General features: G+C 35.7%; 3 protein-coding genes and 1 long non-coding RNA gene across 4 annotated transcripts; all 4 read right to left on the bottom strand.

Moving 5' to 3' along the window:
• Positions 1-29,863: 29,863 nt before the first annotated feature.
• On the bottom strand, positions 29,864-31,084 carry LOC110786005 (heat shock protein 21, chloroplastic). The gene is made up of 2 exons (XM_021990513.2): positions 30,627-31,084; positions 29,864-30,357 (listed from the first exon to the last, which is right to left on the bottom strand). The coding sequence occupies exons 1-2, from the start codon at positions 31,051-31,053 to the stop codon at positions 29,981-29,983; spliced, it is 804 nt and encodes a 267-aa protein (XP_021846205.2). The 5' UTR covers positions 31,054-31,084; the 3' UTR covers positions 29,864-29,980.
• Positions 31,085-33,826: 2,742 nt separating this feature from the next.
• Positions 33,827-40,028, bottom strand: LOC110786004 (11-beta-hydroxysteroid dehydrogenase A-like). The gene is made up of 6 exons (XM_021990512.2): positions 39,641-40,028; positions 35,365-35,557; positions 35,157-35,242; positions 34,949-35,080; positions 34,661-34,822; positions 33,827-34,285 (listed from the first exon to the last, which is right to left on the bottom strand). Exons 1-6 carry the CDS (start codon positions 39,824-39,826, stop codon positions 33,995-33,997), a joined length of 1,050 nt encoding a protein of 349 aa, XP_021846204.1. The 5' UTR covers positions 39,827-40,028; the 3' UTR covers positions 33,827-33,994.
• A 4,829-nt stretch (positions 40,029-44,857) lies between these two features.
• Positions 44,858-45,722, bottom strand: LOC110786003 (uncharacterized). The gene has a single exon (XM_021990511.2). The coding sequence runs from the start codon at positions 45,663-45,665 to the stop codon at positions 45,069-45,071; it is 597 nt and encodes a 198-aa protein (XP_021846203.2). The 5' UTR covers positions 45,666-45,722; the 3' UTR covers positions 44,858-45,068.
• An 18,859-nt stretch (positions 45,723-64,581) lies between these two features.
• On the bottom strand, positions 64,582-71,281 carry LOC130461065 (uncharacterized). Its single transcript, XR_008921389.1, has 2 exons — positions 71,223-71,281; positions 64,582-64,740 (listed from the first exon to the last, which is right to left on the bottom strand). It is a non-coding gene; the product is annotated as an uncharacterized lncRNA (long non-coding RNA).
• Between the last annotated feature and the right edge of the window lie 808 nt (positions 71,282-72,089).

Here is a 72,089-nt window from a genome sequence, read left to right as displayed (position 1 = left end):
TATTTTTCTTAGTGAATCCGAATTAACTTATTGTGATTTTATCATTGTCGTATAATCTATAAACCATCAATTTATCAAGCGGAGTAACCAATGTTGTTAGTTTATGATGACGGAGAAACCTATGTACCTTATGTGTGTAATCATTTATTTTCGTGAGTAATTTATGTATGTTAACTTTTCTTATTAAATTAATTGTATATGTGAAATTAAAAATGAAATTATATGCTAGTATATGAATTAATTATTTGATTATATGAATAAATATGGTAAAATGGACATACCTATTTATATGTATAAAAGCATTGTATGATTTATTTAAATTTGTATTAATAATTAACTTGTTTAATTTCATTTGTTATTCCAGAGTACAATGGTTAGTATAGACCTTAATGTTGAACCCGTCGTTGGAGAAAGAACTATTGTGAATTCAACTACGCCTACCACCCCTTGTCCAAGAATATGTTTTGAGTCCGGTCTTGAGTTTAGTGAATTTTACCATCGTTATGCTTACATGACGGGTTTTGAGTTGTTTGTAATTGGTAATAGGATAAAGAAGGAGTACAAGGATAAGGGTGTTAGTAAAATTAACTTTTGATGAAAATAAAAGGAAAATATAAATAACATCCTACTTGTGCACCCTCCTTACAAATTAATAATAATTAAATTGTTATTTATGTTACATTCTTTTCAAATATTTCTATCACTAACGACCAAGCTCGTTATTAATGTATTTATTAATTAGATGGTTATTTCGATCTAATTGTTTTGATTTTTTCGAGTATGTTAGGTGTCTCATGTGTTTTTATGGACAAATAAAGTACGTGTAAGCTCCCTCTCAAAGCCAACTCTTTCATGTGTCCAAAACAATTCTCATTCCCGGATAACCTAGTACACTGACACCTAAGTAAACTCGATCGTCTAAGCCAACCCTTTCATGTGTCCCGAACAATTCTCATTCCCGGATAACCTACTACCATGACACCTAAGTAAACTCATCCTCTAAGCCAACCCTTTCATGTGACCAGAAACAATTCTCATTCCCGGATAACCTAGTACCATGACACCTAAGTGAACTTGATCGTCTAAGCCAACCCTTTCATGTATCCAAAACAATTCTCATTCCCGGATAAACTAATACACTGACACCTAACTAAACTCGATCGTCTAAGCCAACCCTTTCATGTGTCCCGAACAATTCTTATTCCCGTATAACCTAGTACCATGACACTTAAGTGAACTAGTTACGAGGATTAGCCAACCTTTCGTCCGACATGTAGGTGAGTAGGTGTAAACTTTTCCAATTTTCAAATTAACTTTTGATGAAAATAAAAGGAAAATATAAATAACATCCTACTTGTGCACCCTCCTTACAAATTAATAATAATTAAATTGTTATTTTTGTTACATTCTTTTCAAATATTTCTATCACTAATGAACAAGCTCGGTATTAATGTATTTATTAATTACATGGTTATTTTGATGTAATTGTTTTAATTTTTTCGAGTATGTTAGTGTCTCGTGTGTTTTTATGGACAACTAAAGTATGTGTAAGCTCCCTCTATCAAAGCCAACATTTCATGTGTCCCGATCGATTCTCATTCCCGGATAACCTAGTACCATGACACCTAAATAAACTCATCGTCTGAGCCAAGCCTTTCATGTGTCCCGATCGATTCTCATTCCCGGATAACCTAGTACCATGACACCTAAGTGAACTCGATCGTCTAAGCCAACACTTCATGTGACCCGAACAATTCTTATTCCCGTATAACCTAGTACCATGACACTTAAGGAAACTAGTTACGAGGATTAGCCAACCCTTTCATGTGTCCAAAACAATTCTCATATTCCCGGATAACCTAGTACACTGACACCTAAGTAAACTCGATCGTCTAAGCCAACCCTTTCATGTGTCCAAAACAATTCTCATTCCCGGATAACCTAGTATACTGACACCTAAGTAAACTCGATCGTCTAAGCCAACCCTTTCATGTGTCCCGATTGATTCTTATTCCCGGATAACCTAGTACCATGACACCTAAGTAAACTCATCGTCTAAGCCAACCCTTTCATGTGTCCCGAGCGATTCTCATTCCCGGATAACCTAGTACCATGACACTTAAGTTAACTAGTTACGAGGATTAGCCAACCTTATTAGCAAGACACTTATGTAAACTATGTATAACAATAATATGGACACATACGTATCCCAAAACCAATAATAAGAAAATCACTTAATTAATATGTATACATGATAAACCAAATAACATCGAGGAAATTAAAAACGCATACACACTTCATTAGCAAATTAATGTTAAATCTATGGTTGATCCGGCTACTAATTGCTCATGCTGGTATTGGTTCTTTAGTTGATTGGCTGCAGCAACAACCCTTAGTATAGGCGGGAAACAATACAGTAGTGTGTAATAAAAAACAAAAACACATAAACTTGCATTCATCCCAATCTGTACTACAATTTCATCAATAAAATTAAATAGCACAACATGTTAAATAATTTCTTAAGGCTATAATAAAACATTTGCAACCCATATTAAGTCTAGTATTCCCGCCATTTCTCCAACATTTAAATTTTGTAGCAGGCCCTGCCCAAGATGTTGTGAATGAGATGCATTACAATCAGGCCTACATCGATATGGAAGATCAAGATTTTGTAAACAATGTGGTGGCCTCGTTCTGGAACTAAGGATGCTTGTAACGCTACAAAAATTCCGACCGACTTCGTAATAACCTAGTTTTTGTTGTACGTATTTGAACTAATGCTATGGAAACCTTTTGATGTTGCATACATTAAAGTAACGTATTAAGTAAGTTGGGTGAATGTTTGACAATCTTAAACTTGGATTAATACCGACTCAATCCCGAATTTTACTCCAAAACACGTTTGCGATAACCAAACTCCAAAACATATATTGTACAAAACAACGGATTGAGTGGTAATGGATTAAATAGGTTCATTAGCAATTCATAAAAAAAATACATGTTCTAATTTATATTACAACTTAATCTTTACACTAACTACAGTTTATACACAATACAATTTCAGAATTTTAATTGTATAAAAAATAATAAATCAGCGATTTCCTTTTTTACAATATAATTTACATTGTATTTTACAGATACTGAAACCAAACAAATACAATTTCTACGCAAAACCAACAATGGCTTCGGCCTCACGTCACAATGGTCACAACTACAACATTAACATAGAGAATTGCTTGCACGCTGGTCACGGGTTCGAGTACAGGCTTGAGCATAATAAAACGCGCATTCAACTTCTTCCCTACCAACCCCCCACCCTTTTTTTCCCATTTTTTTCCAATTCCCTGCTATTGTCCATTTCTATAGATTTATCAACAACAAACCATGTTTTTTATTTCCAAACTTAAACAAAACATTGATAAAATTAGGGAATATGGATATCAAACTAGGATGAAATAAGCAACAACAAACCAAATCCAACATTGGAAATATCGAAAAAAAAAATTACAAAATCAAAGAAAATACTCCATTGACATAACTGACATGTTCACAAAGTCACAAATTTACAAACTCCGTTACGAGAGTATGTTCTCATGTTTCCAGATCTACAAAAATAATAATGTAAAAAAAAAAAAATTCAAAAAAGATAAAGATAAAGTACTGATATGTCGGAGAAAACAAGAAATCAACAACCATGTCAAAATTAATTGGTATTACCAAGATCTAATTACCATAACCACATAAATCCACACCATTTTACCGCCACACTTCACAAATACAAAAGCCCACAAATTGCTTCTATAGAAGGTACTCTCATTTTTTTCAGATCCAAAAGCACAACAAAAATGAATATCGGGTTTGTGAAAATCCATAAACTGCCATTCTCAAAACCATAAATGGGTTAGGGAAAACCATAACTGTCACAAAATGATTGAACAGCATCTAGAAAACTCAATTTAAGGAAGAAAAAGAAAAGCTAAGTCACTACATCAAGGATGTGGGTATAGAAGGTACTCTCATCTTATTCATTTTTGGCTTCCTGGTGCAGTTGATATACATTATTCAAGTGGAATCGAAATCACTTTGGAAGAGTGAAAAAGACTTTGGAGAGATGAATGAACATTGGTTTCATCGACATTTCAACAAAATTAAAAAAAATAAAAAATTGTTTTATTATTTGAAATTCAAATTCAAATTGTCCTTGAAATTTTTCAGATGACTAGGTAGTGACAAGGCAATGAGCTGGCATTGTTACCCAATTGGTGAGCATTTTAAGTCCGATCAACTTAAAATGATTTTAGGTGTGGGTTTGGCGGTGTTTGAGCCTTTTATCGTCTTGGCATCGAGCTATAAGTAGTTTAGCCACTGTTTGGCCTATCTTCCATAAAATGAATTTGGCTCTCTAGAAGTAGTTTTTCAAAAATTGTTTTTAGAGACACACTTTTGTAAAACAGTAGTGTTTGGTCACAAAAATTTCGAAACACTTCTAAGAAATAGAAGTAGTTTTGCATTGTTTAGCCCATTTTGTACTATATTTATCCTTGGCCTATTTAAGAACTCTCATCTCATCTCACCTTTATTTCATCCTCTACGCGTGTCATATTTCAAAGATGGCCAACAATATTATGGCATCAAATTGAAAACATAATTGACATCTAGCAATCCATTATCTACAATTTACTAATATTAGTTTACAAAATCTATCAGAATTAAAGGGAAGACTGAAGAGGGGAAGTATAAATCAATATCTGATATGTACTCCTTCCGTTCCAGATTAGTTGTTACACTTTCCTTTTTTATCCGTTCCAGATTAGTTGTTACATTTCTAAATTAGGAATGACTCCACAATTATTATATTGTCTCTCTCTTCCCACTAAAACTTTTTTTGTCCCCACACCCTCTCTCATTCAATTAAAAAAATACCCCACTAACTCCTATCACATCTACTTTTTCAATAAAATAACAATTGATAACCAAACAACCACTTATCACCTAAAACTTTGTGCAAAGGTAAGTGTAACAACTAATCTGGGACGGGGGGAGTATTTCACAAATACATATTACCCACTAAACGACAAAATAGGGATAAGACTAACGCTAAAGGACAAAATCAATTTTTTTAAAATGGCATCCGTTTTTGGAAAATGGCATCGGTTTTGAAAAATGGCATCGATTTTTCCAAAATGGCTTTGTTCTTTGAAAAATGGCACCTGCTTTAATTTTTGTATTATCTCTATTTTGTCCTTTAGTGGGGTGATATGTATCTTGAAATACATATCAGATATTGGCCTCTCCGCCCTCGATTGAAGAGTATGTGATCCTCATCTTCAGTGCAAATCGATACTACCGAGAAAAAAACAAGCAACCTCCACTTTCGCTGCTCACATCCGCCACCACAAACGTATACCGACCACCAATATTTGGCCAAAAACAGTCAATAACACGCCATTTGAAATAAAATATTTTCTCTCATATCTCTTGCACACTGTATTTTCTTTCTCCACTGAAAAGTGGAAACCTTTACTTCTTCCCCAGGCTCCACCATACGGAGTATCATTTTTGGTGTTGTATTTTTTCGGCGAGAAACCGACGTCAATTTTTTGGTTGAAAGTTTCCGGTAATTAAGGTGAAAGGGTTGAGAAGATAATTCATATGGTACTAGAATACCAAGTCTAATGAGGAGAGAGTCGAGCTGTCAATTCTCAACCTGAATCGTTGAACCCGCTAGGTTAAGCCGATCGTTAAGAACCGGAATCGTTAATAACCCGTGAGGTGGAACCGAAAACCAGATCCGATCCGATAATGTTCAACCCGAACCCGAACCGTCTCAAAAATATTAACCTGATTAAGATCCGATACCCGATAACAAACCGCGATGCGGCAACCCGGACCCGTTTCTACCCGAATCGAATGGACCCGAAAACCGTTAATGATCCAGTTTGTTTCAATCCGAACCGTTTCAACCCGAGAAAAATCCGTTTACAACCCGAACTGTTTCAACCCTGACCGTTTACAACCCGAACTGTTGCTACTCGGACCGTTTACAACCCGAACTGTTTCAACCAGGACAGTTTACAATCCAAATTGTTTCAACCTGAACTGTTTACAACCCAAACTGTTTCAACCCGAACCGTTTACAATCCGTAACCCGTTTACAACCCGTTTAATTCATCAGTTATTAGCTTGTTAGAATAATCAAATGTAATGTTATATTTGACAATGTTATAAAACTTATGAATTTGTATTATTTTATTAGTCTTACGCCCTTTTATTGACTCATATTCAACTGACTAATCGATTACTGAACTAAATTAATCTAATTCAATACATTATAATCCTATTATAAGTTATAACCAAAGAACTAATCGAAAAACTATATTTTTTTTAACTAAACCGACTTAATTCATTAACAATTGAACTTGTTTGTCTCGTTTCGTTGTTGAACATGTTAGTCTCGTTGCTGTTTAAACCAATATGAATATACGTTAAACTTGTATTTACAAACTTTACAAATTAATTACGTATTAGTTCATCATTATCGATTATTAATTACTACATTATTAGTTATTAATTCACCAATAAATGCATGTTTCATGAATACAAAGTGATAAATTCTACTATGTATTAGTCATTAGTTTATCATTATCTGTGATAAATACTAAGTCATATACTATATACTCACTAACTCTGCTCGTCTTAAAATTTTAGTAACACTTTTAAAAATTTAGTTATTGCCCTTGTCTCTTAATTAAGACATCCATATCACTACCTCCGTTTTTCAAAGTTCTTTACGCTTTGGAATATGTGTCCAAAGTATGAAAACTTTTACCGTGAGTTCTCACAAAATGTTACATGTAAGATATTCTTAGATTGGTCTCGGTATGTATTTTCAGAATATCAACTTTTTATAATTTTTTACATACAAAATTGGATATATTAGTAATTAAATATTGCATTGGAGTCGGTGCAAATAGTAACTATAAAGAACTTTTAGAAACGGAGGTAGTATAATATAAATGTATTAAAAATTGTGACTTTAGTAATAACTCGATATTGTGTATAATTTTGTATCAAAATTGACCTGACCAGACATATATATGAACCCGAGCCGATATGAACCCGACCTGATATGATATTAACCTATTACAACCCGACTAAACCCATTTACAACCCGATCGACGTGCTCCAACCCGAACCGACCTGATTATAACCCGACCCGATATGCATCCGACCCAATATGAATTCGACCCGATACAACCCAACTAAACCTGTTTACAAACCGACCCAATATGACCCGACCCGATATGAATCCGAACCGATATTAACACGAACCGAGATGAACCCGACCCGATAAGAACCAGTGCCAACCAACCCAAACCCAAACCGATCCGTTATTATTCAACCTGACCCGTTCCGACGCGATAGCCAAATGAACCAGTTTTAACCCGACCGATGAACCCGACCCGAACCCGACCTGTTTGTTCGAATCGACAACCCTAGGAGAGAGAGATAGAAGTGAGAGTGTTTTTAGATGGGATATGGAGGAACATTAATGTGAAGATGAGGGTGTAATTCTCCAACTAAAAGTTTCATTAAAGGGAGAAAATGGCTCCCTGAGAAACACTGTGTAGGAAGCTCCAAATTGGAGCTTCTCCTTTTCTTCTTTCTAAAAAGCTCTTTCGGGCTTCTACAAAAGTTTTTCTCCTTCTTGAAAACCCCTTATTTGGCCAAAGAAGTGCTTTTACAGTTGAGAAATATTTTCAGAAGCTTGGCCAAGCATCACCTTATTCATATATTAAATGAATGAATCCATACGGTCAAAATAAATATATGAGACATTTGCTTAATGATAAGAGGTCGTATATTTAAAGTATTTTTTAAAATCTTAATTTCTATTTAAAATTTTGTTCAAGCATAAAAAAAATTCTAAAACACGAAATTTGGAACATTTATTCTCCTATATACGCGGAATATGAAAAACATATGAAATTGTGAACCAATAAAAAGACCAACGTAATAAAAACACCAGTACCCACATAAAACCTTTAATGAAATCCGTCCTTAAAAGATTTTCATATTTGACTTTATACAGTCTAAAAAGCACAACTTTAAATGTAAATATCTTTAATTTTACACGTGTAAAAATCATAAATTTATGATATTTGGAAAATATATGTTAAAACGTATCTAACAAAACTCTACATGACAATTTATTTTTTACTACGTACGTAGTAAGAAATTATTAATTAGAATTTAAGGTCAAAGTTTGACCTGAAAGATTACAATAGGGGAATCTTTTAAGGAAGGAGGGAGTATTTCATATTTGCATCAACAATTGGAATTTAAGGTTTTTGTTGGGGTTAGAAGATTACAACCCTATGAGCAACGCGAGAATTGATATACGAAGTATTACGTATTTTCTCTGGATTTTTTTACTTGTACTATTTGATGTGTCACGCTTGTAATATAAATCTTTAGTTCATTAATACCTTTAATTATAAATTAACTAGATATATTGAAAATATATATCGAGATGAATCTAACAAAATCTCAAATGACTATATAATTCATTATGTATAAGCCACAAAAAGTTGATAAATGAATGTGAATAGTAATCCCTTTGTATATAATTAATTGATGCATAATCGATTTCATTTTAGGAAAAATTACATTAAATAATCCAACCTTTTAACGATTTTCCGTTAATAATCCAACATTTGAATTATTATTTAATAATCTAACCTTTGCACCCCATTAACTTTTATTGAACTCAAAAGACCGGTAACCGGTTAAAAAGGTTAACTTTTTTTAATTTTTTTTTTCCAACCTCTTTTTTCCTCCTCCTTTCTGATTCCATAACCTTGTCTGGTCTTATAATCTTATCACCTCCATCCCAGCCCTCTGATCTCTCCTCTAGTCCTCTCCCACTTTCCAAATCGTGCCAAGAAGACCAACCCCACCAGAAAAACCCTCGACTCCCGGAAACACCAACCCCACCCTTGAAACCCCCTATCTCCACCATCTTCATCTTCATCTCCGACCACCATTAACACCCGAACCACATTCACGGGATCAAGATCTAACTCAAAAACTTGCGCCACCATAATGCACCGCCTCCAAAAAGCATTAATATGCAACACCTTGCGCCACTAGATCGAACTCGCTGGAAAGTCGTCACCAACCCAGAAATGTTACCACTTTTCGAGTGATTTGGTGGATTTTTGAACAATTTTTGTTGGAATTTTGGTACAAATTTGAAATTAATGGTTAATTTCAAAAATCAAGCTCATTAACAATTTGGCATAAGAAAATAAAGTTATATATATATATATATATATATATATATATATATCTATTATATAAGCCAACTCCTGAGGTCGTTTTTGTAAATTAACTTTTCGTGTCCCCATTCAAAAATACCAATATACCCTTTTTTAGTCGTTTATCGTGCTGACTGCTACCCTAACCCTTTCCCCTCCCCCTCCCGTTTCTCTCTCCTCCCTCCAGTTTTCTCCTTCCTTTCTCTTCATCTTCTTCGATCTTCTTCCTCTAATCCTCTCCCACCAAATTTGAGCCGCTGAATTCCTAGCAAATTCTAATTGTCTCAAACCAGATTCTATCAATTCTTCTACAAAGCTACAACTCGATTGTTCCACTTTGGAATCGAAATTAATCTCAACAATTGGTTCAACAGGCTTTGGGGCTGTTATTTAATCATCCAGGGGAAATTTTAAGGATTTGGTGAGTGAGTGATTGTCAATTCGTTTTTTAATGTTTAATTTCGCAAATTTTGTTATTTGAATTTCTTTCAAATTCAAGATTTTGTTATTTTGGGAAATCCCCAATTCGATTCGTTAATTTTTGGGAACCCTTTAATTTTGTAATCTCAAATCTCTGTTTTTTAATCTCAAATCTCTTTTTTTTAATCTCTATCTTGCGTTATTGAATGTGTTTGATTGAAACCCTTTAATTTTGTTTGATTGAATTTTTTGATTGAAACCCTTAAATCTGTTTGATTGAAATTGTGTAGTTTGTTGATTTGGATTATTATTCTGAAAGCATAGATTTTTGAAAGAATTTCGATGTGAAGCAACTTTTGGAGAAGGATTTGAGACTAATTTTGGTCTTCTGACGTCGATGAATTCGTCAAAGGTAATTTATCTCTCCAGAAACCCCAATTTCGAAACCCTAATTTTATGTTCCGGTAAATTGATTATGGTGTTTAATTTTCAATTCGATGTTTCTGGTGATGAAGTAAGATCATGAAATTTGAATAACCAAAACAATTAGTTCTCTTAATTTTGTTAAATTGATTATATATATGAGTGCTTGAAACCCGCATTAGGATAAGGCGTATCATCATATTCACATAATCATCATGAGAAACCAGATTTAAAAAGACAAATACATGTGATTAATCCTATCACTAAAGCCAAATACAAGATTAATGAAGTATATTTAAATGGGTAGATGGACCCTGTGGTTGAGTATTTAGATAGAGTAGCAAGTGGCACGCATTCTATTATTAGCAGTTTAATTAGCACCTTCTAATAATAGTACTTTATAGTCGTTCTTTAGCGCACTAAACATTCAAAACTAACCCACTTCCGGAAAATTAAGATCAACTTGGTGTTAGTGGTCGAAACTAATTTTGTATTATTCCATCATTTGTCAGAAGCTTAGCTGCCTACATTTCTGATCTACTACTATTTCATTCGTGTTAAGTGTTAAACTATGGACTGCCCTTTTAATATTTGGATATATCAGTATGTATAAATCAAAAAAAAATAGTTAAACATGATAACGGGTAAATATTTATTGATATTCCTAAATTTGACTAAAATTAACTTATATAAACTTAATTGAACTTATCTATGCTGAAAAAACTTATTTGTCTGTGTAAGATGTCTGAAATAACCTATTTTTGTTGATAGTCCTGACACAAGTCAAAATATGTTAGATAAATTGAAATTGGATTTGGAGTCGAGTAATTTACTAATTTGATGGATCATGTACTTTAGAAGAGGAATTCTGGTGTTTGTTAACATGATGAGATGATTAAATTAAGTTGTAATTAACCTAAGATCACTAATTTTGGTTTGCAGGTAAATTTTAGTTGAAAGGTGCATTGTGAAAATTCAGATAGATTTTGGTGTGAGAAATGGCGAAAAGTAAACACATGTAATCTTGGTGGTGGGATAGCCACATTAGCCCGAAGAATTCGAAATGGCTCCAAGAAAATCTAATAGGTATAATATGCTTTTCTGACTTTGTTATGATGTTGGTTGTTTAGCTTTTCGGTTTGCAAGATAACACCATAATATATTCATTAACATAATATTACTTTTGAATTGGAGTTGGAAGTGTTGAGACTAAGAAAAAAATTTCAGTTTATTTTGATGACTAAGGATTGATAGTTGGGATAATTATTGTAGCCTTTTTAGGTTGTTCTTCATGGTGTTGTGGGGGTGGGATATGGTTGATGAGTTTGTGTATGAAGGACGACATCGTGTGATATACCTCCTGGATCCTAGGTATTACTTGCCTGAATTCTGCCTCTAATTTTGTTGCTACTTTTTGTTTTGGTTGATATCTTTTGATCAGTTTAGTTAAAATATATTTGTTTAGCTAAGAACGATCAGCTGAGGGCTTTTTATATTTAGAGGTTGCATATATAATTTGTTCCCTAATCTAGGAAATGCGCTTCTCAAGTTTGTATCTCTATTATATAAGACATGAGCTGAGGTTATTGAACACATATTTAATGTTTATTGGAGTTTGATACCTTAGCTTAGTTGTCATATAGAAATTATCCTTGACTATTCTACAAAGCTTCTGGTACCGAGAAATCACTGCCTATTGGGGCTATACTACAAAGCTTGAAATTTGATACCTTAGCTTAGTTGTAATATAGAAATTCTTGGAAGTTTTATACCTTAAAGAACAAGTTTGTGTCAAAAGGATGAAGCATCTTTCTGCTATATCCATTCATCAGCCCTTGCCCCTCAGTGGCTAATAATTGGTCCTCAATTGATTAGAAGTGCTTTCTAGTGCCCTTGAGAAAAAACCCCAAAAATAAACCTGTTGGAGTGTAAAGAACGTGAAACTTGCTTAAACACGCCAATGGACATGGAAAGGTACTTTAAGTTTCTATTTGACTTGCTAATAACAGTTATTCTTTGGTTGTGAATGGTTTCCTACCTACGGGAAAGGATTTTGTTCAAAAAGGATACATGAATGACCCATCTCTTACACTTTCGCTGTTTGATAATTGCTCTAGCTTATTTTGTAATATGAACTAGACTTTTGTGCATAAACGATCATGCTACCTTGCCCAAACTTAATTACTGTTAGGATAATTGAATAATTTATTTTAGGGCTTAAAAGGAGCTGCTTGAGGAGCATTAACATCTATTCAGGCTGATATTTTTGTCCACATGAAAGGGTTTCTTTTTTATATTGTCATAAATGGTTGATTCTCTTATTGTAGGTGAATGTTCACATACTAAAGATGTTACCTCCTGATCAAGAAAACAATATTTTGTTGCATCAAGTTCATTGTCTGGCCATGATCTTTGACCTCTACTTAAATGAGGCTTCTCAACCCTCGCAAGGGAGAAAGTGTAAACTTTCTGATATGGCTCGGTCAGCGGTGGTCTCAAGGCCATATCTTTTAGGGGAAGGGATCGGTGAAACATGATACCTTGGAAGGATATGGAATTAACTTCGGGCTATCGTTTTTTATAGATACGTGAACGCTGGCGTTATGTTTTTTTCCAAAGGCTATCTTTCAGTAGCAATACTGTTGTTTTTACTTAACTGTAGTAGCGTGTAATTATTATAGTTTAGGTGAATCATGTTCCTGTACGTTGATCTCATCTGTGTGATTGTTACCTATCAATGTTTGATTTGTGATACTTTTTGCCTCCTATACGTGGAGTTTAGATGCATAACTTATGTTTATACTAGCTTTTGGTTGCTGTTGTAGCTGCTGCTATCTCTACAGGCTGCTGCTATGGCTCATGTTACTTATGCAAGTTGCTTCTATTGCTCTTGCAGTGTGGTTTGCAGGCACCTTCTTTATATTTCTGGTGTGTAGGCTCGCTCTGTGTGCTTGCTGTTTGCTTTGAGTTTCTGCTGTTGTTACTTCGGTTTAGGCTGGTTTGGTTGTGCAGCTGGATGCTAATCTGCTGCTTTATTTTTTGTTTTGATTATTTTCTAACTTTTGGTAATAAAGTTAGCTATTTTACCAAAAAAGTAGGGATGTATATTATTTCTTTAGATGAACTTTGTGTACAAATTTTGTGTTTTTGGTGATTAGTTGCAATGAAATAATTTAAAGTTATGATATTATCTCGCACGCATCGCGTGCATAGAAGACTAGGTGTCCGTGTTTCTATATATATATATATATATATATATAGAAACAAATCAAATTGGGGCTTTGTGGTGCTCTTGGGGTAGAAACCTGGTGGCTAAAGAAGGCCGTGGTGGAAGCATATGTGTGTTGGGGTGGGGGGAATAAAGGGGTGTAGTTGTTGTTGGAGTTGTTGTGCTTGGCGTTGTAGATGGTGTTGACCGTGTAACCATGTTTGATGTTGCCGTAAAAATGTCGAAGATGGTGGTTGCATTTGGTGTTTGAAGATGGTGATGCTGTATTGTTTATTTTAATTTTTTTAAAAAATCAGAATATTAAATAAATTAAAAATGAAAAAATTAAAAATTATAACGAATAGTTGTATTACACGTGTATGAGTGACCTGCTGTACCGGGTTGATGACCGATTGGGTGCAATAAAAGTCGATGGGGTACAAAGGTTGGATTATTAGATAATAATCCAAAGGTTGGATTATTAATGGAAAATCGTCAAAAGGTTGGATTATTTAATGTAATTTTTCCTTTATTTTATTAATTGATATTATGAAAATTTCTTTCTTAACCCAAAGACTCTAAAAGTAATATTTTATATTTTATTCTTGTCTTTTCTTCCGTTTCAAAATTTTAATACCCTACTATCTTATATTACAATTATTTATTTTCCATTTACCCCTACTTATCTTTTATTTTAATTAATAAATGATTTTCATTAAACTCAGTGACGGTCAAAGTACACCAATTAATTATTCCCTCCGTCCTAAATTACTCATTATAATTACCTTTGCACAAAGTTTTAAGTGATAAATAGTTGTTTGATTATCAATTGTTATTTTATTGGAAAGATGTGATAATTATTGTTTGCCTAATTAAGTGGAACCAAACTATTATATAAGCCAACTCCTGAGGTCGTTTTTATAAATTAACTTTTCGTGTCCCCATTCAAAAATACCAATATACCATTTTTTAGTCGTTTATCGTGCTGACTGCTACCCTAACCCTTTCCCCTCCCCCTCCCGTTTCTCTCTCCTCCCTCCAGTTTTCTCCTTCCTTTATTTTCATCTTCTTCGATCTTCTTCCTCTAATCCTCTCCCACCAAATTTGAGCCGCTGAATTCCTAGCAAATTCTAATTGTCTCAAACCAGATTCTATCAATTCTTCTACAAAGCTACAACTCGATTGTTCCACTTTGGAATCGAAATTAATCTCAACAATTGGTTCAACAGGCTTTGGGGCTGTTATTTGATCATCCAGGGGAAATTTTAAGGATTTGGTGAGTGAGTGATTGTCAATTCGTTTTTTAATGTTTAATTTCGCAGATTTTGTTATTTGAATTTCTTTCAAATTCAAGATTTTGTTATTTTGGGAAATCCCCAATTCGATTCGTTAATTTTTGGGATGTTAGGTTATGATACATATGACAATTCATAAATCATGCGGAAACAACCATTAAGCCAGGAATACATATTATTTACACATAATCATATAGCATAATTTAGATGCATACTCTTTGTTGCGTGCCTTCCCTAGCTGCGCCCGAACCGAACAAGAACAAGTCTTTAGGACTCCAAGTGTCGTCCCTCCGTAGATAGTCCACAGCACGTCCGGATCCGCCTTAAGATTGACCAACTAGAATCGCCCTTAAGGTACTATAAATTTTCGGCACTTTTGAGCAAGATGTGTGACTGAGTTTTTCTCTCAAAAACTCACTTTGAATACTTGAAAAACTCGTTATAAATTGTGAACCCAGGCCACATATTTATAGGGGTATGGAAAGAGAATTGGAATCCTATTAGGATACGAATTAATTAAATTAGAATTATAACAAAACTCTTATTTAATTAATTTATCAAATAGAATTAGGAATTTAATCATTAAACGAATTCTGCATGTTTTAGGTTTCGTATGCGAACACAAACACTTACGCGAGCATGACCCACAAGCGTGCAGGCCATGCCCGCGCACAGCCCACACGGCCGCACGGCCCACGCGAGCTACAAGCCCATGCGAGCTGCAGCAATGCTCGCAGCCCACTGCTCGCAGCTGCGCGCTGCCACGGCCTGCTGGGCCTGGCCTTGCGCTGGGCCTGGCGTGGCCTTGGCTGTTCGTGTGGCGCGCTTGGCTTGCTGGGCGATGGCCTGGCTTCGTGCTGGGCCCTCGTCCGGCAGGCCTCGTCCGATGCTTATTCGTACGATACGCTTCCGATTAAATTCCCGATTCCGGAATTTATTTCCGATACGAACAATATTTAATATTTTCGATTCCGGAATTAATTTCCGTTTCGAACAAATATTTAATATTTCCGTTTTCGGAATTATTTTCCGATTCCGATAATATTTCCGATTCAGACAATATTTCCGTTTCCGGCAATATTTCCGATTCCGGCAATATTTCTATTTTCGATAATATTTCCCGATACGTACCATGTTTCCGTTTCCGGCAACATCTACGACTTGGATAATATTTATATTTCCGATACGATCCATATTTCCGTTTCCGGCAATATCATCGTTTCCGGAGTATTCATTTCTTGCCTGTGACGATCTCAGCTCCCACTGAAACCAAGATCCGTCGATTCCGAATATCCATAGTTGGAGTATTTAATGCCATTAAATACTTGATCCGTTTACGTACTATTTGTGTGACCCTACGGGTTCAGTCAAGAGTAAGCTGTGGATTAATATCATTAATTCCACTTGGACTGAAGCGGCCTCTAGCTAGGAATTCAGCTCACTTGATCTCACTGAATTATTAACTTGTTAATTAATACTGAACCGCATTTATTAGACTTAACATAGAATGCATACTTGGACCAAGGGCATTATTTCCTTCAGTCTCCCACTTGTCCTTAGGGACAAGTGTGCATTTCCTAATTCCTTTGTCGCTCGATTCTTGCTCTTGAACATAAGGTAAGAGTTGTCATCCTTATTATGTCCAGAGGTGTTCCTCGGTTTCAGAGTTCAACTGATCAAATAAACAGATAATCATAGCCTATGATTCATCCGAGCACGGCCATGCATTTCACAGTTTCTAGCTCTCCGAGTGGCCTTGTACAACTTTTAAGCATCTCATCCCGATTTATGGGAGGAAAATCCCAATCTTGTGATCTTGAGATTAGACTTCGTTTGATAAGTGATTACCTGAGCGTTGCCTTTATAGCCTCCTTTTACGGTGCGACGGTTGGTCAACGTCAAAGCAACCAGTTCTCAAACAAGTAATCTCAAATCACTCAGGTATTGAGGATTTAGTGTCTAATAATTTTAATGAAATTTACTTATGACAGATTTTCATCTCTTACAGTAAAGTTTCATAGGTCTTGTCCGATACTAGTCTTCCCAAAGTAAGTATCTATGCAAATGATTATGACATTGCCATGTCCACATAGTTCAAGAAACAGAACTACTAGTCATCTTGCATTCTAATCGTCTAACGTTTTCTATGCGTCCAATTTTATAGAAAACTCCGACTAGGGACCATTTTCAACCTTTGACATTCAAGTTCACTTGATAGACATTTCTTAGTCACAGGACTGGTCCTGACAGTTTATCTTGAATATATCGTCAAATTGAAGGGACTCATCATTTAATAAACCACAAATTAAATGGAAAAATGAATTCTTTTCATTTATTGTGAATGATTAACCAATAATGTTTTACAAAGATTTAAACTCTAAAACTTTAAAACATTAAACAGAGACATCAAAGCCATTCTCCAATATGCTTGATTCCCATAGCTGCAGTGTGCGAGTTGTGCTTTGCCTGCGGCAGAGGTTTAGTTAATGGATCTGATATGTTGTCATCAGTACCAATTTTGCTTATCTCGACTTCTTCTCTTTCAACGAACTCTCGTAGAAGGTGAAATCTACGAAGTACATGCTTGACTCTCTGGTGGTGTCTAGGCTCCTTTGCCTGTGCAATAGCTCCGTTATTATCACAATACAGGGCTATTGGTCCTTTAATGGAGGGGACTACACCGAGTTCACCTATGAACTTCCTTAGCCATATAGCTTCCTTTGCTGCTTCATGTGCAGCAATGTACTCCGCTTCAGTTGTAGAATCCGCAATGGTGCTTTGCTTAGCACTTTTCCAGCTTACTGCTCCTCCGTTGAGGCAGAAGACAAACCCAGACTGTGATCTGAAATCATCATTGTCGGTTTGGAAACTTGCGTCCGTATAGCCTTTAACAATTAATTCATCATCTCCACCATAGACCAGGAAGTCATCTTTGTGCCTTTTCAGGTACTTCAGAATGTTCTTGGCAGCAGTCCAATGCGCCTCTCCTAGGTCTGACTGGTATCTGCTCGTAGCACTGAGTGCGTACGCAACATCCGGGCGTGTACATATCATAGCATACATTATTGAACCAATCAATGATGCATATGGAATCCCATTCATTCGTCTACGCTCATCAAGTGTTTTTGGGCACTGAGTCTTGCTTAGAGTCATTCCATGAGACATGGGTAGGTAGCCTCGCTTGGAGTCCGCCATCTTGAACCTATCAAGCACCTTATTGATATAAGTGCTTTGACTAAGTCCAATCATCTTTTTAGATCTATCTCTGTAAATCTTGATGCCCAATATGTACTGTGCTTCTCCTAGATCTTTCATCGAAAAACATTTCCCAAGCCAAATCTTGACAGAGTTCAACATAGGAATGTCATTTCCGATAAGTAATATGTCGTCGACATATAATACTAGGAAAGCAATTTTGCTCCCACTGACCTTCTTGTATACACAAGATTCGTCCGCGTTCTTGATGAAACCAAAGTCACTGACTGCTTCATCAAAACGTATATTCCAGCTCCTGGATGCTTGCTTCAATCCGTAGATTGACTTCTTTAGCTTGCATACCTTTTTAGCATTCTTTGGATCCTCAAAACCTTCAGGCTGTGTCATAAACACAGTTTCTGTTAAAACGCCGTTTAAGAAAGCAGTTTTGACATCCATCTGCCATATTTCGTAATCGTAATATGCAGCGATTGCTAACATTATCCGAATAGACTTTAGCATTGCAACTGGTGAAAAGGTTTCATCGTAATCCACACCGTGGACTTGCCTGTAACCTTTTGCAACCAATCTAGCTTTGAAAACTTCAAGTTTCCCATCCTTGTCCTTTTTCAGTTTGAAAACCCATTTGCTTCCAATGGCTTGGTAGCCATCTGGCAAATCGACCAAATCCCATACTTGGTTTTCAGACATGGAGTCTAATTCAGATTGCATGGCTTCTTGCCATTGCTTGGAGCTAGGGCTCATCATAGCTTGTTTGTAAGTCGCAGGTTCATCACTTTCAAGTAATAGAACGTCATAGCTCTCGTTCGTCAGAATACCTAAGTACCTTTCCGGTTGAGATCTATATCTTTGCGATCTACGCGGGGTAACATTTCTAGATTGACCATGATTCTCACCAGATTCTTCTAAAGATCTCTGAGTTTCATCCTGAATGTCATCTTGAGCATTCTCTAGAGTTTGTTGTTCGACTTGAATTTCTTCGAGGTCTACTTTTCTCCCACTTGTCATTTTGGAAATGTGATCTTTCTCCAAAAAGACACCATCTCGAGCAACAAACACCTTGTTCTGAGATGTATTGTAGAAGTAATACCCCTTTGTTTCCTTTGGATAGCCCACAAGGATACATTTGTCAGATTTTGGATGAAGTTTGTCTGAAATCAATCGTTTGACGTATACTTCACATCCCCAAATCTTCAGAAAAGACACATTTGGAGGCTTTCCAAACCATAATTCGTATGGAGTCTTTTCGACAGCTTTAGACGGAGCTCTATTTATAGTGAGTGCAGCTGTATTTAGTGCATGTCCCCAAAATTCTAATGGAAGTTCGGCCTGACCCATCATTGACCTGACCATGTCTAGCAAGGTTCTGTTCCTCCGTTCCGACACACCGTTCCATTGTGGTGTTCCAGGAGGAGTCGATTCTGATAGAATTCCACATTCTTTCAGATGGTCATCAAATTCATAGCTCAGATATTCACCGCCTCTATCAGACCGCAGTGCCTTAATCTTCTTGCCTAATTGATTCTCTACTTCACTCTGAAATTCCTTGAATTTGTCAAAGGATTCAGACTTATGCTTCATTAGGTAGACATAACCATATCTACTGAAGTCATCAGTGAAAGTGATAAAGTAGCTGAAACCACCTCTAGCATTTGTACTCATTGGTCCACATACATCTGTATGGATTAAACCCAATAGTTCATTTGCTCTTTCTCCAACTTTAGAGAAAGGTTGCTTTGTCATTTTGCCAAGTAAACATGATTCGCATTTACCATAATCCTCTAAGTCAAATGGTTCTAGAATTCCTTCCTTTTGAAGTCTTTCTAAGCGTTTCAAGTTTATATGGCCTAATCGACAATGCCACAGATAGGTGAGATCTGAATCATCCTTTTTGGCCTTTTTGGTATTTATGTTATATACTTGTTTGTCGTGATCCAATAAATAAAGTCCATTGACTAATCTAGCAGATCCATAAAACATCTCTTTAAAATAAAACGAACAACTATTGTCTTTTATTAAAAAGGAAAATCCCTTAGCATCTAAGCAAGAAACTGAAATGATGTTTTTAGTAAGACTTGGAACATGGAAACATTCTTCCAGTTCCAAAACTAGCCCGGAGGGCAACGACAAAAAGTACGTTCCTACAGCTAATGCAGCAATCCGTGCTCCATTTCCCACTCGTAGGTCGACTTCACCCTTGCTTAACTTTCTACTTCTTCTTAGTCCCTGTGGATTGGAACATAAGTGTGAGCCACAACCTGTATCTAATACCCAAGAAGTTGAATTAGCAAGTATACAGTCTATAACGAAAATACCTGAAGATGGAACGGTTGTTCCGTTCTTCTGATCTTCCTTTAGCTTTGGACATTCTCTTTTGTAATGGCCTATTCCATCACAATAAAGACAGCTTGATGTGGACTTGTCCTGCTTTGATTTAGCATTGCCCTTGGACTTCTCACCTTTCTTGAACGGTCTCCTTCTAGCCTTGAGTAAATCTTTGGCTTCACAGTCCAGTATTATTTCAGCCTTTCTGACAAGGTGAACAAATTCTGCAACTGTTACTTCTCTTGGTTCACTTAGGTATAGTTGCTTGAAGCGACCAAACCCACTGTGTAGTGAATTGAGCAAGATAGAGACTGCCATCCTTTCGCTTATTGGTGTTCCTAGTAGACTTAGGCGATCAAAGTATGAACGCATAAGATCCACATGGAACCTCAGTGGGACGCCTACCCTCTGTTTAGTGCGAAGGAGCTGAACATGTGTTTCTTGGACCTCCATCCTATAACACCTGTTGGGAGAACTAACCTTTAGACCAGACATTGATTCAATCAACTCATGAACGTTCAGGTCCCTGTCCTCCGTGCTTCCACGACAGATATCCCTCAGATTCTTGATGAGCGTAAAAGGTTCATAGGCTACAAACCTTCTAGCCCAATCATCAGGGATATTGTTCAGCATGAGACTCATAACCCTTTTGAGATCCGCATCCCAGGCGTAAAATCTCTCAGGGGTCATGTCTCTGGCATAGTAGCTTGGCATGGGATGTGATAGTACATACTCAAGTCCATTGAGTTTGACTATTTCAACTAGCTTAGCTTCCCATTCAAGAAAATTTGCCAGGTTCAGCTTGACCATAAGCTCAGAACCCATGATGATGTTTTGATTGTTGTTTGCCATATTAAAAACTACATTTGAAAAGAATAAACAAATAAATAACCATTCACAGTTTCTCTTAATAAACTTAAATTCTAGCATACATGCATAATTCAATGTTTATTAAGCATTTTATTCAAGTTATGTGTTCCGGCAGGTGTGAATAAAATGATTCCAAGATCCTAAAATCATTGAAGAACTAAGCACAGTTTGTCGACTTAATCCTAAAACATCTTAGGTAAGCAAAAGCCTTTTGCTAATAGTCTAGAAACTATTCTTGGTTGATAGGTACGTCTAAGAACTTATTAGGTAAACCTATCGATTTTGCCACGACATAAAAGGACTCCTTACTTATATCGTTGAGTTTCACCAAAACTAACATGTACTCACAATTATTTGTGTACCTTGCCCCTTTAGGACCAATAAGTAACACCTCGCTGAGCGAAAACTATTACTAGATTGATGTAAAGGATATCCAAGCAAGTGTATATTTTGGCATGGCACCTTTTAACTCAATTTTTAAATTTGGAACTTAAGGCTCTTACTATGTTGGTTAGATTTTAAGTGAACTAAAATCCTTAATCATGCAACATAATCAAGCCACAATCTTATGCATAATTAAGACATATTTAAAACAATAAATAACTTAAAGCATGCATAAGATAAATGTGATCTAGTATGGCCCGACTTCATTTTGAAGCTTTGACTTCAAAGTCCGTCTTGAAAATCTCCGTGGGAGGCACCATTTTCTTCAAATAGGATAAGCTATAATTAAAACTAATTACAACTATTTGATGGTACGCAGACCATATTTGAATTGAAAAACAACTTTGGTACTTTAGACCAATTACATTCAAATTAATGGTACGCAGACCATATTTTCTATCCTATTTGGGCCATACTAGTCACTTCATAACCTGCAAAACAGTACATATACAATATATACCATTCACCCATTCATTATCATGAATGGCCCACATAGCTGGTTAGTAAAACACATTATGCATCACGTAAACATTTGCAGCAATTAATCAAGGGCCCCAATAATCTACCAATTATTCAGTCCTTATTAATTCTAATCAAGTTGTTTTAACCTTAAGGATTCGTAGACCTAATCAAGAGTTTATGACTAAAAAGCGCTCCCACTTAAACCAATAAATTCATATGCTTTACTAATTTTAAACATAAAAATGTATTTCAAGTCTAACCGGAAACATACAAATTTAATTAAAATTTAAAGCCCATATAAATTTATAATTGAATCCAAAAATTTTAATTTGATTTCAGTCGTATTTAAATTAATTCATGATTTTAATTTTAGTAAAATAATTAGAATAAATAAAATTTATTATAATTACAATATTCAAAATTAAAATCCAAGAAAATAATTTAAATTATTAATTTTAAAATTAATTAAAATCACGTAAACTGAAAATTTCAAATTAAACATTCAAAACGATCTAATCGCAACGCAAACACCCTACGCATCGCACGCCCATGGGGCACACGCACACAGCCATCGCTGGCCATGTGCGCGCAGCCCATGCGCTCGTCGCATAGCTGCTGCATCTACCCATCGCAAGCCATCGCACAAGTTGGTGCTCGCTGCGCGCGCGCCAGCGCTCGATGCACGCGAGCCATCGCTCGCTGTGCGCGCTCGCCAGCGCTTGCTTCGCGCGCTCCAGCGCTCGATGCACGCGAGCCATCGCTCGCTGTGCGCGAGCAATTGCTCGCTGCGCGCGATCGACGCTGGGCGCAGCGCTCGTGGCACGCGAGCTTGCGCTCGCTGCGCGCGAGGCAGTGCGCGTTGTGGCGCAGCTCGCTTGCTGCCCACACGCGACTGCCGTGCCTTGCCTTCGCCCATGCCCATTCGTCCATAGCTCGTGGCCCACGACACAAGGCAGGGTTGCTGCCTTGTGCTCGTGCACCATGCCCTTGCTCATTGCATTCGTACCGCACGGGCGACGAGCTCCCTTGCTCGTCGTCGCATGCCCGCACTATACAACACCCCTTAAGGGTAACACGAAGCGTCCATTGCTTTGTGCGTGCAAGTTATATGAACGAATCGCATAAAAATTTAAAATTTATATTTAAAATTAATGACAAATTAATAAATTAATATTAATTTTATAATTTTAGGGCGAAAAATCGAAAATTTATTATTCAATTGATTTCCGATTATCATGGATTCAAGCCTAGGTCATAAAAATTTAAAATTTATCATAAATTTACAATTTTTATGATGGTTTTTAATCATAGGTTTCTAATTAAATTATAATTAATTATGAAAATCAAATTAATTCTAAATTATTCTAATTTTCAACTAATTAATCATAATTACAAATTAGATTGCATAATTAACAAGGCTAGGCATTCAAACTTGTTAAACATATACAGTAGGTCAATCAAAAATTCAAGATTTATCAACAAGAATCGCAAATATTTAATTTAACATCTTAAATTTACGAAATTTTGCATTCGAAAAACTAAAACCTTCGAAAAGTCATAGTTAGGCTTCGAATTTGAGAATTCTGGATTCGGCAGAAAAATACTAATTTTGTCAAAATTTTAGAATGCCTTTTACATGCGGAATTGACACAAAAATCACTCGATTTGGATGAGTAACGAAGAAACTACCGAAAAACTGTGTACGTATAATTAAATAAACGCAATTTGCAATTAATTAACAATTACGAAAAATAATCACCCCTTTTAATTCTTGCAAATTTGTAATATTTAACCATGTTCATGCAATTTAGATTATGAAAATAATAAGAGGCTCGTGATACCACTGTTAGGTTATGATACATATGACAATTCATAAATCATGCGGAAACAACCATTAAGCCAGGAATACATATTATTTACACATAATCATATAGCATAATTTAGATGCATACTCTTTGTTGCGTGCCTTCCCTAGCTGCGCCCGAACCGAACAAGAACAAGTCTTTAGGACTCCAAGTGTCGTCCCTCCGTAGATAGTCCACAGCACGTCCGGATCCGCCTTAAGATTGACCAACTAGAATCGCCCTTAAGGTACTATAAATTTTCGGCACTTTTGAGCAAGATGTGTGACTGAATTTTTCTCTCAAAAACTCACTTTGAATACTTGAAAAACTCGTTATAAATTGTGAACCCAGGCCACATATTTATAGGGGTATGGAAAGAGAATTGGAATCCTATTAGGATACGAATTAATTAAATTAGAATTATAACAAAACTCTTATTTAATTAATTTATCAAATAGAATTAGGAATTTAATCATTAAACGAATTCTGCACGTTTTAGGTTTCGTATGCGAACACAAACACTTACGCGAGCATGACCCGCAAGCGTGCAGGCCATGCCCGCGCACAGCCCACACGGCCGCACGGCCCACGCGAGCTACAAGCCCATGCGAGCTGCAGCAATGCTCGCAGCCCACTGCTCGCAGCTGCGCGCTGCCACGGCCTGCTGGGCCTGGCCTTGCGCTGGGCCTGGCGTGGCCTTGGCTGTTCGTGTGGCGCGCTTGGCTTGCTGGGCGATGTCCTGGCTTCGTGCTGGGCCCTCGTCCGGCAGGCCTCGTCCGATGCTTATTCGTACGATACGCTTCCGATTAAATTCCCGATTCCGGAATTTATTTCCGATACGAACAATATTTAATATTTTCGATTCCGGAATTAATAACCGTTTCGAACAAATATTTAATATTTCCGTTTTCGGAATTATTTTCCGATAATATTTTCGATTCAGACAATATTTCCGTTTCCGGCAATATTTCCGATTCGGCAATATTTCTATTTCCGATAATATTTCCCAATACGTACCATGTTTCCGTTTCCGGCAACATCTACGACTTGGATAATATTTATATTTCCGATACGATCCATATTTCCGTTTCCGGCAATATCATCGTTTCCGGAGTATTCATTTCTTGCCTGTGACGATCTCAGCTCCCACTGAAACCAAGATCCGTCGATTCCGAATATCCATAGTTGGAGTATTTAATGCCATTAAATACTTGATCCGCTTACGTACTATTTGTGTGACCCTACGGGTTCAGTCAAGAGTAAGCTGTGGATTAATATCATTAATTCCACTTGGACTGAAGCGGCCTCTAGCTAGGCATTCAGCTCACTTGATCTCACTGAATTATTAACTTGTTAATTAATACTGAACCGCATTTATTAGACTTAACATAGAATGCATACTTGGACCAAGGGCATTATTTCCTTCATGGGAACCCTTTAATTTTGTAATCTCAAATCTCTGTTTTTTAATCTCAAATCTCTTTTTTTTAATCTCTATCTTGCGTTATTGAATGTGTTTGATTGAAACCCTTTAATTTTGTTTGATTGAATTTTTTGATTGAAACCCTTAAATCTGTTTGATTGAAATTGTGTAGTTTGTTGATTTGGATTATTATTCTGAAAGCATAGATTTTTGAAAGAATTTCGATGTGAAGCAACTTTTGGAGAAGGATTTGAGACTAATTTCGGTCTTCTGACGTCGATGAATTCGTCAAAGGTAATTTATCTCTCCAGAAACCCCAATTTCGAAACCCTAATTTTATGTTCCGGTAAATTGATTATGGTGTTTAATTTTTAATTCGATGTTTCTGGTGATGAAGTAAGATCATGAAATTTGAATAACCAAAACAATTAGTTCTCTTAATTTTGTTAAATTGATTATATATATGAGTGCTTGAAACCCGCATTAGGATAAGGCGTATCATCATATTTACATAATCATCATGAGAAACCAGATTTAAAAAGACAAATACATGTGATTAATCCTATCACTAAAGCCAAATACAAGATTAATGAAGTATATTTAAATGGGTAGATGGACCCTGTGGTTGAGTATTTAGATAGAGTAGCAAGTGGCACGCATTCTATTATTAGCAGTTTAATTAGCACCTTCTAATAATACTACTTTATAGTCGTTCTTTAGCGCACTAAACATTCAAAACTAACCCACTTCCGGAAAATTAAGATCAACTTGGTGTTAGTGGTCGAAACTAATTTTGTATTATTCCATCATTTGTCAGAAGCTTAGCTGCCTACATTTCTGATCTACTACTATTTCATTCGTGTTAAGTGTTAAACTTTGGACTGCCCTTTTAATATTTGGATATATCAGTATGTATAAATCAAAAAAAAAAACAGTTAAACATGATAATGGGTAAATATTTATTTTGATATTCCTAAATTTGACTAAAATTAACTTATATAAACTTAATTGAACTTATCTATGCTGAAAAAACTTATTTGTCTGTGTAAGATGTCTGAAATAACCTATTTTTGTTGATAGTCCTGACACAAGTCAAAATATGTTAGATAAATTGAAATTGGATTTGGAGTCGAGTAATTTACTAATTTGATGGATCAGGTACTTTGGAAGAGGAATTCTGGTGTTTGTTAACATGATGAGATGATTAAATTAAGTTGTAATTAACCTAAGATCACTAATTTTGGTTTGCAGGTAAATTTTAGTTGAAAGGTGCATTGTGAAAATTCAGATAGATTTTGGTGTGAGAAATGGCGAAAAGTAAACACATGTAATCTTGGTGGTGGGATAGCCACATTAGCCCGAAGAATTCGAAATGGCTCCAAGAAAATCTAATAGGTATAATATGCTTTTCTGACTTTGTTATGATGTTGGTTGTTTAGCTTTTCGGTTTGCAAGATAACACCATAATATATTCATTAACATAATATTACTTTTGAATTGGAGTTGGAAGTGTTGAGACTAAGAAAAAAATTTCAGTTTATTTTGATGACTAAGGATTGATAGTTGGGATAATTATTGTAGCCTTTTTTAGGTTGTTCTTCATGGTGTTGTGGGGGTGGGATATGGTTGATGAGTTTGTGTATGAAGGACGACATCGTGTGATATACCTCCTGGATCCTAGGTATTACTTGCCTGAATTCTGCCTCTAATTTTGTTGCTACTTTTTGTTTTGGTTGATATCTTTTGATCAGTTTAGTTAAAATATATTTGTTTAGCTAAGAACGATCAGCTGAGGGCTTTTTATATTTAGAGGTTGCATATATAATTTGTTCCCTAATCTAGGAAATGCGCTTCTCAAGTTTGTATCTCTATTATATAAGCCATGAGCTGAGGTTATTGAACACATATTTAATGTTTATTGGAGTTTGATACCTTAGCTTAGTTGTCATATAGAAATTAGCCTTGACTATTCTACAAAGCTTCTGGTACCGAGAAATCACTGCCTATTGGGGCTATACTACAAAGCTTGAAATTTGATACCTTAGCTTAGTTGTAACATAGAAATTCTTGGAAGTTTTATACCTTAAAGAACAAGTTTCTGTCAAAAGGATGAAGCATCTTTCTGCTATATCCATTCATCAGCCCTTGCCCCTCAGTGGCTAATAATTGGTCCTCAATTGATTAGAAGTGCTTTCTACTGCCCTTGAGAAAAAAAACCCCAAAAATAAACCTGTTGGAGTGTAAAGAACGTGAAACTTGCTTAAACACGCCAATGGACATGGAAAGGTACTTTAAGTTTCTATTTGACTTGCTGATAACAGTTATTCTTTGGTTGTGAATGGTTTCCTACCTACGGGAAAGGATTTTGTTCAAAAAGGATACATGAATGACCCATCCTCTTACACTTTCGCTGTTTGATAATTGCTCTAGCTTATTTTGTAATATGAACTAGACTTTTGTGCATAAACGATCATGCTACCTTGCCCAAACTTAATTACTGTTAGGATAATTGAATAATTTATTTTAGGGCTTAAAAGGAGCTGCTTGAGGAGCATTAACATCTATTCAGGCTGATATTTTTGTCCACATGAAAGGGTTTCTTTTTTATATTGTCATAAATGGTTGATTCTCTTATTGTAGGTGAATGTTCACATACTAAAGATGTTACCTCCTAATCAAGAAAACAATATTTTGTTGCATCAAGTTCATTGTCTGGCCATGATCTTTGACCTCTACTTAAATGAGGCTTCTCAACCCTCGCAAGGGAGAAAGTGTAAACTTTCTGATATGGCTCGGTCAGCGGTGGTCTCAAGGCCAGATCTTTTAGGGGAAGGGATCGGTGAAACATGATACCTTGGAAGGATATGGAATTAACTCCGGGCTACCGTTTTTTATAGATACGTGAACGCTGGCGTTATGTTTTTTTTCCAAAGGCTATCTTTCAGTAGCAATACTGTTGTTTTTACTTAACTGTAGTAGCGTGTAATTATTATAGTTGAGGTGAATCATGTTCCTGTACGTTGATCTCATCTGTGTGATTGTTACCTATCAATGTTTGATTTGTGATACTTTTTGCCTCCTATACGTGGAGTTTAGATGCATAACTTATGTTTATACTAGCTTTTGGTTGCTGTTGTAGCTGCTGCTATCTCTACAGGCTGCTGCTATGGCTCATGTTACTTATGCAAGTTGCTTCTATTGCTCTTGCAGTGTGGTTTGCAGGCACCTTCTTTATGTTTCTAGTGTGTAGGCTCGCTCTGTGTGCTTGCTGTTTGCTTTGAGTTTCTGCTGTTGTTACTTCGGTTTAGGCTGGTTTGGTTGTGCAGCTGGATGCTAATCTGCTGCTTTATTTTTTGTTTTGATTATTTTCTAACTTTTGGTAATAAAGTTAGCTATTTTACCAAAAAAGTAGGGATGTATATTATTTCTTTAGATGAACTTTGTGTACAAATTTTGTGTTTTTGGTGATTAGTTGCAATGAAATAATTTAAAGTTATGATATTATCTCGCACGCATCGCGTGCATAGAAGACTATGTCTCCGTGTTTCTATATATATATATATATATATATATATATATATATATATATATATATATATATATATATATATATATATATATATATATATATATATATATATATAAACAAATCAAATTGGGGCTTTGTGGTGCTCTTGGGGTAGACACCTGGTGGCTAAAGAAGGCCGTGGTGGAAGCATATGTGTGTTGGGGTGGGGGGAATAAAGGGGTGTAGTTGTTGTTGGAGTTGTTGTGCTTGGCGTTGTAAATGGTGTTGACCGTGTAACCATGTTTGATGTTGCCGTAAAAATGTCGAAGATGGTGGTTGCATTTGGTGTTTGAAGATGGTGATGCTGTATTGTTTATTTTAATTTTTTTTAAAAAATCAGAATATTAAATAAATTAAAAATAAAAAATAAAAAATTATAACGAATAGTTGTATTACACGTGTATGAGTGACCTGCTGTACCGGGTTGATGACCGATTGGGTGCAATAAAAGTCGATGGGGTACAAAGGTTGGATTATTAGATAATAATCCAAAGGTTGGATTATTATTAGAAAATCGTCAAAAGGTTGGATTATTTAATGTAATTTTTCCTTTATTTTATTAATTGATATTATGAAAATTTCTTTCTTACCCCAAAGACTCTAAAAGTAATATTTTATATTTTATTCTTGTCTTTTCTTCCGTTTCAAAATTTTAATACCAAACCACTATCTTATATTACAATTATTTATTTTTCATTTACCCATACTTATCTTTTATTTTAATTAATAAATGATCTTCATTAAACTCAGTGACGGTCAAAGTACACCAATTAATTATTCCCTCCGTCCTAAATTACTCATTATAATTACCTTTGCACAAAGTTTTAAGTGATAAATAGTTGTTTGATTATCAATTGTTATTTTATTGGAAAGATGTGATAGGAGTTAGTTAGTTATTTTTTTAATTGAATAAGAGAGGATGTAGGGACAAAAAAAAATAGTAAGAACAGAAAAACAATATAATAATTGTAAGATGATTCCTAATTTATAAATGTATATGTAAAAATATTTCGAGCCACACCAGGAACAGATTCTATTAAGCCAATTTCCAAAGATATCAGATGAGCCATCAATATATATATTCATGAGAAGCAGCGACATTTCAAGTTACACAGTCTACATTGAATATTTCATATTAACCAAACAAAACAATCTGATTCCACTATTCTACATTAATACTAAATACTTTGCTGATGCTACTCGCTTTCGGAATCGTTATATACAACACACCATCTTTAACTTCCGCTTTGATCTTCTCAAAATCGATATTTTCCGGCAATGCAATCCGGCTACTGTACTTTCCAAAGCTCTTAACAGACCAGTCGTCTCCTTCACTTTCCACAACACCGTTTTCTTGCCTATTTTTACCCTCTGTTTCCTTAATCTCCCATGGTGTTCTTCCCCTTACATACTCGCTTCCATTGTTGGGGTGTTGCGATTGCCAGCTACTGTTGTATGCAACTGGTTGCTCCATCATCCTGTCCATTGTATCTAGCATCTGTTGCACTGTTCTTGCAGATGGGAACCTATCCCATAACCCTGAAAATGGTAACAAAATACTTTTAATATCACTCCCCTGTTTATGACATTATATAGAAGACCAAACTTATCTGCCTCTTCTTTCTGTTTTATTAGCCTTAAAATCACAATGCCCAAAAAAAGTAATTTCACAATGCACATGATGTAATTGCGAGGGAAAAAAGTTGGATCAAAATTAAGCAATAAAGAAACACAAAGAACATTACAAGAACAACAAATAAGCTGTAAATTATAACAAAAGGAAGTAATTAAAGAGTAAATGAAATTACCAATAGGAGCAGCAGAAGGTTCTCTCCTCTTTAACCCAGGTTTATACATTTGGTCAGAATTGTCCCTTGGATCAGCTTTCATGGCTTTGATTCCTCCATTGAAGTTGTTTCTTTTTAGCTGAATTTCTGGGATTTTCGGGGGAAAACAAGAATTCCCGGATAATAAAGTGTTTGCTGATTTGGAAAAGGGAAGTGTGTTATTAATGAAGTAGGAGAGAGATTGAGCCATGTAATTGATGAATTGAGAATTAACTGGAAATCTTGGAATGAAATTGGATAATGTGAAAGGATTGTTCTGTGAATTGAGCTGCAGAAGATGGAGTTTTGAGATGTTATTTATAATTATAGGAGATTGAAGTTGGTGTAATAAGACATTTCTGGAAGCATAGGTTTTTCTGGGTTTTGGGGTAAGATAGTATTGGCGCATTGCAACTTGCAAGATTCTAGACTTCTCTTGAATATACTTCATATTCCATTGTTCCAAAAGAAAAAAATTGGAGGGAAAATGACCTTTTGTAACCCCCCTCACGTGAAACAATGTGGTGGGTTGAAATTAAAGATGATTGTGGGCCGGGTGGTGCCGGACTTCAGGTCGAGCCCACGGGCCGTGGGCCTAATCGGGCCGAACTCACGCCAGGCACACGTTGTTTCGTGTCGTGCCGTGCCGGGCCGAAAAGTTAAAAAAAGGGTCCAAGCCCACGGGCTTTCGTGGGCCGGGTCGTCGTGCATAAGGCTAATTTTGCTAAATTTAGCGTGCTTTGTCGTGCCGGGTCGAGTCGTGCCGTGTCTTGTCGTGCTTTTTCCAAAAAATTAAGGCCCAGGGCCCACGACTTCGTGCCCGTACCGGGCCGTGCTTTTTTCGTACTTGTGTTGGGTCGGGTCGGGCTTCGGCCCGGCCCGGCCCACAACCATCTTTAGTTGAAACTAGTAGACTAGTCTGGTTTTTATTTGGTTGACATTTAAAATAATTGAAAGTAAGTTTTTTCGGAGTCGGAATATGATTTGTTTGGTTGTTAAATTAGTTTTTTAAGGCTATATTTTTATGAGTATTATTTACCTGAATTGAATTGAATTTTAATTAAACTGAAATCAACTGAAATAAAGTTCAATAGAAAAGGGTCTAAGTGTTAGAAATTGCTAAATTACCATGAAACTTTTTAAAAAATACACTTCCTGAAAATTATCTTCTCTCCAATCCTTTTTATTTTCTCATATGTTTATTTTAAACATTTGGTCTCGGTGAAAATTTTGCAAATATTAAACTTTCATAATATGTAATAAAAAAATATATAAAAAGTGAGAAAAGTAAATTTCTTAGGATTGAGGGGGTATTTCCTAGGAATTTTAATTTCACGTCTTCAACCGATCAGCCACATGCATATTGTGAATTTTATAACACTCAGACATCATATTTTGTGGTTTATATTAAGGAAATACATAGTTACATGAATTGCTTTGGCCAATTTCTAATTTTTCTAAATTTAAAATAGTACTTACTGAAGAGAGCTGAAAATCTGTTTGTGGTTGTGGGTTCTTTGAGTTTGGGGGTTGCTAAATACAGCATGATTTTACTTGACGCAATCTTTTTTTCTTTCATTTGTTTCATTCTGGAAAAAAAAACCTAACCCCCACTTTTATTGTTTTCTCTTAACCTTTTCCCCTATTATTTTTGTTCACGTAAACTTGATTTTTTTTTTTTAGTGTAACGTGTACGTGATAAAATTAGAATACGTATTTGGATTGACATGGACGATTTTTTTGACTTGGAAGACCTTGGAATTGAGGTAATATCCGTTTTTTCTGTTTCTTTCGAGTCACTTCATGTAACTTATATGAAATATACACTTCCAGTTTGTACAGATTGAACAAAACAGAATTAGCTATTTCGTATAGATTGAACATAGTGGAACTAACTATTTCGTACAGATTGAACAAAATAGAGTTAACTATTTCATACAGATTGAACAAAATATAGTTAACTATTTCATACAGAAACCAAAGAATTAAAAAGGGTATTTCTGGTCTTTTACAGGGGTGCGCCAAAGTAATTGAAGGTTACGTATAGCAACCGTGTTGAGTTTAAACCTTTGGGCCCGGAGTTCATAAAAGTATGCAATTTATCTTACTTAGCTTGCACGATGTGTACAATAAATTTATTGTACACCAATATAACTTTTACCCGATATTTTATATATTTTACCTAGTTTTTTTTTTTGTAACTTCTAATATGCTTTTCTTAACTTTTGTATTATATAAAAAAATGATAGATAAATATTTTAAAGGGTAAAAAGATGTTAGATGGTCATTTTAAAGGGTTAAATAATTAATTTTATACATTATTATTAATTTTAAAAATAATTAATTTTATACATTAATTTTAAATATGTTGATGATTCTGAATAAATAATTTTTATTAAAATAAAAAATATTACTATCACTTAAAGTAGATAACTTTTACATATATAAGAGTTACTTTTAAACATTTTGAGTTAACTTTTACTATATTTACACCACTAGCTTGTAGTTTGTAAATAAGAATTTGTGTTTACCTTCAAGATGAAGGCCCTGTTCTGTTCACCTTATTTCCACTTATTTTAGGAAAAATAAGTTCAGTTAAGTTAAGATAAGTTCAGATAAGATAAGTTCAGAAAAAATAAGGGTTGACAAGTACAATTTATAACTAAAATAAGTTTTGATAAGTTCTAATAAGTTCAGATAAGTTCAGTTAAGTTCAGATAAGTTCAGATAAGATAAGTTCAGGAAAAATAAGTGGAAAGCAGGTGAATAGAACACAGCCGAAGATGCACAACAATACAACAAACTGTCAAATGCTTGAACTTAAGAGTTACGATTAAATTATGGTGTCCCTAAAATGACAAGTTCTGGTAAAAATAACTTAAAACCGGCTTGCTTGTTGCTGAATTCAACTTAAAAACATTGTGAGTTGGGTTCTGTCTGTGTTTGATGTTTGCCTTTTCATGCTATAATAAGTTTCTTTTAAGAGTAATTTATTTATTCAGTAATTCTTAAGAGGGTGTTGCATTTCTACGCACTTCTAAAATCATGTTACATGTACTGTTTGCGTTCTATATTTGTAGACCGTTTCAGTAATGCAGAGTACTCCGTCATACACTGCTACTGTACTGGTGCGATCTTTTCATGTAAAGAACTTGAATGGTACGTGCAACAAACAAGTTTTTTTTGCCAAACTTCACTCTAGTTATTTCATTAATGGTACGTGCAACAAAACATTATTAACTATAGACTACTACCCGCATAATTACTTACATCAACTTTCTACACAACTCAAATGAAAAACGAAGAAATCTTTAACATAAAGTATTCAGCGTTACAAGACTTCCCTTGTATCAGCGTGTCTTGATATCAGGCGACTGGATACCAGGAGGATATAACATTGCCTTAGCCCCTGGAAAATCCACCATATGTTTCCCTATTGCTCCTGTTGGTGTGTTGTCTGTGCTTGTAAGGAACATCAAACGGTATGACCACTCTAGCACCTCGGGGCACAACATCTCCAAGAAGTACGTCACTTTAAACCATGCAGGCACCGTCACGTATCGGTCACCACGGCATATGCTGCGAACTATGGACTTTGCAGTTCCTTCAACTGTTCCAACTGGTATTAAATTCACTTGCACCTGCATAATATTTTACACACGCCGATCAACTTCATGGGACATGGGTTACCATTATATTATGGTATATTCGTAATAACAATAGCAATAGTAGTAAATTCAAGATACATATTGTTCATTGGTGTACGGTGTACCAATTAACAAAAGATGCCTAGGGATGAAAAATAGATTCATCCCTAGGCATATTTTGTTCATTTGGTGTACCAATCGTGTTTTGTCATTAATTATGAACAGACAAATTTGTCAAAAACTACCTCATTACTACCTTGTTGAAAAATCATTGTAATACTACCTTTGGCTGCATTATGAAAGAAAAATCAAGTTTTTGGGGTCGACTTTACTACATGTAATTTTTGATAAATAAGACAAGGAGCTTACATCTCTTAGATCTTGGTCAACTTTCATGCCACTCTCAGTCCAGACCTTGCCCTTGGTAAACTCAGACTCTATTATACCAGGTGTCACAATCGTTATCTTAATGTCGGTACCTAATTCCACCCTGAGCGTCTCAAAGAACGCTAACAATGCTGCTTTGCTTGCCTGTGATTTCGTTTGAAACAACCACAAATTAAATCAGAGTTAGTTGATCAAATTCATATAGCTGGAGTTTATATCATTCATAAAGTAATTCATCGTAACTAACGTAACAGAGCTACTGAAGTATACATTGTAGAAACTTTCTCTTGGTACGGGCATCCATGATGCTGAAGATGACAATGCAACAATCTTGCCTCTAGTGTTTTTGAGATAAGGGATTGCGAACCGGGTCATATACACTGAGCCCCAGAAATTAATATCCTGGACCATCAAAACAATTAATTTGAAAAAGAGGAAATGTATATTTCAATAGAGTGCATCAAGGAAGGAAAGTTACCATAACAGGTCTCATTCTTGTGACATCTTTTAGTTCATCAAATTGACCAACCCCAACAATCCCAGCATTATTCACTAGATGATCCACTGCAATGAGAAAGGCATACATATAATCGATTAATTAGTACTTCAAAAAGGTCTTAACAACACAAAAATGAATAATGACCCAAAACTATTCAACGATAATAAGGTAAAGTATATGTTCATACATCTTCCGAAATGTGTTATGGTAGCATCAACAATTCGTCTGCAATCTTCAACTTTGGCAACATCAACTGGCACCACTATTGTTTTGGGCGAGCCTAACTCTATACATAACTCTGCAACTTCATTTAAGCTTCCTTCTCTTCTAGCCGATAGCACCAAACATGCACCTCTTTTGGCATATTCATAGGCTAGATACTACACAAATTCACCAAAACATCAAAAATAATGTGATACACCTACAAGGCTACAACAATACATCATAATAAAGTCCTCGTGTATGAGGTAACTACAAAAAGCCTATGATTATCCTCATTGACTTTTTACCAAAATACTCCGTCTTCCCCTTAAAGATTACACCACCTTCCATTTTTAGTTTGTCACACATAGATTTTTCCATTCATATAAAATGACTCAGACCGGTAATCCTATATATATATATATATATATATATATATATATATATATATATATATATATATATATATATATATATATATCATCTTTTCTTACAATAAATTATTCACCAACTATCAAACATTTACAACAAATTAATTAACACATCCACCATTTACATCATTACTATAAAAATAATAAACAAAATAGAATATATAAACAATGAAAAAACAAAGTATCGAGCTGAGGGAAGGGCATCCGACGGGCCCTTAAACATTACACTTCGTCATCTCAATTAGGAAAAAACAATGAATAACACTTAAACATCTATCCATGTGGGACACGAGTATGAGATCATATAGGCAATTTATATAGATTAAATAACTAGTATAGTGCCCGTGCTATACACGATTTATGATATGAATATTAAATTTACATATCTAAATTATGGCTATAGACAATTATCATCAAAATATAGCTTATAGATAATCTTCTTATTAAAACTAATGATGGATACATTTGTTATTGTCTGTCTCATTCTTTGTCTTATTTATTTATCAAATTAAAAAAAAACAGAAGGGTACATAGATAAATTTACGTAATTTACGTACTTCTCCTTTCATAACCCATGTCAAACATAAATTTGTTATTATCCGCTCTTTACTTCAATAGTCATACCCATTTACTACTCCCTTTCCATCTACGTCATTACCCAATCCTTTAACATCTACCCCCACCCTATACTTTATTGAGCTAGAGATAACTTCGATTCGAAGCGGGGTGGGGTCGGTCCCTCAACACTTGTACCTGCCTAAAATTATCACCCCCATACGGCCATGCCAGTCACCACGATAGGTACGATGTTCATCGCCGTCCTAATCCCGAAAACTAATTCCATTTTATCAACCGCCTGTGTATTCAGATCCACCTCAAACCAAGTACTAGACGGCTGGACCCGACATTATTTTTTGATAATTAAGTTTAAAATTTTAAAACTCAGTTATTGAACAATTTGGTTGTATGATTACATTATACTTTGTAGACATAGCTTATAGATATTTTTCTAATTAAAATTAATAATGGATAACTTTTTATTGTCTTTCGATGTCTTATTTATTTAAAAAAACACAAATAAGGGTACATAGACAAAATTATCGTCCTCCTCATTCATCGCATGTGTCAAACCTAGCCCTAATTAAAACTGAATGATGGATTAATTTGTTATTACCCATTCGGTGTCTTCTTTAGAAAGAAACATAAAAGGATGCATGGACAAAATTATTTTAATTCACACACATCACATGTGTCAAACCTAGCCCTATGCGACTGGACCCGACGTCATTTTTTGGTAAGAGACTTTTAAATTTTAAAACTCTATTCACAATTTTGTTGTCTAATTACACTATACTTTGGACACATATACCTTATATATATTTTTCTAATTAAAATTAATGATGGATAACTTTGACATTGCCCTATTCGGTGTCTTATTTATTAAAAAAATAAAAACAAATAAGAAAACACAATTATTTTTATCTACTCATCACATGTGTCAATCATAGTGCATGTTACTCTCATCCGCCCTTCATTTCGATAGTCATACCTACTGAATCATTTTATATTTAAGTCATTACCCGACCACTTAACACCTACTCTACTATTTACTTTATTCAGCTAGTCATGAATTTGAGGTTGGTCACGGTCTCCATAGTTGTACTAAAATTTTCATCCATATTCCCATCACCCACGGTAGAAAAGACACTCACCCTTTCCAATCTCCTTATTAAGGGGTAAAAAATAGAACTCGTCCCCGGTCTGTCACCGACCTATGTATCCACACTCGCCTCAAACTTACCCCTGGACTAACATTTTTCTTTTTTATAAGGGAGTTTTAAATTTTAAAATTCTACTATAGAGTCTTCTATAATTTCAGTGTCTTAATAGAATAAGTATCTTATTGAGCCTATAAAAAAAATCATTATAATTAATCGATAAAATAGTCTTTTCAAGAAAATTTATGCGTTAAGTTATTATAAACTTATATATTACTCATAGGAAAAAAGGCACGCTGGGAGATAGTGGGTTTTTTTTTTAATAAAATCAAGTATAAGAGAGGCAATCATAGAGTGGCATAACTCTACATCGATTTCCTCTATCCAACATTGCGTGCAAAGATTTTTCATTAGATTACTATGCAATATACAGGCAAATATATTACCCATCAAATGATCAAAAACAAAAAATTTAATCACATAAAATAAAACTATAAAATTCTTAAAATTATTTTTCATTTAAAATATTAAGAAACTATTAATAAAAGAATAAGTAGAAATTATAAATTCGAGAAAAAAGAATACAAAGATATTAAACAATTTTTTTTATAGGCATGTTTACACAACCTTGATAAATTCTACTTCGAATATTAAAGCAAAGGTAAATATTCATTATACATATCCGCAATCAATATAAAATACATATTTTAAATAAAAGTTGATAATACACACAATTAGTTATTAGTAAAACCATTAGTAAATTTAAGTTAAATATTATAATACATGCTAAGAGATGTTAAAATATTTTAAATAAAAAGATGTTTTAGACAACCTTGTTAAAATGTTTTTTTAAAAAAAAAAAATTATTATCGTCATATTGTAAATAATGTGATATGGAATTTAAACTCTTAGTATAACTCTTTAGTCAATGATAAGTTGAATATTTTAATACATGCTAAGAGATGTTGAAACATTTTAAACAAAAATTTGTTTAATGTTAAAATAATTTTGTTCATATTTTATATAGATTATTGTCATATTGTAAATATTGTAATATTGAAGTAGATTCTTAGTATAATTTTTTTTAGTCAATAATCTTGGTGTATACACAATATATTTTAATATGTTATTTTAGTCGTATATTTAAATTAAGCAATTTAGTATCATAAGTAAATAAGTATTTCGTAACGTAATTTATTTATTACAATGAGTAATTAGAAGGTTTAAGTAAAAAATATATGAAATATATTAATTATTTTATTTTAATTGTAATTATTTAAATTAAAAGAGGGTCAAATCAATGAGTGACATTTATGTTTATCGTATTAATTTTTCTTCTTTTACTATAATACGAAGTAGATAGATAGATAGATACTTCTTGCGCCCGTCTGTGTTCTATACATTTTATATCATGTACGCGATTTAACAAATAATAATTAATGTAGATTGCGATTTTTTTTATTATTTAAATTATGCAAATTATAATTATTTCTAATATTTTCATTTTTATCCAACATCTGATATTGAAGAATGTGAAAGATTTAATATTCCAATACAAAATGATAAAAGCTTAAAACCCAATAAGTTTAATTGGTTAAACTAATAGTTGGGCACGAATTTTTTACAGAATATTAAGCATTTATATGATAACATAAAAGGAAAAAATTTCAACACAATGAATAAAATGGGACACCCTAAATGAAATAGGTACATAACAAAAATATTCTCCCTCGGTCCCTTAATACTTGCACCGCTTTCATTTTCAGATCGTCCCTCAATACTTGCACCGCTTCTATAAATAAAATATTTTACCAATATTATGTTATTCTTATACTTACCTACTAACCCACCTACACCCCATACTCCTACAAAAAAATCATTTAAAAACTCACACCACCCACCCCTTACTCATTTCCCACTAACTATATTCAAAAAAATAACCCACTATCGACTAACACCTATTAAATTAATAAGTTTATTCAAATATCTTAAAAGTTCCGTACCGGTACGAGTATTAAGGGACGAAGGGAGTATGTTAGAAGTAGCTAGTTGGGTAATGTGGTCTATCATTTAAGATTTAAGAACAAAGGGAAAATAATAATAGAAAGGTTACCTCGCCAATGCCAGAGGAAGCGCCAGTAATTAGGACGACTTTGCCGGAAACATCTTCGGGGAAGATGGAGGAGAAGATGGACATGAAAAACTTAATAATCTGAAATGGAGGCAGCATAAAATATAGTGTTATAAAAGTGAATGGAGGGGCTGCGAAATTAAGGAATGTGTTTACAAAATCCATCATTTCAACCCCAACTTAATTAATTATTCACTCAAACTATTATACGATCGAGTATCAAAGTGAAATAAATTAAACAGAGAGATATTAAAAGATAGATATGATAAAGATGAAAAGAGGGAAATATGCAGTGTTAGATCGATGGTGAAGCGGTGTAGACGAGGTTTTCAATTGACTGCTGGCAATATTGCATGAATTTCTTTCGACACATGTATTTCTCCTAAGTCCTAACCCCACACTCAATATATGACATCTGGCTCAGATCATTTTACACTCTTTAGTTTTAAGTTTACTACTCCGTGATGTTTATGTATGCAATATTTGCGACATTTTATATAAATAAAAAATGTAATTTATATATCAAGTACAAGACCGGTCCTGATATTTTAGGGGCCCGGGGCGAGTCATCGATAAGTGGGTCTTTTATGCTTAGTAAGAGCTACTAAAATTAAAATGCACATATGGCCATATTACATATAGGGTTTGGGATATATTTATCTCTCCTTTAAATATTTGAACCATATTTAACAACATAATCTCCTTTAAATATTTGAACCATATTTAACAACATAATATAAATATACGATGCCGTAAAACAATTAGTTATCGAAGAAAGAATGTTTAAATAATAGTTTAGAGAAGGCACAAAAAGAAAATACAGTTAGAGAAGAAGTGGATAGATATCAAAAGAAACGAAGAAAATCAAAACTACAAATATACTAAAGGAGAAAAGAGTACGTAAAAAATAAGTTAAGTAGAAAGAGTAGAAAATCAAGGTAAAAAAAATGAAATTAAGTTCATCTTTTCATAGTTGGGGCTCGAACCCCTGATTCTTGCCAAGAAAAGGATGGTGTTCAACCAACTGGACCATCGATATTTGCTGAATAATATACGGTTTTCATGTATATAGCTGAATTATATAGTTTGGGGCCCTTTACCTTCGAGGGCCCTGGGCGACCGCCCCTCTATTCAACCCTCAGGGCCGGGACTGATCAAGTATGGATAGAAATGTTAAATAATACATTTTATATATAAGTATTATGAAGTATTAACATCATGGTTAGTATAGGAACTTTATAGAGGGACATCATAAAAGTCATTCTCGAGTGTTCCTTATAGAGTTACCATGGAGAGAGTGATGGATAGCTCAGTTGGTTAGAGCTTCCATCCCAATTTCAGGTGATCTTGGGATCATTCTCATTTCCGTCCTTATGGCTCATTTGCACCAAAAAAAAGGAAAATAGAGTTAGCGTGGACACGCGGTGGACAGGTTTGTCCTGTATCGGATATGGAACTCCATATACACGTGCACAATATGTGTCTGACATGCAAAATCAAGTATTCGGTTATTTTTGTGACACGTGGACATGGATCGAGTATATGGTGGACACTTTTTCGATAAAATCCGAACACATATTTCAATATCATACTTTTTTTTCTTTTCTTAATTTTCAATATGCTTTGGTAATAGAATTGTGGAATTTAAGTGTTTTGTTTTATATAAATCGAATGCGTTACATTATGGTGTCAATTTGAGTAGAATAACTTTATTTACCTTTTATACATGTTTAGTAATAAAGTTACTTTGAGTAATAAAGTTACTTACCTTATTGAGTTTTTCTTGCAATTGGCGATGGTTGTGGTTTTGTTATGAAGATGAGGGAGAGAGCGAGAAACTGCTAATGATGTCTACGGATCGGAGTAAATGAGCCAGAGTTTCTAGATTAGTGCATTTACATAATAATGTAATATTTAATCAAAGGGAGGGGCAAAAATGGAAAAAAAATTACGACAAACACTTCCTACCTTTCGGCTTCTTAATAATATATAAGAAGATAATGTTGTTCCACATTATCTATTTTTTCGTATTATTTTAATATTATTTCTCATATTCGTTTGTATCTTATTATTAAGATGGTGTTTTCCCTATCCACATCATGTATCCATTTTAGTACAACCTAAATTATAAAGTAAGAGATTATTATTGTCCTCGTCCAATGCATCAATATTATTTTTACTAGTTTATCTTGATTGCTATTGAGCTAGTGTTCATGCTCATTTGTTAAACTTTAATTATAACTTGGACAATTTCGATGATAGCTTGGTTTCCTGGTGTGGTCTTCCAAACGATAGGATACACTTTCCTGTTTTAATGGAGAGATCAAAATCCGCGCATCTCAATATATAACTTCATTCCCAAGAGGCCAACACATGCATGTTGCCTACAAAATTTACTACTGAAAATCCAGTGTCCAGTTTCTTTGTTTCTTCTCTATTCATTCACTTGTCAAGTAATTTTAAGTGCATTACCAACATACAAAACATGTTAAGATGGACACTTTTTTATGGTTAAAAAGTGATTGTCATTGATGATTTATTTTGACAATATAATCTGTAATTAAGTTTCACAAAACTAAAAAGAAAGGACATGCTGGTGTAAGGATTCGAACCCTTGACCAAAGATATACAAAATGAACTTATTAAATAGATATAATAATTGAAGTAAGTAGCATTTAGTGATGTATTTTAGTATTTATTATTATATATAAGTATTTTTTAAAATTATTAGGGGGCAACCGCTCCCACCCGCCCCTTGTCTCCGCCTCTGATAAAGATATTAAAATGAGAGAGGAGACGAGGTTATCGTGGAAATATCCAAAAATCAGGAGATAAACCCACCCTCTGTATAAGTAGTATTAACGATAAATGAAGATTATAAGAGCATAATTGTTTAAGATGAAATGCTCAACAACAACTATAAAAAACCCTAGTTCTAAGTATTTACATTTGTGATACGGTCTAGGTAAAGCAAAGAAATCAATGCTCTAAAATAAGACACGTTGCTCCAATTAATTGTGGAAGAAGAAACAGAGAAACACGATGACACGATCCTTACCGTCTAACTTCTCCTCTATTTGCTACGTGGATATTTTAAATAAAGAAATTTCTTGGGAAATAATCCTTACAGTCTAACCCTCCGTCGTTTTTTTTTTTTTTTTTTTTTTTTTTACTTTTTATAATCAAATTAATTCATTAATAAAAAGTCACACGACATCTACATAAATATTTGTATGTAACAAATACATAACAACCGAATCAAATAAAAACTTCCTTTCACCATAGCTACGATTGTAGCATATCAAATATTTTGTATACCCTCTTTTATATCGTTGTGATTTACAACCTTCCTTGACGATGTGGTCTGTAGATCTGTTGTAGCCGTGACAAATATGATTTCCGTCTGATTCGTCTGATTGTACTCGAAATATTGACCTCTTCTGCGATCCCGAACAAATCTTTACAAAAGAAACAACATAAACAAAACTAAACACACAACACTTAATTAGAACCAAACCCACCGTATGGGTACTTCCGTACTTACTACACTGAAAATATGTAGTTTTATTGAGATCTGACGCAAAAAAAAAAAAAAAAAAAAAAAAAAAAAAAAAAAAAAAAAAACTAATAAGTAGCGGATTTTGAACAATTCATGTTGGGGGTCGACAAACAAAATTTAAGCAAAGTATTATAGGATAGTTACAATTGTACTCAAAATGCAGAGGAGCCGAAACTAAAATTACATTACAAAATATTTCGGCCGGGGCTAAACCCACCCCATTTACAGGGAAGGTCCGCCATTGGTGGGAATTACCTCTTTTTTTTAAGTGTGAGGAGTATTTGTGTAATTTTGACTTTGAAAGAAATTACATTTAATGTTGGTTTTGTGACAAAACTATATATACCTTTTTTCTCTTTGTGCACTCTTACCTTTATAAGGGTTTTATTTTCCCTATCCATATTCTTCCTCTAATCTCTATATCCGTAAACAATGGATTTTATCTATTCCCACCTTTATCCATATTGCTATCCCCAAACAAAATGTTCTTAAGTTAAATAAATGGAGAGATAAAGGGGGCCGAGTAGGGATCATATCTAAAAACTACGTTGTTTTTTCAGGGAAAGAAGGATTTGAGGGAGGGGGATGGGGATGGGGATGGGGAAAGATAGTGATAGGGGCAGGGGCGGTCCTGACTTTTTGGTGGCCTATGGGCGAAACAAAAACTTGAGGCCCTTAATTTAAAAGGCACATAGACAAAAAAATTGTGAATCGATGTAATGTACTTTTTTATTGAAAAATGTATGTAAATAATTGGCGTTTCACTTCTTAAGACTCAATACTACTCTATATCTAATTCAATTAGCCATGAGAAATTAACTCTATTACAAAATATGAAGGCTTGAATACTTTCAACCTTGTGCCATTATTATATATATTCTACTATTTTAAACATTAATCATCAAGCATAAAACAATGATGAATTACTGAAGGGAAATGTCACTTGAAATTTCAGCAAGTGAGTAATAATTTTTTAAGTACAATAAATTACTATTTTTGCTAAACTCCAAATTAAAACAAGGTGTGTGATTATATTAACAAAAGAAGAAGAAAATATATGATTATAAGGATTGTACACGGCTCTATTTTTGGTGTTCATTTGGATTAAAATTAGGTAATAGATTATAATTGCATAGTTAGCAAATGAGAAATAACAACAAAGGAAAAAAACAAAAAAGAATTACCACCTCGGTAGGAGTCGAACCTTGGTGGACACCTTGACATATCACACAAACAACCACTGCTCTGCAATGCATACTTATGTAAGTTTTCATTAAATATTACATATTTGGTATTAACTGGTTTAATATATGTTGGGCCTTTTCCCCTGGGGCCCTGGGCGGCGGCCCCTTATGCCCTGCCCCAGGGCCGGCCCTGGATAGGGGTATGTAATAGAGGATACTAAGGGTATACTCGTAATTGTACTACTGTACAATATTATTATATATATGAGTCTCAGGCACCCGTATTAGGGTAAGCCGTATCATTATATTCACAGTATGTATTGAGGATAATATGCATTGGATAATGGATAGGGTATCGTGTAACTCAAAATCCACCCGACTAGAATAGACCAAAATGTAATTGTTGTAACAATGTATTAACAACATAAGAAACAATTTGTTGTCTAATTCGATCCATAAACATTAAACACATTATACCTTAATTTCTTGATTGCTTAATTCCAAAGATATTTCAGAAACTCATCTACAGAGGAGCTAACAAAATCAACTTGGTGACAGACATTCATTTGCCACTTTTGTAAATTACAACTTAATTTACCAATTAATAATCTACAACATAATTAAATCTACAAAAAAGGTTAATTATTCATCTCTCTCTACATCTCACTCAATAATCAGCTTCAAACCTGATTTGCTTATTTACCCTAGCAATAAAATCATCAGCCCTTCTATTCAATTCATCAGTAGACAACTCTTGAATAACCAACTCCTCCTCCCTTTCACCCTCTACATCCTCAATCTCGTCTACATCACTGCCCTTTTTATTCTCCTCCTCAACTCGGCCTGATACCGGGGTCTCCTCTTCCTTATCCTCAATCTTAACCACTTGTTCTATCTTCTTACCTTCAACTTGGGGCAATCTTATTTCTTGCTTTCCCTTCGTCTTTTCGCCTTCAACACGGTCGATTTTTCGAGGAAATGTTGTATCCAACCCTTGAATCTTGGACTCGCCCAAGAGAAATATGACAATAAGATTGCCAAGAATGAAAAGAGACTTCACATTGAAGAAAAAAGACAAGATTGTAGGGATAGAAACACAAAGAAAAGTTCTCATAGATGAATATAATGAAGGTAACCAAAATGGGCTAGTGCAAAATACACCACAAGATAAAACAACAATTGGATAAAACATAAGGGTGTTCATATATTGTTGTTTCTTGTATCTTTTTAAAGCTTGGATTTTTTCTACATTGATTGAATCCATTTTTTTTGAGATGAAATTTGGTTGATTGACTGACCTTAGTGAAGTGGAAAATTCATGGTTTTATAATAGTAGTATGGTAGAACATATTATAATAAAATAATAATATATCTACCTTTCACTACGTTAAGTGTACGTGGATGCTTTATTGTATGGGGTAAGGTGACTTTTCGAAAAGCAAAAAAAAATGGTCCATAACTCTCACTCACATTAGTTTAACTTTGGACAAAATTCTTTTATAATTTTATCTTTTTGGTTAAACTTTTTCTTCTTTTTTCCACAATTTCTGCTGATTGTTTTGCATTGATCTTTGCTTAATGGTATGGAAATCGAAATCCACCTTGTAGATCTAAACGAATTCTATACCATCTTTATTTTTATTTTTGACCACTCCTTTTTTCTAGTGCTTTTGTTGACTGAAATTAAATTTTACTACCGAGGAAATCCTTAGTGTATCATTGTAAGATCAAAATTGATCTAAAGATTATTCTACATGATTCTATAGTTGAGTTTATTTTTTGGACCATAAAGTCATGGAAAATGTTTGATTTCAACAACATCAACTATTTTGGTACAAGGAGCATCTTCACCTTAAACGTGCACATTTCATTACACCAACGTCACTAAAATATACTCTTTTCGTGGGTTGTCCCTCGTAGATTGATCGTTTCAGTTCTTATATATGGAGGTTGCTTTGAGTTTTCTCCATACCACAAATAGGCATATATAAGAGACTAGGGTACCACTAATTAACTCTTATGTAGTACATACAAGTACTTCATATTAATTTGATTCCACCAATTTTCTTGATCTCTCTTTAACTCTTCTAAACCAAAACTTTAAAAAGCATTTTTTTTTTCAATTGGGCAATTTTTAAGTGACGAGGGAGATGGTAGAATAATTGATTAATTTGTTTGAATTTAATTAAGATTATTGTTATTAGCTACTTTAATGTTTAATTACCCTAGCATTACGTACATGATTTTATGTTTTGCAGAAGAAAAAAAAAAGGTGGCCTCTTAAAATATTTCTTGAAATTAAACTTCAGTAAGCTTTTAACAATATAAATTTTCTTTCTTTCTATCTCCTTCCTCCTATTTTTCCAAATAAGAAACTATCCTATAGCTACTTTATTAGAAGATCGAGTTCCTAGTATATATATTTATTTTAGTATAAATTTATAAAATAGATGGTGGGTTTTGATTCTTGCCTTTATGATGCTTGGTATTTTCCATTCTATAATATTTGTAGGATTACACCATGTGTTACAGAAGCGAAATAGGAAGCTTCTAGTTTTTTACTTAATGTAAAGGCTTCATATTCTTTCAACGGTTCAACTATTTAAAGAACCTCTACGCTACTCGATCATCAATCGTCACTACTCACTAGTACTTTTTTTATGGTAATCAAGACTCGACTATTTTTATTACTCCGTATTTCATTACTCATTACTCATGCTATTAATGTTCTATCCTTCTACATAGCACATTAGCACACATTGACAAAAACTGAAAGAAGATCAACTACTTCAGTAGTTGAGAGCAAAGCAACAGAATAGAGTTTGGGAATTTTATGATTGTTATTGAATGAATTAACAACTTTACAGCAATGAGCATATATATACTAGATAGAATTCTAGAATCTTCTATAGGTTGTTATAACTAACTAATTATGATGTCAGCAAGCTTGTAACAGAAAGTGCACAAAGGTTGCTGACTGTATGCTGACAATGCATACGAGCAGTGCATTGTAATGCCTCAAACTGCAGTGCTTAGCATGCTACTATTACAATGTTGTGGTGTTTGTTCTTTGTTATAAATAGAAACTTCATCATAATGTTAACATCCCCCCTCAAGATGGGGGCTCACAAGCTCCAATCTTGGATAAAAGAGTCTGAAACTGCATAGAAGAGAGAGGCTTAGTAAAGATGTCAGCCAGTTGTTGCTGTGTAGGCAAATAGGTGAGATGTAATAAGCCTTCTAGAACTTTGTCTCTTGTAAAATGACAGTCGATTTCTATGTGTTCTGTTCTCTCATGGAACACTGGATTTCTGGCAATGTGTAGAGCTGATTGATTGTCACAATGCAAGGTGATTGGCTTTAGATCATGAACACCCAAATCCTCTAATAAGTTTACTATCCAAGTAACTTCTGAAGCAGCAGCTGCCATTGCCCTATATTCTGCTTCTGCTGAAGATTTAGAAACTGTTCCTTGTTTCTTAGATTTCCATGAGACTGGTGAACCACCAAGTAAGAGAACGTATCCAGTGACAGACCTCCTAGCGTCTGGACAAGAAGCCCAATCAGAATCTGAGAATGCTTGTAAACTGATGTTGTTTGAAGCTTGTAACAAAATCCCTTGACCTTCTGTATGTGCTGAAGGAAATAATGCCCTTGGTCCAAGTATGCATTCAATGTTAAGTCTAATAAATGCGGTTCAGTATTAATTAACAAGTTAATAATTCAGTGAGATCAAGTGAGCTGAATGCCTAGCTAGAGGCCGCTTCAGTTCAAGTGGAATTAATGATATTAATCCACAGCTTACTCTTGACTGAACCCGTAGGGTCACACAAATAGTACGTAAACGGATCAAGTATTTAATGGCATTAAATACTCCATCTATGGATATTCGGAATCGACGGATCTTGGTTTCAGTGGGAGCTGAGATCGTCACAGGCAAGAAATGAATACTCCGGAAACGATGATATTGCCGGAAACGGAAATATGGATCGTATCGGAAATATAAATATTATCCAAGCCGTAGATGTTGCCGGAAACGGAAACATGGTACGTATCGGAAAATATTATCGGAAATGGAAATATTGCCGGAATCGGAAATATTGCCGGAAACGGAAATATTGTCAGAATCGGAAATATTATCGGAATCGGAAAATAATTCCGGAAACGGAAATATTAAATATTTGTTCGAAACGGAAATTGATTCCGGAATCGGAAATATTAAATATTGTTCGTATCGGAAATGAATTCCGGAATCGGGAATTTAATCGGAAGCGTATCGTACGAATTAGCATCGGACGAGGCCCGCTAGACGAAGGCCCAGCACGAAGCCAGGCCATCGCCCAGCGAGCCAACACGCACCATCGCATGCCAAGCCTCGACCAGGCCCAGCGCATGGCCAGGCCCAACCAAGGCCTGGGGCGCGCGCGCGAGAGCACAGCAGCAGTGGGCCGAGCGCTGTGCGCCTAGCGTGGGCCGCAAGGCTTGCGCGGGTGTACGGTGCTCGTGCAATGCTTGTGCGGGAATCCTAAAGCAATCGGGATTCGAAATATGATTAAATCCTAAAACTATTAGATAATGATTATTTAATTAAAGTCCTAGTAGGGTTATAATTAAATAAATTAGTATCCTAATAGGATTCCAAATCCTTTTCCATAACTCTATAAATAGGTGCCTAGGGTCACATATTTACATAGATTATTCTAGTATTCAAAGTGAGTTTTTGAGAGCAAAATTCAGTCATACATTTGCCTATAAAGTGCCGAAAATAATAGTACCTTAAGGGCGATTCTAGTTGGTCAATCTTAAGGCGGATCCGGACGTGCTGTGGACTATCTACGGAGGGACGACACTTGGAGTCCTAAAGACTTGTTCTTGTTCGGTTCGGGCGCAGCTAGGGAAGGCACGCAACAAAGAGTATGCATCTAAATTATGCTAAATGATTATGTGTAAATAATATGTTTTCCTGGCTTTATGGTTTTTCCGCATGATTTATGAATTGTCATATGTATCATAACCTAACAGTGGTATCACGAGCCTCTTATTATTTTCATAATCTAAATTGCATGAACATGGTTAAATATTACAAATTTGCAAGAATTAAAAGGGGTGATTAATTTTCGTAATTGTTAATTAATTGCAAATTGCGTTTATTTAATTATACGTACGCAGTTTTTCGGCAGTTTCTTCGTTACTCATCCAAATCGAGTGATTTTTGTGTCAATTCCGCATGTAAAAGGCATTCTAAAATTTTGAAGCCTAACTATGACTTTTCGAAGGTTTTAGTTTTTCGAATGCAAAATTTCGTAAATTTAAGATGTTAAATTAAATATTTGCGATTCTTGTTGATAAATCTTGAATTTTTGATTGACCTACTGTATATGTTTAACAAGTTTGAATGCCTAGCCTTGTTAATTATGCAATCTAATTTGTAATTATGATTAATTTGTTGAAAATTAGAATAATTTAGAATTAATTTGATTTTCATAATTAATTATAATTTAATTAGATACCTATGATTAAAAACCACCATAAAAATTGTAAATTTATGATAAATTTTAAATTTTTATGACCTAGACTTGAATCCATGTTAATCGGAAATCAATTGAATAATAAATTTTCGATTTTTTCGCCCTAAAATTATGAAATTAATATTATTTATTAATTTGTCATTAATTTTAAATATAAATTTTTTAAATTTTATGCGATTCGTTCATATAACTTGCACGCACAAAGCAATGGACGCTACGTGTTACCCTTAAGGGGTGTTGTATAGTGCGGGCATGTGACGACGAACAAGGGAGCTCGTCGCCCATGCGGCACGAATGCAATGAGCAAGGCCATGGTGCACGAGCACAAGGCAGCATCCCTGCCTTGTGTCGTGGGCCGTGAGCAATGGACGAATGGGCGAGGGCCAAAGCAGGCACAGCAGTCGCGTGTGGGCAGCAAGCGAGCTGCGCCACAACGCGCACTGCCTTGCGCAAGCGCGCGGAGCCTCGCGCGCAGCTAGCGCAAGCTCGCGCGCCACGAGTGCTCCGCCCAGCGTTAATGCCTCGCGCAGCGAGCGATGGCTCGCAGGATCGAGCGCGCGCAGCGAGCACTGGCTCGCACAAAGCGAGTGCTGGCAAGAGCGCGCAGCGAGCGCTGGCCCGCAAAAAGCGAGCGCTGGAGAGCGCGCGCAGCGAGCGCTGGCGAGCGAACGCAGCGAGCGATGGCTCGCGTGCATCGAGCGCTGGCACGCGCGCAGCGAGCACCAGCTCGCGTGATGCATTGCGAAGGACAGCAGCAGCAGCTATGCGACGCAGCGCATGGGCTGCGCGCACATGGCCAGCGATGGCTGTGTGCGTGTGGCCCATGGGCGTACGTTGCGTAGGGTGTTTGCGTTGCGATTAGATCGTTTTGAAATTTTAATTTGAAATTTTCAGTTTACGTAATTTTAATTAATTTTAAAATTAATTATTTAAATTATTTTCTTGGATTTTAATTTTGAATATTGTAATTATAATAAATTTTATTTATTCTAATTATTTTACTAAAATTGAAATCATGAATTAATTTAAATACGACTGAAATTAAATTAAACTTTTTGGATTCAATTATAAATTTATATGAGCTTTAAATTTTAATTAAATTTGTATGTTTCCGGTTAGACTAGAAATACATTTTTATGTTTAAAATTAGTAAAGCATATGAATTTATTGGTTTAAGTGGGAGCCCTTTTAGTCATAAACTCTTGATTAGGTCTACAAATCCTTAAGGTTAAAACAACTTGATTAGAATTAATAAGGACTGAATAATTGGTAGATTATTGGTGCCCTTGATTAATTGCTGCAAATGTTTACGTGATGCATAATGTGTTTTACTAACCAGCTATGTGGGTCATTCATGATAATGAATGGGTGAATGGTATATATTGTATATGTACTGTTTTGCAGGTTATGAAGTGACTAGTATGGCCCAAATAGGATAGAAAATATGGTCTGCGTACCATTAATTTGAATGTAATTGGTCTAAAGTACCAAAGTTGTTTTTCAATTCAAATATGGTCTGCGTACCATCAAATAGTTGTAATTAGTTTTAATTATAGCTTATCCTATTTGAAGAAAATGGTACTCCCACGGAGATTTTCAAGACGGACTTTGAAGTTAAAGCTTCAAGATGAAGTCGGGCCATACTAGATCACATTTATCTTATGCATGTTTTAAGTTATTTATTGCTTTTAAATATGTCTTAAAATGCATGAGATCAAAAGCTTGATTATGTTGCATGATTAAGGATTTTAGTTCACTTAAAATCTAACCAACATAGTAAGAGCCTTAAGTTCCAAACTTAAAAATTGAGTTAAAAGGTGCCATGCCAAAATATACACTTGCTTGGATATCCTTTACATCAATCTAGTAATAGTTTTCGCTCAGCAAGGTGTTACTTATTGGTCCTAAAGGGGCAAGGTACACAAATAATTGTGAGTACATGTTAGTTTTGGTGAAACTCGACGATATAAGTAAGGAGTCCTTTTATGTCGTGGCAAAATCGATAGGTTTACCTAATAAGTTCTTAGACGTACCTATCAACCAAGAATAGTTTCTAGACTATTAGCAAAAGGCTTTTGCTTACCTAAGATGTTTTAGGATTAAGTCGACAAACTGTGCTTAGTTCTTCAATGATTTTAGGATCTTGGAATCATTTTATTCACACCTGCCGGAACACATAACTTGAATAAAATGCTTAATAAACATTGAATTATGCATGTATGCTAGAATTTAAGTTTATTAAGAGAAACTGTGAATGGTTATTTATTTGTTTATTCTTTTCAATTGTAGTTTTAAAAATGGCAAACAACAATCAAAACATCATCATAGGTTCTGAGCTTATGGTCAAGCTGAACCTGGCAAATTTTCTTGAATGGGAAGCTAAGCTAGTTGAAATAGTCAAACTCAATGGACTTGAGTATGTACTATCACATCCCATGCCAAGCTACTATGCCAGAGACATGACCCCTGAGAGATTTTACGCCTGGGATGCGGATCTCAAAAAGGTTATGAGTCTCATGCTGAACAATATCCCTGATGATTGGGCTAGAAGGTTTGTAGCCTATGAACCTTTTACGCTCATCAAGAATCTGAGGGATATCTGTCGTGGAAGCACGGAGGACAGGGACCTGAACGTCCATGAGTTGATTGAATCAATGTCTGGTCTAAATTAAGGTTAGTTCTCCCAACAGGTGTTATAGGATGGAGGTCCAAGAAACACATGTTCAGCTCCTTTGCACTAAACAGAGGGTAGGCGTCCCACTGAGGTTCCATGTGGATCTTATGCGTTCATACTTTGATCGCCTAAGTCTACTAGGAACACCAATAAGCGAAAGAATGGCAGTCTATATCTTACTCAATTCACTACACAGTGGGTTTGGTCGCTTCAAGCAACTATACCTAAGTGAACCAAGAGAAGAAACAGTTGCAGAATTTGTTCACCTTGTCAGAAAGGCTGAAATAATACTGGACTGTGAAGCCAAAGATTTACTCAAGGCTAGAAGGAGACCGTTCAAGAAATGTGGAAAGTCCAAGGGCAATGCTAAATCAAAGCAGGACAAGTCCACATCAAGCTGTCTTTATTGTGATGGAATAGGCCATTACAAAAGAGAATGTCCAAAGCTAAAGGAAGATCAGAAGAACGGAACAGTCGTTCCATCTTCAGGTATTTTCGTTATAGACTGTATACTTGCTAATTCAACTTCTTGGGTATTAGATACAGGTTGTGGCTCACACTTATGTTCCAATCCACAGGGACTAAGAAGAAGTAGAAAGTTAAGCAAGGGTGAAGTCGACCTACGAGTGGGAAATGGAGCACGGATTGCTGCATTAGCTGTAGGAACTTACTATTTGTCGTTGCCCTCCGGGCTAGTTTTGGAACTGGAAGAATGTTTCCATGTTCCAAGTCTTACTAAAAACATCATTTCAGTTTCTTGCTTAGATGCTAAGGGATTTTCCTTTTTAATAAAAGACAATAGTTGTTCGTTTTATTTTAAAGAGATGTTTTATGGATCTGCTAGATTAGTCAATGGACTTTATTTATTAGATCACGACAAACAAGTATATAACATAAATACCAAAAAGGCCAAAAAGGATGATTCAGATCTCACCTATCTGTGACATTGTCGATTAGGCCATATAAACTTGAAACGCTTAGAAAGACTTCAAAAGGAAGGAATTCTAGAACCATTTGACTTAGAGGATTATGGTAAATGCGAATCATGTTTACTTGGCAAAATGACAAAGCAACCTTTCTCTAAAGTTGGAGAAAGAGCAAATGAACTATTGGGTTTAATCCATACAGATGTATGTGGACCAATGAGTACAAATCCTAGAGGTGGTTTCAGCTACTTTATCACTTTCACTGATGACTTCAATAGATATGGTTATGTCTACCTAATGAAGCATAAGTCTGAATCCTTTGACAAATTCAAGGAATTTCAGAGTGAAGTAGAGAATCAATTAGGCAAGAAGATTAAGGCACTGCGGTCTGATAGAGGCGGTGAATATCTCAGCTATGAATTTGATGACCATCTGAAAGAATGTGGAATTCTATCAGAATTGACTCCTCCAGGAACACCACAATGGAACGGTGTGTCAGAACGGAGGAACAGAACCTTGCTAGACATGGTCAGGTCAATGATGGGTCAGGCCAAACTTCCATTAGAATTTTGGGGACATGCACTAAATACAGCCGCACTCACTATAAATAGAGCTCCGTCTAAAGCTGTCGAAAAGACTCCATATGAGTTATGGTTTGGAAAGCCTCCAAATGTGTCTTTTCTTAAGATTTGGGGATGTGAAGTATACGTCAAGCGATTAATTTCAGACAAACTTCATCCAAAATCTGACAAATGTATCCTTGTGGGCTATCCAAAGGAAACAAAGGGGTATTACTTCTACAATACATCTGAGAACAAGGTGTTTGTTGCTCGAGATGGTGTCTTTTTGGAGAAAGATCACATTTCCAAAATGAAAAGTAGACCTCGAAGAAATTCGAGTCGAACAACAAACTCTAGAGAATGCTCAAGATGACATTCAGGATGAAACTCAGAGATCTTTAGAAGAATCTGGTGAGAATCATGGTCAATCTAGAAATGTTACCCCGCGTAGATCGCAAAGATATAGATCTCAACCGTAAAGGTACTTAGGTATTTTGACGAACGAGAACTATGAAGTTCTATTACTTGAAAGTGATGAACCTGCGACTTACAAACAAGCTATGACGAGCCCTAGCTCCAAGCAATGGCAAGAAGCCATGCAATCTGAATTAGACTCCATGTCTGAAAACCAAGTATGGGATTTGGTCGATTTGCCAGATGGCTACCAAGCCATTGGAAGCAAATGGGTTTTCAAATTGAAAAAGGACAAGGATGGGAAACTTGAAGTTTTCAAAGCTAGATTGGTTGCAAAAGGTTACAGGCAAGTCCACGGTGTGGATTACGATGAAACCTTTTCACCAGTTGCAATGCTAAAGTCTATTCGGATAATGTTAGCAATCGGTGCATATTACGATTACGAAATATGGCAGATGGATGTCAAAACTGCTTTCTTAAACGGTGTTTTAACAGAAACTGTGTTTATGACACAACCTGAAGGTTTTGAGGATCCAAAGAATGCTAAAAAGGTATGCAAGCTAAAGAAGTCAATCTACGGATTGAAGCAGGCATCCAGGAGCTGGAATATACGTTTTGATGAAGCAGTCACTGACTTTGGTTTCATCAAGAACGCAGACGAATCTTGTGTATACAAGAAGGTCAGTGGGAGCAAAATTGCTTTCCTAGTATTATATGTCGACGACATATTACTTATCGGAAATGACATTCCTATGTTGAACTCTGTCAAGATTTGGCTTGGGAAATGTTTTTCGATGAAAGATCTAGGAGAAGCACAGTACATATTGGGCATCAAGATTTACAGAGATAGATCTAAAAAGATGATTGGACTTAGTCAAAGCACTTATATCAATAAGGTGCTTGATAGGTTCAAGATGGCGGACTCCAAGCGAGGCTACCTACCCATGTCTCATGGAATGACTCTAAGCAAGAATCAGTGCCCAAAACACTTGATGAGCGTAGACGAATGAATGGGATTCCATATGCATCATTGATTGGTTCAATAATGTATGCTATGATATGTACACGCCCGGATGTTGCGTATGCACTCAGTGCTACGAGCAGATACCAGTCAGACCCAGGAGAGGCGCATTGGACTGCTGCCAAGAATATTCTGAAGTACCTGAAAAGGCACAAAGATGACTTCCTGGTCTATGGTGGAGATGATGAATTAAATGTTAAAGGCTATACAGATTCAAGTTTCCAAACCGACAAAGATGATTTCAGATCACAGTCTGGGTTTGTCTTCTGCCTCAACGGAGGAGCAGTAATCTGGAAAAGTGCTAAGCAAAGCACCATTGCGGATTCTACAACTGAAGCGGAGTACATTGCTGCACATGAAGCAGCAAAGGAAGCTATATGGCTAAGGAAGTTCATAGGTGAACTTGGTGTAGTCCCCTCCATTAAAGGACCAATAGCCCTGTATTGTGATAATAACGGAGCTATTGCACAGGCAAAGGAGCCTAGACTCCACCAAAGAGTCAAGCATGTACTTCGTAGATTTCACCTTCTACGAGAGTTCGTTGAAAGAAAAGAAGTCGAGATAAGCAAAATTGGAACTGATGACAACATATCAGATCCATTGACTAAACCTCTGCCGCAGGCGAAGCACAACTCGCACACTGCAGCTATGGGAATCAAGCATATTGGAGAATGGCTTTGATATTCCTGTTTAATGTTTTAAAGTTTTAGAGTTTAAATCTTTGTAAAACATTATTGGTTAATCATTCACAATAAATGAAAAGAAATCATTTTTCCATTTAATTTGTGGTTTATTAAATGATGAGTCCCTTCAATTTGACAATATATTCAAGATAGACTGTCAGGACCAGTCCTGTGACTAAGAAATGTCTATCAAGTGAACTTGAATGTCAAAGGTTGAAAATGGTCCCTGGTCGGAGTTTTCTATAAAATTGGACGCATAGAAAACGTTAGACGACTAGAATGCAAGATGACTAGTAGTTCTGTTTCTTGAACTATGTGGACATGGCAATGTCATAATCATTTGCATAGATACTTACTTTGGGAAGACTAGTATCGGACAAGACCTATGAAACTTTACTGTAAGAGATGAAAATCTGTCATAAGTAAATTTCATTAAAATTATTAGACGCTAAATCCTCAATACCTGAGTGATTTGAGATTACTTGTTTGAGAACTGGTTGCTTTGACGTTGACCAACCGTCGCACCGTAAAAGGAGGCTATAAAGGCAACGCTCAGGTAATCACCTATCAAACGAAGTCTAATCTCAAGATCGCAAGATTGGGATTGTCCTCCCATAAATCGGGATGAGATGCTTAAAAGTTGTACAAGGCCACTCGGAGAGCTAGAAACTGTGAAATGCATGGCCGTGCTCGGATGAATCATAGGCTATGATTATTTGTTTATTTGATCAGTTGAACTCTGAAACCGAGAAACACCTCTGGACATAATAAGGATGACAACTCTTACCTTATGTTCAAGAGCAAGCATCGAGCGGCAAAGGAATTAGGAAATGCACACTTGTCCCTAAGGACAAGTGGGAGACTGAAGGAAATAATGCCCTTGGTCCAAGTATGCATTCAATGTTAAGTCTAATAAATGCGGTTCAGTATTAATTAACAAGTTAATAATTCAGTGAGATCAAGTGAGCTGAATGCCTAGCTAGAGGTCGCTTCAGTTCAAGTGGAATTAATGATTGACTGAACCCGTAGGGTCACACAAATAGTACGTAAACGGATCAAGTATTTAATGGCATTAAATACTCCATCTATGGATATTCGGAATCGACGGATCTTGGTTTCAGTGGGAGCTGAGATCGTCACAGGCAAGAAATGAATACTCCGGAAACGATGATATTGCCGGAAACGGAAATATGGATCGTATCGGAAATATAAATATTATCCAAGTCGTAGATGTTGCCGGAAACGGAAACATGGTACGTATCGGAAAATATTATCGGAAATGGAAATATTGCCGGAATCGGAAATATTGCCGGAAACGGAAATATTGTCAGAATCGGAAATATTATCGGAATCGGAAAATAATTCCGGAAACGGAAATATTAAATATTTGTTCGAAACGGAAATTGATTCCAGAATCGGAAATATTAAATATTGTTCGTATCGGAAATGAATTCCGGAATCGGGAATTTAATCGGAAGCGTATCGTACGAATTAGCATCGGACGAGGCCCGCTAGACGAAGGCCCAGCACGAAGCCAGGCCATCGCCCAGCGAGCCAACACGCACCATCGCATGCCAAGCCTCGACCAGGCCCAGCGCAAGGCCAGGCCCAGCCAAGGCCTGGGGCGCGCGCGCGAGAGCACAGCAGCAGTGGGCCGAGCACTGTGCGCCTAGCGTGGGCCGCAAGGCTTGCGCGGGTGTACGGTGCTCGTGCAATGCTTGTGCGGGAATCCTAAAGCAATCGGGTTCGAAATATGATTAAATCCTAAAACTATTAGATAATGATTATTTAATTAAAGTCCTAGTAGGGTTATAATTAAATAAATTAGTATCCTAATAGGATTCCAAATCCTTTTCCATAACTCTATAAATAGGTGCCTAGGGTCACATATTTACATAGATTATTCTAGTATTCAAAGTGAGTTTTTGAGAGCAAAATTCAGTCATACATTTGCCTATAAAGTGCCGAAAATAATAGTACCTTAAGGGCGATTCTAGTTGGTCAATCTTAAGGCGGATCCGGACGTGCTGTGGACTATCTACGGAGGGACGACACTTGGAGTCCTAAAGACTTGTTCTTGTTCGGTTCGGGCGCAGCTAGGGAAGGCACGCAACAAAGAGTATGCATCTAAATTATGCTAAATGATTATGTGTAAATAATATGTTTTCCTGGCTTTATGGTTTTTCCGCATGATTTATGAATTGTCATATGTATCATAACCTAACATGTGCTAGGTATCTCAGGGTGTGATGTAAAGCTGCTACATGTGGTTCTCTAGGACATTGCAGAAACTGACTTAATGTTTGTACTGCATATGAAAGATCAGGCCTTGTATGTGTCAAGAAATTCAGCTTTCCAACTAGTGATCTGTACTTTTCTGTGTCAAGATAGATTTCCCCATCTGTGTTACTCAACTTGACATTTACTGGTAAATGTGTAACTGCTCTTTTAGTTACATCAAAACCACACAACTCAATGAGTTCTATGGTAAACTTCTTTTGGCTAAGAATAATTCCATCAGGGGTATAGCCCACCTCCAGGCCAAGAAAATAGTTGAAAGATCCCAAATCCTTGATGCTGAATTCTTGGTGTAACTATGCCTTTAGAGATTATAGCTTGTCTGAATCAGTGTCTGTCAATATGATGTCATCAACATAAACAGCTGCAATATTAATATGTCCATCTTGTTTGTTAATAAACAAACTGTAATCATGTTTAGACTGCATGAATCCTTGTTTTTCCAGTGCAGTTAACAACTTCTCATGCCACTGTCTTGAAGCTTGTTTCAAACCATATATGGACTTGATCAATCTACAGACCTTGTTGGTTGGATTATCAATGCCTTCTGGAACTTGCATGTATACTTCTTCCTTCAAATCCCCATGCAAGAAGGCATTGTTTACATCCAATTGAAAGAGAAGCAGTTTCTACTTGCTGCAACTGCAAGAAGACATCTGATGGTACTCATTTTAACAACTGGACTGAAGGTTTCTTCATAATCAATGCCATATTTTTTATTATAACCCTTGGCCACTAGTCTGGCTTTGCATCTCTCCAATGCTCCTGTGGATTTCAATTTCACCTTGAACACCCATTTACAGCCAATTGCTCTTTTTCCTTTGGGTAGTTCCACTAGTTCCCAGGTGTAATTCTTATCCAATGCATCTAACTCTTTTGTCATTGCCTCAACCCATAAAGGATGTTTAGCAGCTTCGGTATAAGATGTTGGTTCCTTAATGTCACAAACATGAGATAGAAAAGCTTGAAACTCTTCTGGAAATGTAACATAGGATACTAGATTGCACCAGTGTTGGGTAACTGGAACTGATCCTGATGTTGAAGCAGTAAAGCATTCATAAGCATCTAGATAGGCTGGTGGTTTGTGTGATCTGGTAGACTGCCTTGTAGTAGGGTAAGGAAGAGGTTCAGAATTGGAACTAGAAGTATATTCATTAGATTGAGATACTGATGTTCTAGATGCAGAAGTAGATTGAGAAAAGTGAGTAGATGAATCTGTGGGATGTAAAGAAATGGAAGGAGAAGAAGGTTCAAGTGACATGTGAGTAAATGGAGAAGTAGATGTAGATGGAGAAGAAGGTTCAAGTGACATGTGAGATTGTGGTATTATGGAATGAGAAGGAAAGATTGTGGTGGGAGAAGAGAAATCTGGTGGATCAAAATTTGTAGGGGATAAGAAAGCAGGAAGATATATGGCATTGGTGTAAGGAGAAGTGTTTGTGGAATTGTGTTTGTGATGAAGGTGGAATGGAAAGTGTTTTTCATGAAAATGAATGTCTCTTGATACAAAAAACTTGTTTGTATCTATTTCCAGAACCTTGTAACCCTTCTGTGTTGTTGAGTAACCCATGAACACACAGGGAGTGGCCCTGGGGTTCAATTTTGTTCTCCCAACTTTGGTTGTGGATACATAACAAAGGCAACCAAAAGTCCTTAAGTGTGAGAGGTTTGGAACTTGTTTAAACAACCTATAGTAAGGAGATTCAAGGTTCAAGGATTGCAAAGGCATTCTGTTAATCAAATAAGCAGCACAAAGTACACACTCTCCCCAAAATCTGTCTGGTACTTTGGACTGTATGTACAAAGCCCTTGCTGTTTCTAACAAGTGTTTATGTTTCCTTTCCACAACACCATTTTGCTGAGGTGTATGACTACAACTGGTTTGGGTTAGAATGCCTAATTTTAGGTATAGTTTCTTCATATCTCCTTCACAAAGTTCCTTTGCATTGTCTCATCTAATACACTTGACTTTGACTCCAAATTGTGTCTCAACCATGTTCAAGAAATCATTCATAATAGCAACACAATCACTTTTGTTTTTCAGAAAATGAATCCAGGTAAATCTGGTATAGTCATCAACAATAGTCAAAAATTGAGTACAACTAGTAGGTGTCTTTACAGCATGTGGACCCCAAACATCTATATGTACAAGATCAAATGGATTGGTTGACTTAATGCTACTGTGAGGAAAACTAAGCCTAGTTTGCTTTGCTGCAGGACACACTTGACAAATAGTGTCTTGTAAGCAGGCAGTCACATCACAACTAGGATTTATTAACTTCAATCTATTAAAAGGTAAGTGTCCAAGTCTTAGATGCCAGAGTTTAGCATTGTCTACTGTGGATGAACAAGCTACATTACAAATGTGTGACTGAACAGAATTGACTTTTCCAGACTCTTGTTCTCCCAATTTGTACAGACCTGACTTCATATCACCAAGAGGAATCAACCTCCCTTGCCGGCAGCAAACAAAACACTTGTCATGAGTAAAATGAATCTCACATTGCAAGTCTTGACACAATTTATGCACAGATATCAGATTATACTTAAAATCTGGAACATGTAACACATTGTTCAAGGTTATATCATCATTTAGTGTTACTGAACCTATGTGTCTTACTGCAATGTTACTTCCATCAGGAATAGTAATATAGGTATTTTGGTTGTCAACAGGATTATAGCTGGAAAATTGAGATAGGTCATGACAATAGTGGTCTGAAGCTCCACTATCTAGAAGCCATTTAGACTTAGTATGTGACAGTAAGCAGATATTACCTGCCATCATAGCCAGATTGGGATTGGTATTAGCATTCTGCTGCTGTTGCTTGGACAACATATCCATAAGCTGTTGATATTGTTCCACAGTGATAGCTGGACTTGCTTCAGTTTGTGGCAATACTGACACATTATCATTAGACTGATCACCAAAGGAAACTGCTGCTACTTTACTGTCTCTAGTAGTTTTGTAACCAGGTGGATACCCATGAATCTTGAAACATCTCTCCACACTGTGTCCTTGTATCTGGAAATGTGTGCAATAGTAATTGGAACCTGATCTACCATATCTATTGGTACCTCCAGGTTTTTGAGAACCAGATTGATAGCCTGTTGGTTTGTAAGTTTTGTTGTTGTTCCAGTGATCTCCAGAAAATCTTCTTTTCTCTGCTGCTAAAGCTAGTGTTTCAACTTGATTACCAGCTTGAGAAACCTCTTTGTGTCTTTCTTCTTGAGCAAATAACCTGTAGGCTTCAGATACCTTTGGCAGTGTTGGAACCATCAATACATTACCCCTAATAGTGGCAAAATGATCATTGAGTTTCATCATAAACTGCATGACCATCCTTTCCTGTTGTCTCTGGAAAAACTTCTTAGTCACATTACAAGTGCAATTATTGCAAGTGCAATATGGCAATGGATTTTCTTCCTCAATTGCATCCCACACAGATTTGATTTCAGTGAAAAATTCAGAAACAGACTTATCTCCATGACTAATTTCAGCTAATTTCTGCTCAAGTGAATATATCTAAGCTAGTGATGCAAAACCAAATCTATCTTCTAAATCAATCCAAATATCTCTTGCAGATTTCATGAACATAACACTTTTAGCAATTGTCTCATTTAGATTCCCTAAGATCAGAGAACATACCAGATCATTGCATCTTTCCCACGCTTTGTACTCAACTGTGCCAGGATCAGGTTTGATGAAACTACCATCAACAAAGCCAATTTTGTTCTTAGCAGATAGAGCAAGCAACATTGACCTATTCCAGCTGGTGAAACCTTCCTCACCATTGAATTTGAAAGAAACAAGCTGCACTGAATTTGCATCAGAAGGATGTATATAGTATATACTTGTTGGATCTTGATTTGGAGGTAAAGTGTTGTTTCTCTGAGATTGTTCATCATTTTGATCACCAGCAGCCATTATCAAATTTTGAATGAGATTTTGAGATCAAAAATTAGATTCAGCAGAGAAGAGGATCAAGAAACAATCGAAAAACAAAATGAGTTTTGAAATTCTGTAAGTTTATCAGAAAATCGAACACACACAAACTGATTGAGGAAAACGATTTTGCGGAATTTTCAGCAAGAATTGAGCTAAGGATCTTTAAACTTGCTCTGATACCATGATAAAAACTGAAAGAAGATCAACTACTTCAGTAGTTGAGAGCAAAGCAACATAATAGAGTTTGGGAATTTTATGATTGTTATTGAATGAATTAACAACTTTACAGCAATGAGCATATATATACAAGATAGAAATCTAGAATCTTCTATAGGTTGTTATAACTAACTAATTATGATGTCAGCAATCTTGTAACAGAAAGTGCACAAAGGTTGCTGACTGCATGCTGACAATGCATACGAGCAGTGCATTGTAATGCCTCAAACTGCCGTGCTTAGCATGCTATTATTACAATGCTGTGGTGTTTGTTCTTTGTTATAAAAAGAAACTTCATCATAATGTTAACACACACGATACTAAAGAACGCGGTATAAGTATTAGTAATAATTAGTGTATGGCACGTGCGATGCCCCGGTTACTATATACATTGAATATTTAATATTTTAGATTTTTCTTGAACTCATATCTGACCAAAGCACTTGTATTTCATAGAGTGAAAAACATCTATTAAGTTTGTCAACTACACAGACACAATACGTCATTTATCATGCCAAATAATTTTTCAATAAATCATCTTATAAGTTGTATGATTTGTTTTCTCGTGGAACGAAGTGCGTCAAATTAATAAACACCAAATTAGATATATATATGCAACTATGCAGGGCAATACTATAGGCGATACTTATGAGACTTATGACATCATGTTTCTTCATGGTTGCCGTAATGCTTTAATTATTATTATTATTTTCAAAAAATGTCATAAAAATTTAGTTATTTTAGACTTCATGTTAACATTTATTTATAAATTAATGTGAAGAAATAAACTATAATTAGCGGTTTTGAGATGGTAATGAGAGTTATCATCCACACTTGAAGTTTGGTGTTCGAATCTCATTGACACTTGGTGAGTGAATGATGTGGCCGGTGTCATGGGAAGAATACTACATGACATATGTACAATGAGCATATAACATGGTATCATATGGTTGGATCTTGTGAGAACATGTGCCTATAAATAACCTTGATTATACACAGTGAAAGATCCTTGTATTGGCTAGGTGGAAGACATCACAATATATTATTAGGTTTACAAATTGCGATTATGGCCAAATCGCAGTCTTGATAATAACCTAACCCGCCTAAAAGTGTCAAGTAAAGGCTGAAGCTCAGTTGAAAGTTGAAACCATGGTCTTCATCAATGAGATTGTGGTTTTGACCACAAACGTGGTCGTAACTAGACCTGTTCAGCGGGCCGGGTTAGGGCCGGGCCGGGCCAAAATTAAACGGGCTGGGCCGGGCCGGGCTCACAATATTGTCGGGCCGGGACGGGCCGAATATTATACGGGCTGTAATGGACTGAACTTAATTTGAGGTTGTATGTTTTCAATAAATAAAATTAGACGGGCCGGGCCCGACCCTTTTATAAAAGTAAAGGGCTCAGCCCTTTTAAAAATGGGATGGATCCGGGTTGCTAATGGCCCCCCAGCCCGTTGAACAGGTCTAGTCTTAACTTCTTCCCACTCCCTGCGTTTCTGAATATTTACAACACTTACTTTTTTTAGGTTGTTTTTAAATACTTGTATTTTTATTTTTATTTTGGTATAGGACCATTAATTCTTTTTTGTCTCTCTCTTCTTTACCCCACTTTAAATTCTTTATTATTTCTCTCTTACACAAACAATTAAAATATCACTGGTAATCTCACTTATACATTATTTTATTCATTTTCATATAATATCCACAAGCATTTCTAAAATTAGGTGCAAACACAAGTGTTGTACATGTGCATTCGGTAACGGAGGGACTAGGGAGTAGTTGTAACGCCCCGACCTCTAAATCACTTATTAAAGCATAATTAGCAGCAGAGTTAACCTAATTCGGTCGGGACATTACCTGCCGTAACTCCCTCTTGGGAATTACAAGGCAACCATCAATCATAAGCTATTAAACTCCAAAATTAACATAATAATCCTTTTTAATTCCTTAATAAAAGTGCGTAACTTAATCAAGAATCTCTACTTAAACTTGTTACAACTTAACATTAACTTAGGTGAACATTGTAATAGTGAAATCCTCGCCACTACTCGTTTCCGTGGTCCCCAGCAGTACCTAAAACGGAAAACAAAACGGTGAGCCGAAGACTCAGTAACGAGTTACCCTAGCACTACAAGAATTTGATTAATTACCAACCGCTAAAATTGGTTGGTAAAACGCGAAAAACGGTTGGTAAAAGATTTTGCGACCGCCAACGGTCGCAAAAAAGCGGTCAGTTTTCACCTGGACGGTAATTTAGGAAACTCCAACTGGAAGGCGGTCGCTAAAATTTACCGACAGGATTAGCGACCGCAATAAACAGTCACTAAATTAGTGACCGCCAAGCAGTCGCTAATTTAGTGACCGCTAAGGCAGTCGCTAATTTAGCGACCGCCTAGACGGTCACTAAATTAGCGACTGCTTTGGCGGTCACTAAATTAGTGACTGCCTTGGTGGCGGTCACTAAATTAGTGACTGCCATAGCGGTCACTAATTTAGTGACTGCTTTGGTGGCGGTCACTAATTTAGTGACTGCCTAGGCGGACACTAAATTAGTGACTGCCTTGGTGGCGGTCACTAAATTAGTTACTGCTTTAGTGGCGGTCACTAAATTTGTGACTGCCTTTGCGGTCGGTAATTATGCAAATATCATTTGCAGCCAATTTTGTAAAATCGCATATATACCTGTATTATATATGTACCTGTAAATATTATATATGCCTGTATATATACGAATTTATATAAATTCTGTAAAATCGTATGAAACCTGCTCGATGTTATAATATTAAACCTGTTCAAAGTCATACAACAAAGATTCATAATACACATAATGTTGTTCAAACATGTTAATACGAAAAGTTATAACTAGTTCAAACTAATACAAGAATACTAACTACCTAACACAAAGGTGTCCCGCCGTCGGTTGGATCTCGAGGGTCCTGCGACTGCGAGAAAGGAAAACCAGTACATTGACTGAACATCCGCTCGTAAGACTCCATTGCCTTTTTCATCTGGGCGGCATGTTCTTCTCTTTCTTGTCTCTCCCTTTCTCTCTCTTGTCTCTCCCTTTCCATCTCCCTTTGGTGCTCTAGTCGATCTGCTTCTCTTTCTTCTCTCTCCCTTTGCCTCAAAAGTAGATCGTCCTCCATAGCCTTTAACATCTGATTTTTGTTGTTTCAAGCTCAATGGATTTTTGGGTCAACTGTTGTTGAGTCTCTTCCAATCGAGATGACATTTGAGAATAAATAGATGGGGTGTATGAGCTAGAAGAACTACCACCCCTTCTAGATGGTGCAAAGTATAGAGAGTCTCCACTCCCCAGCCCGGGGATCTTTCCCTTCTTTCTCCCACCTACTGTCTCAAAGTAGATTTGGTTGGGATCTTTAGCAATGCCTTTTTCAACACATTTAGCAACAATTTTTTCATAGTTTTCCTACAAGAATTAAAATGATTATCACCCATGCATAACAAATATATTAAATTGAGCACATTTAAACTTAAAACATATATAGGCTAAATAAGGCATTTTCGCTCCCATTTTTCAAAAAAAAGAACTAAGGGCTGATTTTAAACTTAAAACATGTTTCATAAGCTTTGTTTTCACTTGCTAAGTCACATTCAAACGTAGTTACTCACATCTAAGGCCTATTTGGTCGTTATAGGTCATATATTGCCTAAAATGTCATTTTCTCGCCCAACTTTGAGCTAAGGAACCAAACTTGTCATTTCAAACCATTTACATGTTTTATGTGGCATATTCAAGGTTTCTAAAACCGATTCTATGCAATTTAAGCACATTTAAGTCATATTTGGTCGATATAGGTCATATATAGGCTAAATAAGGCATTTTCGGTCCCATTTTTCAACTAAATCACCTAGGGGCAGATTTTAAACTTAAAACATGTTTCATAAGCTTTGTTTGAACTTGCTAAGTCACATTCAAAGGTATTTACTCAAATCTAAGGCCTATTTGGTCGTTATAGGTCATATATAGGCTAAATAAGGAATTTTCGGTCCCATTTTTCAACTAAATCACCTAGGGGCAGATTTTAAACTTAAAATGTGTTTCATAAGTTTAGTTTGAACTTGCTAAGTCACATTCAAAGGTATTTACTCACATCTAAGGCCTATTTGGTCGTTATAGGTCATATATTGCCTAAAATGTCATTTTCTCGCCCAACTTTGAACTAAGGAACCAAACTTGTCATTTCAAACCATTTACATGTTTTATGTGGCATATTAAAGGTTTCTAAAACTGATTCTAAGAAATTTAAGCACATTTAAGTCATATTTGGTCGATATAGGTCATATATAGGCTAAATAAGGCATTTTCGGTCCCATTTTTCAACTAAATCACCTCGGGGCAGATTTTAAACTTAAAACATGTTTCATAAGCTTTGTTTGAACTTGCTAAGTCACATTCAAAGGTATTTACTCACATCTAAGGCCTATTTGGTCGTTATAGGTCACATATAGGCTAAATAAGGCATTTTCGGTCCCATTTTTTAACTAAATCACCTAGGGACAGATTTTAAACTTAAAATGTGTTTCATAAGTTTAGTTTGAACTTGCTAAGTCACATTCAAAGGTATTTACTCACATCTAAGGCCTATTTGGTCGTTATAGGTCATATATTGCCTAAAATGTCATTTTCTCGCCCAACTATGAACTAAGGAACCAAACTTGTCATTTCAAACCATTTACATGTTTTATGTGTCATATTCAAGGTTTCTAAAACCGATTCTAAGCAATTTAAGCACATTTAGGTAATATTTGGTCGATATAGGTCACATATAGGCTAAATAAGGCGTTTTCGGTCCCATTTTTCAACTTAATCACCTACGGGCTGATTTTAAACTTAAAACATGTTTCATAAGGTTAGTTTGAACTTGCTAAGTCACATTCAAAGGTATTTACTCACATCTAAGGCCTATATGGTCGTTATAGGTCATATATTGCCTAAAATGTCATTTTCTCGCCCAACTTTGAGCTAAGGAACCAAACTTGTCATTTCAAACCATTTACATGTTTTATGTGTCATATTCAAGGTTTCTAAAACAGATTCTAAGCAATTTAAGCACATTTAGGTCATATTTGGTCGATATAGGTCATATATAGGCTAAATAAGGCGTTTTCGGTCCCATTTTTCAACTAAATCACCTAGGGTCTGATTTTAAACTTAAAAAGTGTTTCATAAGCTTTGTTTGAGCTTGCTAAGTCACATTCAAAGGTATTTACTCACATCTAAGGCCTATTTGGTCGTTATAGGTCATATATAGGCTAAATAAGGCATTTTCGGTCCCATTTTTCAACTAAATTACCTAGGGGCAGATTTTAAACTTAAAACATGTTTCATAAGCTTTGTTTGAACTTGCTAAGTCACATTCAAAGGTATTTACTCACATCTAAGGCCTATTTGGTCGTTATAGGTCATATATAGGCTAAATAAGGCATTTTCGGTCCCATTTTTCAACTAAATTACCTAGGGGCAGATTTTAAACTTAAAACATGTTTCATAAGCTTTGTTTGAACTTGCTAAGTCACATTCAAGGTTATTTACTCACATCCAAGGCCTATTTGGTCGTTATAGGTCATATATAGGCTAAATAAGGCATTTTCGGTCCCATTTTTCAACTAAATCACCTAGGGGCAGATTTTAAACTTAAAACATGTTTCATAAGCTTTTTTTGAACTTGCTAAGTCACATTCAAAGGTATTTACTCACATCTAAGGCCTATATGGTCGTTATAGGTCATATATTGCCTAAAATGTCATTTTCTCGCCCAACTTTGAGCTAAGGAACCAAACTTGTCATTTCAAACCATTTACATGTTTTATTTGTCATATTCAAGGTTTCTAAAACCGATTCTAAGCAATTTAAGCACATTTAGGTCATATTTGGTCGATATAGGTCATATATAGGCTAAATAAGGCGTTTTCGGTCCCATTTTTCAACTAAATCACCTAGGGTCTGATTTTAAACTTAAAACATGTTTCATAAGGTTAGTTTGAGCTTGCTAAGTCACATTCAAAGGTATTTACTCACATCTAAGGCCTATTTGGTCGTTATAGGTCATATATAGGCTAAATAAGGCATTTTCGGTCCCATTTTTCAACTAAATTACCTAGGGGCAGATTTTAAACTTAAAACATGTTTCATAAGCTTTGTTTGAACTTGCTAAGTCACATTCAAAGGTATTTACTCACATCTAAGGCCTATTTGGTCGTTATAGGTCATATATAGGCTAAATAAGGCATTTTCGGTCCCATTTTTCAACTAAATCACCTAGGGGCAGATTTTAAACTTAAAACATGTTTCATAAGCTTTGTTTGAACTTGCTAAGTCACATTCAAGGTTATTTACTCACATCTAAGGCCTATTTGGTCGTTATAGATCATATATAGGCTAAATAAGGCATTTTCGGTCCCATATTTCAACTAAATCACCTAGGGGCAGATTTTAAACTTAAAACATGTTTCATAAGCTTTTTTTGAACTTGGTAAGTCACATTCAAAGGTATTTACTCACATCTAAGGCCTATTTGGTCGTTATAGGTCATATATTGCCTAAAATGTCATTTTCTCGCCCAACTTTGAGCTAAGGAACCAAACTTGTCATTTCAAACCATTTACATGTTTTATGTGTCATATTCAAGGTTTCTAAAATCGATTCGAAGCAATTCACGTGAGAACGAATCACAAATATCTTCTTGAAATCTAACACAAAAATCATGCATACTCCCGAATTCACGTGGCTTCATATCATTTTTCACACCTAATCTAAAATCTATTAGGACTATTTTCATCAATTGGCCTATTATTCTTTACTAACTTTCTCTTAGATTCTTATTACTGCGTAGAATATATACTACAAGTCAGTCATTACAGCTAACATCAACTGAAAAAACATCAAATCATTATATAAGGGGCCAAATTAAACGTTTCTCGATCATCCTTAACGGCTACTTTGACTATTGCTCATCATTTTCAAGAATGTCAGACAATTAAGAGCACATGAAATGAACACCATCAAGAACTAAAGCAACCTCTTTCACAAAATTCCAGAAATTCAACCTAAAACAAGTACACACCACAATCTAAAAAGAAAATAAATTCATAAAAAAAATAACATATTTAATTTCAGAGAGAAAAAAAAGCAGAAATACAACTCACCAGATTTAGTTTGTGCGGTAGTGCGGTTGTGCGGTTGTGCGGTAGTGCGGTTGCTCAGATTTTACGGTAGTGCGGTTGTGCTGGGAAGGAGCGTCGGTTGGTGGCGGTAGTGCGGTAGTGCGGGCTGTGGCGGGTTTTTGGAAGTGTGGTAGTGCGGGCTGGGAAGGTGCGTCGCCGGAAGGTGGGAGGGGCGTCGCCGGTAGTGGTAGGTTCGTCGCCGGCAGCCCAAATCGCCCAGCAGGTTCGTCGCCTCGAGGTGCTTCGCTGGGTGTGAAGCTTTTTTTTATATATTTATTTTGAAGTGTAGATCTGAATGAAGTTGGTCACAAATTGTACTCAAATCTCTTTTTTTTTTTTCCTTTAAAAAATTACCGACCGCTTATATGGTTGGAGATATTAAATAGGCGGTAATTAAAATTTTGAATGAGTTTTGGAAATAGTCGGATTTTTACCAACCGCTCTTTAGTCGGAATACAAGAAAAAGCAGTCGATAAATTACCGACTGCTTTAAAAGCGGTGGGTAAACTTAAAATTTAGCGACCGCTCAATTTTCGGTCGGTAAATTACCGACTGGTTTTTTAACGGTCGCTAATTTTTTTTTTACTGACTAATTTTTTGGCGGTCGGTAAAAGCAGTTGGTAATCAAGCGCTTTCTTGTAGTGTAGCATCGTAACATCATTTCAATTCATTTCATTTAATAAACAGGGAGAGTAGAATATAGTAAAACATTTAATAAATCATAATTTCAAAAGCATCATCATTTCAAAAACATAATTTTCGAAACGTCATTTCAGAAACATCATTTCAGGAACATCATTTCAGGAACATTATTTCAGGAATATCATTTCATTAATCTTTTTCCTTTTAACAGTATTATTCTGGTCGTCAGGACTTTACAGGAAAACATGGTAGGACGTCTCCTACGAACAGGGGAAGCCAGTGCTTCATAACAGGGGAGTCAGTGCTCCATAACAGGGGAAGCCAGTGCTTCTTATTAGGGGGAAACTTGGTTCCATATCAGGGGAAGCCAGTGCTTCTTATCAGGGGGAGCCTGGGCTCCATATCAGGGGAACTTGACCAGTTCTTACACTTTCCTTTATCATGTTTACATTTCTTTTAATGGGACATTAATCAGGAAAATCTCATTCATTCAGGATAGTAAAATAAAATCATTAAATCTCGTTATTTCATAAAATCATTTCTTTCAGGAATAATAATTCATTAAATCAGTACTTTGCATAAAGCTGCATTATCGTAAAACAATTCAATCAAATCATACTTGTAATCCCGCAAATCATAAAACATCATTATAAAACATCAATCATTCATAACATCATTCATAAATACATTTCGAAGGGATTGCGGGTACTAGCAATAACCGCTACCTCAATTCCATGATTGCTAGGCCTTTTTCCTTGGTTCGTTCGTCCTGAGCGCCGAGTCCGAATTCTTTCAAAAGGTTAAATTATTGAATTAATATTAAAACGGTAACACTTTACAATATTTTATAAATAATAAATTTATTAATAGTGAATTTGGAAATAATGAATTTAATAAAAATATAATTTTTATAAAATTATTGATAATATTATTAAACGACATTTCAATTAATATATATATATATATATATATATATATACACACCATAAATCGATGGAATATTATTTAATTACATAAATTAACAAAAATATTATTTAAAATCAAATTTTTAGCCAAAATATAAATCTGAAATTATCATTTAAATTTAGATGATTAAAATAAATAACAATTGCTTTTCATGAAATATCAACATGAGTGTTTAAATAAAGGAATAGGGCTTACTTTGGAATATTGGGCCAAACAAAAGGGTTGGGCTTTGAGGGAATTAAAACCAACGTCCTAAATTGGAACGTGGTTCCTGCTTCCTAGAATGCAAGGAAAAGCAGAGGCAAGTGGAGAGGGGAAGCAGGGGGCACGAGAGGAAGGAGAACAAGGCAGGAGGTTGGGCGGTGGTCTGCGACCAGCGACGTGGCGCAGCGGCGCGGAAGAAGAATGGAAGTACGGCTGCGGCGGTGGCTGAGCGCGGAGGAGGAGCTGGGCGCGGGTGAGAGAGGAAAGCAGGGGAATGCGAGTGAGGAGGAGAAAGGCGAGGGGTGTGGGGGTGGCGAAGGAAGTGTGTGGTGGTACTGGGTGGCTGTGGTGGTGTCGGGTGGTGAGGTGCGGTAGTCACGGTGGTGGTGGTGGTGGCGTTTGTCGGTGGTGGTTGTGGTGGT

Source organism: Spinacia oleracea, chromosome 5 (assembly GCF_020520425.1).
Source record: "Spinacia oleracea cultivar Varoflay chromosome 5, BTI_SOV_V1, whole genome shotgun sequence".
Classification (NCBI taxonomy): domain Eukaryota; kingdom Viridiplantae; phylum Streptophyta; class Magnoliopsida; order Caryophyllales; family Amaranthaceae; genus Spinacia; species Spinacia oleracea.
The sequence above is the reverse complement of the archived record's forward strand: the minus strand, read 5'-3'. Positions and strand labels throughout refer to the sequence as shown.

Coding starts and splice junctions, on each gene's coding strand:
- LOC110786005 (XM_021990513.2), bottom strand. CDS start 31,053: ATGCGCCAATACTATCTTACCCCAAAACCCAGAAAAACCTATGCTTCC. Junction 30,358..30,626: donor ACCTTCTGCTGCTCCTATTG/GTAATTTCATTT, acceptor TACCATTTTCAG/GGTTATGGGATAGGTTCCCA.
- LOC110786004 (XM_021990512.2), bottom strand. CDS start 39,826: ATGATGGATTTTGTAAACACATTCCTTAATTTCGCAGCCCCTCCATTC. Junction 35,558..39,640: donor CTTCCTCTGGCATTGGCGAG/GTAACCTTTCTA, acceptor GAATTTGTGTAG/TATCTAGCCTATGAATATGC. Junction 35,243..35,364: donor CATAACACATTTCGGAAGAT/GTATGAACATAT, acceptor TTCTCATTGCAG/TGGATCATCTAGTGAATAAT.
- LOC110786003 (XM_021990511.2), bottom strand. CDS start 45,665: ATGGATTCAATCAATGTAGAAAAAATCCAAGCTTTAAAAAGATACAAG.